Below are 72,089 nucleotides of genomic sequence, written 5' to 3' on the forward strand. Positions count from 1 at the left end.
ATAAAGTCAGACATTTCACTTAAGACAGCCGGTAAGCGTCTATGGGACTGCAGATACAGATGCACTAGGGACATTTCCTCAGTTGGAACAACTCTCCATGGTTCAAAGTATATTTTGAATTCGCCTAGAACAATCGAATATATATACAAACCCAACTGACAGCCCATCGAAATATATCGGTCACCCAGACAACAGATGTTCATTCCCAAGGTGGTGACATAGGAAGACCTAACCGGTGTATCTCCTGTACAGGCAGTTCACTCTGAATGGCCGGGCATTAATCATCGAAACGGTCCTGCTGCTGAGACATTTTCAAATGTTTACAAATTTACACCAAATATTTGTTCAAGGCAGCTACCTGTCCAGACATTGATTTACAAAACAAGAGAAAGGCACAAAGGTGACCTCATCACGGCTACACAGTATAGAATATGTTGAACACTCCCAAGTCGAGTATTTTTTCCCCGGACACTGAACTTAAGTGGTCAGTTCAAATGGTACTGTGTCTTTTGTCCCCGAAGAAGGCTGCTTTGGCCAATGATCCAAACTGGTTGTTCTTTGAAGCTGACATACTTCATTGGAAGGTGTTAAGTACCTAACAAGTGTTCTTGTCTCACGATGACGTGTTTTGTCTCGTAATCTGTGGCTGCTCTATCTGACCCGAAGTGAGAATATGAGCAATAATTCCAAACCAATCTTCTGGTGCTTCATTATGACTGGTCTCCTCGTTGAACACTCCCAAGTCGAGTAACCTTTTCCCGGGCACGTCGCTGATTGTCAGTGGTCAGTTCAAATGGTATTCACTGTTGTGTCTTTTGTCCCCGAAGAAGGCTGCTTTGGCCAATGATCCAAACTGGTTGTTCTTTGGAAACTGATAGATTACATTAGGTGTAAAGTACCTGACAAGCATTCTTGTCCCAAGATCACGTGTTTTTGTTGCACAATCCGTGGCTGCTCTATCTGTCCCTAAGTGGGAATATGAGCAATAATTCCAAACCAAATCTTCTCGTGTTTCAAGATGACTGGTCTGTTCGTCAGCGTTTGGACCGAAAACGTTTGCGAGAGCTGGCATAGCACCATCTGTCTCGTCAGCGGTGTCCTTTGATGTCATAACTGCAGCTGAAGAGCCCCAACATCTTCATCACTAATTTCCCAGTATCTATGGAGAGTTTCGTACGTCACGCTTGTTGTGTGGATGCGTCATGATCGCCCGCACCCTGATGTTCGATCTGTTAACAAAATACAAATATATATTATGCTACTATATATATACACTGCTATCAGTGATCATGGTAGAAAGACGGTTCATTTTGAAGAAGACATTTCAGTTTCATAGAGAATACTGATATCACAAGAGATGAAATATAGCACTGGGCAATATCAAACACCGCTTTGAAGATACGACATGAACAACACAAGTAACCTTCGTTTGCAAAACTTTCTGACGACTGACACAACTGCAACAGTGACAGCAACGACTAAAGCTGCTGTTGACATTACAACGTAAGATGTTCTTCCATCAGATTCATCTGAAGGAGAAACATGGACTGGCGTAGTCTCTGAAAATATAATCAATTATGTAGAATGCATCCATTATACTATACAAATATCCATAATTTTGTAAAAGATATGTTTTTGTTCATTTGGAATGGTATGGAATATGAAAGAAGCTGTCACGCCAGAAACAGATACAACTAAAAATAATGTACTCGTATATACTCTGACATTCTAGTGTTCAGAATGAAACTGAACTGAAGTACCTTTGGGTTTGTCTGCTGGCATTGTATTTCGTTGTAGCATGGAAGGATCACAGTTCTCCTTTATCATACAGTCGTGTGAGGAACAATTGTTTCCGCATCCATTTGCTACACTTGCCTGTGGTTTGGTTGCAGATGCCGTCGAGACACGACTCACAGGTATTGGTACAGAAACTTCCGTAGAACCCTTTGACAAATCTGTCCAGACAGGATCCATCCTGTGTGTGGCGTAATGCTATTCACACAGTTCTCGGGGCGCAGTAGACAATCTGTCCCGTATGTCCCCGTAATGCAGCCGTCAATACAAGCTCCTGTGTTGTCACAGTTTAGATTTCTACACAGAGATTTACACTTGGACGAACAACGCGATCTATACCAACCACGGACACATCCATGAACACAGTCCCTGTCAGCTGTTCACATTCAGGTTTGGAAGGGACTGTAGCAGACAAAGAACAATCACCAACGTTGGGCTTTGTGTCAGGCCGACAATGTAAGCTACACATGTGAACACACAAAGGACCATAAAATCCTGGTTTACTTCCAAGTGTACACTCATCATCTTCACATCCACCAGGACAGTTCACGCCACCATTCCCTCCTGGAGTTCTGGTTTTCACATCACAGGACTTGCATCTCCTGGAACAGATGCTACAGTGAGAACCGTAATATGAGTTATTACATCCAGCAATACACGAAGACCGAGATTACAGAATTCACCATCACAAGCACGTGGGCATTTTCATACGTGCCCCGGCATCAGACAAAGGTGTTTTGTAGTTTGAGCCATGAAAGCCCTGTTTGCAACCCTCCGCGCGCCTGTCCATTCCGCTTCCTGTCATTTCACAAACACTGTTTTGCATTGGCTACTGCATTTGGAACTGCATCTTAGATCATAATAGCCATCATGACACTTGGTCTGGCGGTATCCTGTCTCCCAGTCACATTCTGAACAGTGCTGATCCTCTTGACAATTCGCTGCTGGAAAACGCAAAGTGTGAACTGAAACTGGTTATCTGACATTCTTCAGATAAACGCAGAGATACATTAATCGTTATTACTGTGCTTTTTGAAGCGGCAAGAGCACACGCTTGATTTCTGAACATAATGAAACACTGAGAGGGAGTATATATTACATCAGGATTCAAAGAATACACCGAAGAACATATGATGGGGTCTAATATTGCAAATACGTTGCGTGTGGTTGTGAGAGTTTGAATGTGCGTGAGTGTCTGTGTGCATGCATGCGCGCGTCTGGCTGTACCAGCCAACAGAAACCATTGTAGTGCTAAAGTACTGAGACCCAAGGCATGAGATATTGAAAAAAACACTCAGACAAAACTTACTGATTTTTAATTCGATAAGTCCTGGTATCCTCAATGCTGAGCTCAGGGTAGGGTGACAACAGGTTCTATGTTTCAACATAGTATGACGTGGCAGGGGATTAGTACCAATGCTGTCTGGGCAGACACTTTATCCACCCCATCACTTCAATACTTTGGTAGTGGAGTACATTAATTACAAAAAAATTACTATGGTCTGAAATTACCTTCAATGTTAGAAATCACAACAGCAGTGGCAGTCAACAGCAACACAATCATTAGGCAGCTTGCATGAAATGGAAGAGTGATGACTATCATCAGTTAGAATGATATTAAATAAACTCAATATCTCAGACAGTACAGAGACATGATACAAAAAACGTCAAATGTCTGATCCTACTCGAAAGTATTGCTGGCATCATACCAGATAACATATGTATCTACCTTTACACTATCAGAAGGAAACTGACCACAACGTCTACATAATGGGCAAAAACGCTGTTCCTATCTAGGGAATCGAGCCGGGTCTTTGGGCAACGCTTTAACCACTAGACAACCCCATCGCCCCAATCTGAAAGCAATATAAAATATATATGAAATTTCACATTACGCATTAATAAAGCGTGTGTTCCTATACGGAAACACAAAATATAGTAATGAAACTGAGGTTAGCAAACGCTTACAAAATGCTTCCAAGACAGTGTGTCAATGAACGGACAAAATCGCTTATAGTGGGTAAGACAGAGACAGTTCGTCTCATTACATTAACTGCAATACACAAAAAAGATTTAAATCTCACGCTTTTTTTATCAACTGAAAACTACATACACAACAGAAAGGCGAATTTCAACATATACCCTTAAAAGCCCGACTAAGCTCCTTGTGAAGGTTGTGACTCTAACATCTTACCATGGCGGTAAAAATTGTACTGGGTAAGATTGTACCAATGGTGGGCTGTGCGCCAGTGGCGCAAAACCGTGTTACAGAGAGACTGCAATGCAAGATCACATCGCCCTTCCGACGAAAATGCATACGAAAATTGGACCATCCGTCAACGTGGACAAGCTTACACCAGTTCTTCAAGCGGACTAGATGGCAATTCAAAATGCAGTATTGATTTAATTTTACTGACATTCATTTTGTGGTTCTTTTGTTTCATCAGTCTCCGTGCCTTTTGTCGGGATAATATATCGGACTCAAAATAAAAAAGTCTGGAACAGATAAACAACTGATTATGAGTCATCTTTTCCCGCAACCATGGACTTATTGGTTTGGTAACGGTTTCATAATCTGCTTTTGTATTGGTAATACAATAGCTGACATTGATGTTAACTTTTCTTGCGTTAAGTATCCAAATTTCATGTGAAACTCACATTCAAGTGAACGGAACGGTCTATTTTCATCTCGGACGGTCAAATTTCAAAAGTAGCCTGTCGGGTGGTCTGGTAGATGTTTTTACCCCTAACAGTAAATATTTCATAATATCAGACAGGTTCTCTTGATGTCAGTTTGAGGTGTTTAAGGCATTGTGATAGTTATGTTAAACTATTTACGATTGGACAGTTCATTTTACAATAACCAATCACAAAACATGTACCTTCAGTTTACCTAAATTCGGTGCATTGCCTGTTAGTGCTATGTTGTTCATTGCGATGCTTGCAAACAGTAAAATATTCGGAAACCTGATTTTTGTTTTCATTGATGAAAACTGGACAGGCAATTTTGTATCCGGACTGGTAATTTTTTATACCAGTACGGCTGTCTGACTTGGAATTTTGGGAGTTTTAAACACTGTGTAAAGGGTGGGGTGCTAAAGGAAGTATTCCTGTAACCAATTTGACGGATGCGTCACGAAACTCTATGATAGTGACTTCGACAGAGATCAAACAGTCTTTCTATGTCTTTCTATGTCTTGAGACATTGTTTGACATGTAGTGAATCAGATTAAGGACTCCCTTCTAGCAACTTCCCTTACGACAAAGCTGTTACTTTGTGTAAGACATGAAAAGAGAGATGCCTATACAATATGTGTCCTAGCTAAAAGACAAATAATATCACAAGTTTGTAATGGTATTTTCTAGGGAGCTTTTTTCGCCCTAATTGATTGATGCAACGCTGGAACATTTGAGCAGATTTATTTGTATTACAGCAGAAGTTCAATAATAAGCTACGTTAATTAGTATACAAGAGAATACCTTTCACGTCGAACCTCATCTTCATTCTTCAGTAATACAATGTGCAATGTAAGCAAGTTTTTTAACAAATTACTCGGGTAAAACATAGGCCGTTTCATTTAAACCATCACATATCTGTCCCTCGGCAACACAAACATCACATCTTTCTTTTGACACTTTCCGACTATCTTAACGAGTTTACTCTTATTCGTTGAATCGGTATGAACGATGAGGGACCATTTTCAATATACATTGTCGGATTCCAGGCTTCACCTGGTTTACCACTGTGAAACTTCCAGTTAGCTGTGAGGTGTTGGTACCCTTCTTATTTCAGCAAGGAGATGTGGTCTCCTCCTCCTCCTCTTCCTCAACATCATCATCATCGTCATCATCATTTAATGTTTAACGTCAGCTTCAGGCTGTAGCTTAGGTCGCCGACGGGGTAGATGGGTGGAGAGTGAGTTACTTGCAAACTTAAAGACTTACGTTACCCACCGATCCGATATTTAATAGGTTCAGGTGATAATACCATTTCACAGTAGTAAACCCTTATCGCCAAACGCAGATCTTGATTTGTTATTCTGAGAAATATAACTAACCTCTGTTGAATGACTTACAGGCGAGATATGTGTACTTGACAGTCTGCAATGGGTCAGTTTAGTTTCATCCTACAATACGGAGGTGTAGGGGACGTCATCATGGTTCAGCCGGATGAGACACGTGCAGGTGTTTCTCATGGCCCCAAAGTTCAAATATAAAGTGAGTGAGTGAGTGAGTTGGGTTTTACGATTTCTTTAACAATATTCCAGCAATATCACGGCGAGGGACACCAGGAATGGGCTTCACACATTGTACCCTTGTGGGAATCGAACCCGGGCCTTCGTGTGACGACCGAACGCTTTAATCCCTGGACCACCCTCAAACATAAAGCTTTATGGGAAATGATTGTGCATATAAAAATCAGTTACATTTATGGCACAATGGACATTGAATCAACTGTTTGTTGCATTTACTCATTGGTTACAATGCAAATTAAATAGTGAGAACCAGACGCCATTCATTTCTGTCACAGAAAATGTTGGTGATAGCAACCATAGTTCAAGACTTGCACATGTCTTGTGTGTCCTAAATGTACAGAATTAATCAGGTGTGAAAATATTAAACTAATTTCTTTGTAAAGTTGTATGTGCACTCATAACAGCTCCACCATACTGAAATCTTGGAACACGAGAGTTTGGTACGGTTTCTTGTCAGTGTCACTCTACAGCCGTATAGGACACGACATGAACAGATGCATAGAATGCTAAATCTATACAGGGGTTGTTTCAGTTTGTTGTAACACCCTGGCGAATCACAGTTACCCAATCGTCCTAAATCTGTATAGAAACCAGTTCAAAACAGAGCACAAGACAAGAATGACCGTTCCCGAATATTTCAACACTGTGTCGTCATCAACATTGAAAGACTGCATGAAAGATATTGTCACAAACTTTTTGATCACCAAAGGACAGACTGGTCCGTAAACGATTAATAAATCATCATTACATTTCCTGTCGACAATATCAAGCAAGCAGGTTTCCTCGAGAGAGCAGTTTGTATTAGTCATGTCTGTCACGGAGGGGCGTGTGACTACATAATATGCACAGCGCAATGCAGTAGGCCCTACTACCAAGGGCAATATAAACTGACGAGCGAAACTGCATTGTGTTATAAGCTTTAGAATGTCAGACCACATCACTTAATGGAGAATGTCCACATCACACGATGACTGACTGGAATAATATATCTGAGTACAAAGTTCGCACTATGTCATGAATAGGGTCAAAATTCATAAACAAAGTTCAACATATTGATAAAACACACACGTCCCTGTCGTGACACTTACACTTGAACCCATTTCAGATGATTCAATGGAAATTAAATGCAAATACTATGAGAGATGAAACAGTTTTCTAGTTTCAGCTTTGCTAATTTATAATCAAATGTAAATCTATTCTGGAATGTCAAACCTGAGTATCTATTTCAGGAAAATGAAAATGAACCCGAAATGCTTTGTAACTGAATACATGTTATGGTTGGTTTGTTGTTTAACGCCGCACTCAGCAATATCCTAGCTATATGGCGGCGGTCTGTATATATTTGAGCCTGGACCCGACAATCCACTGATAAACAGCATGAGCATATATACAATTGGGATACGATGACATGTGTCAACCAAGTTCGCGAGTCTGACCATCCGATACCGTTAGTCGCCTCTTCCGACATGGGTTACTGAGGACCAATTCTAACCCGGACCTTCATACATTTTGTATTTGCTTAATAAAATCATGATCATTTGATATTTGAAAACTACTCCTTCAGTAGTAGTAAGTTTAATTTAGTAATCCGAAATTAGGAGTTATACGATTTATTTCTGGTGCGTTAAAAGTTGGAACCGGGTAGTATCTACCACGTGGCTCAGTGGATAACTGTCTGAACACTCACCGAGGGAGCCATGGCCATTTATTTCCAAATGGATTTCGATTGATCCCTACCAAACAGAATCTCTAGGAAGTCAGGTTTAGATGATAAATGACGGTTAATGTGCAGGGGTTGGCGATGAACTGACTATGGGGTTTGAAAGTAAAATAATGTCAGCACAGGTTAGGGGAGACTCATTTCCATTGCCTTAAATCATGGTGCAAGCAATTTCTACAATACTTGCAAATTATTAAAATACGGATATAACTGTAAATACAAAAATACTAATCTTGATAGGATGACACACACACGTCTTTTCACCCCAAGATGCCCAAAGTCCGAAATTAATGCTTTCTTCTGAGGGACACTGATAATCTATATATTAGATTTATGTTAAAGATATATATATTTACGAATGTTCATTTGTAGTATATATATATATTGTCGATTATACAATTGTGACTTTATACATTTGTATATATTTGTTTCAGTAACTCCATGTTCTCATAATACGTGCATATATTGTGTGGGAATGTCACTGGTAGGCAGAGTATACCGTACAGAGATATGGAGGGACACTGCTACACACCATTGAGCCAGATGCTTCTCACGCCCTCACAGTGTCAGGTATATCACCTTTAGTTCGGCGTGCACCTGCATGTGCGTTATAGATGAATACGATCCACGCACATGGCATATTTGAGTTCATACTATCACTGCCAATTCAATGGTGAAAAAACCCTCTTCATTGAAAGTTTCGAAAGGGAGAGAAGAAGTCAATTGAATTGTTACCAATAGTCAAAACAATTTCAAAGGGGAGAATGTATTACAGTTGAGCTAAATCTAGCCACAGACAAGGCAAACAGCTGCCATAATACCTTGACTGATGCCAGTTTTTTTCTCTGCAACAAATAAATTATCATTAAATTCATATCAGCGGTGTCGGAAATTGTGACCGCAATGAAGCATGTATGCAGGTAGCTGTTCGCAATAGTCATGCAGACCTTGTGTGACGCATAAACATTTTCCATGTATGCAGTTAAACTGAATCAACCATAAAAGGAAATGTACCTGTTCTCAACCGGCGACATGGACTGACAACTGCATATTGCACTCTGCCATTACATTGATTATGTACTGATCTCGCTGGTTTCAAATATGACTACAGTCAATGCAATCTACACACTATTCTACAAATAATGAATTGTAATAGACATTATGTCACTGTCATGAAAATATACTTGGCCCCAACGAACAGTAATTAATGAAAACTAGTTGAAGTTACTGTAGTTAACCGTTACTTGACATTTGATCCTGAAATAGAAGCCTAAATTTCAAAACAAATGTAAATGTACTTTTCAAATGTAGAAAGAATGTCCTTGATTCGTGGAAATGAAAATGAATTTACAATCACAATCTACGCAACAAATATGGATAGTTTAGTTCACACTGATAAATTTGAAAGATGTATAATGTTGCATGTCGTTCTAAAATTTAATGAAGAGAAAGCATAAGTTATTTTGGAATGAATGACATGGTCCGAAACAACACATAACCCATGGCTATTAAATTATAATGAAAATAATAATAACATGTCAAGGATCCTTAGTGACAGGGTAACCACACCTGACCCACACTTTAATAGAACGATTTTCTTTCGCATGCATTGTAATGGAGTCATAAAGTGAGTGAGTTTAGATTTACGCTGCTTTTAGCAATATTCCAGCAATATCACACCAGAAATGGGCTTCACACATTGTACCTATGTGGAGAATCAAACAGACAGTTCTACAGTCCATAGTAGTGTCACAGTTGAGTACAATCACCATTCAGGTACACAGACCAACATAATGTTCAACACGACATACATCGACATTACGTTGATTACAGTTCACCACAGTCTATAGTAGTGTCACAGTTAAGTACAATCACCACTGAGGGTACACAGACCAACATTATATTTCAATACGACATACATGGACATTACGTTGATTAAAGTTCTACAGTTCATAGTACTGTCACAGTTCAGCACAATCACCACTGAGGTACATTAGACCAACATTATGTTCAACACGACACACATGGACATTACGTTGATTACAGTTCTACAGTTCATAGTAGTGTCACAGTTCAAGTACAATCATCACTGAGATACACAGACCAACATTATGTTCAACACGACATACATGGACATCACGTTGATTACAGTTCTACAGTTCATAGTAGTGTCACAGTTGAGTACAATGATCACTGAGGTACACAGATCAACATTATGTTCAGCACGACATACATGGACATCATGACCCCCTGTGAAACAACGTCAATGTTTAAGTATCACGTGCACACACCGCACGTTGACAAATTCTTTCTCAAGCTAACACTTGGAAGTGTAAAGTGAAAAATCCTTTCAGATGTTGAACACTCACTTGCAAACAGATATAAATATCTCTGAAAATAGAAAACAGTTATCAATATTTCCGAAAGAGAAAGAGAAACATAAAATAATTAATGTTTTTCCTTCAGCTCGTCCAAAGACGTTTTTCATAGTCAGCTCAGTAGCCTGAATATATGCTACATTAAATAAGTTTAGTCCAGGACATTTGATGTACTCCCACCCACCCGTGTTACAAAACGACTATATTTTAGAGGTTAACAGCTGCAGAGTTTCTGTACACAGCAGATGTAATTCAGAAATCATCGCCTGTATTATTTCTACAACCGCAGTAATTGCTCTACAGTGTCACAGGGTCTTGAGAGCATTCGAGCATTTTCACTTACCAGAACACTCTTACAAGTGACGCAACATCCCTATTGTAAACTTCGACTTCTAGCAAGTTTCAAACATCATCCCAGATTACGAATAAAGAAGTCTGCAATATCTCCAACTGTGAGAATGTTCTGAAATTTATGAACGTACACTAATTCGTCGGCCTTTTACTCATCTATAGTGTCAAATATTTTACACACGGTATTGCTCTGCGGATTATGAACCCAAACCAGTGGCATAAGTCTCTAGGCAAAGTTCGCGATAAACATTTTACAAAAAACAAATGGTGTTACATGAACAAAGGGTGCCAAGACCAAAATTTAAACAATTTTAAATCAAATGTTGTGTAATTACATAAAATCTATGCACAGGGCTTGGCATGACCAGCCGATTGGTTGAACCGGGCCCATTCAACCACCCGTCTAGGTGAAGTAAGGGGCAAAGTGGTGTGTTGGGCAAAGGAACATTGTTCCTGGAACCAGTGCCCTCAACCACCAGACTCCCGTCCTCCATCGACACAGGGGGCGCAACCCACGGCAAACGGGTTGGTGGACCAAATATACCCCCCAGGTCCACAACGGGGGTTGAAGAGCGCTAAGCGTTACCAAGCAACCACCACGAGGAGGTGGTTCTCACGGAAGCCTGTAGTGGCAGAAGCATAGTATGCAAAATGACTCCATAATTTTGCCATAATTCCCAGCTAGGACGTCCTGCAAAATTGTCCGGAAGTGATTCATGCATGAGACTTGCTTATTTTGGATAACGGAGACGTAGAACAATGAAAACAGTATTGCGTTCACCCTGATGCTGAATACATCACAATACAGCCTTCACTCACTTTAGATTCAACATTCTCGTATCAAAATATCCATATCCCAATACACGTTCAAACTGGCGAACTGTCCATTTAAACTGAAGAACAAATGAATTAATACCTTTGCATTGATCGTAATATTTGTTTCAGTTTCAATTTTGTGTAGTTAATCATAAATTAGCGATATTATATTAAACTACGCAATTTAAAACAAAACAATTCAATAAAAATTCTAGAATTGAATTTGATTTAAAACTTAAAACAAATTTAAACCGTTGAAAAGTTCAACCTGAAAGTGTATATCTTCAACATCCAGTCCGAATAAATATATGCTGCATTGTATTCCAAACATGGTAAGGATCATATGATTGCAATTGATGTGAAAAATGTACCCAGCTAGTCCGTTACGGGAGATAGAGTCTGACCGAACTGAAATGTCATTTGAAGGACTTGTGTTTCTGTATGCTCGCGCTTACCAGGTGTTTCGATGTGCAAGGGTATATCAGTCAGGCTATCAGGTAAAATTTGCAACATATTTGTGGGGCTTTTCATGTAGGACGGGCCATTTTTCAATGCAATTTATAAGATATAATTGTCATATAGAAATCGTATTTCAACCCTTATCCACACTACCTTTACCGAGCTGAACTTTTCCCAGCTGATTGCCCCCAAACCATCATTATTTGTCTTGACAAAGGGAGAGCGCCATCACATTGTATGACTTTCCACTCTTTGAACAGTACAAATGTAGCATGGTTTCGACTTACGCCTGCTAATGCTATTCAATCTATTAATAATAGTGAATATTATTGATAGTGGATATTAATAATATGTTTTCAGAGATTTCATATGAACGTGGATAGGCGTTTGACGCTTCTATATATATGGGTGCATTTGCGCTCAGCTTATATCTTAGTGAGAATCGACCCAACATTAGCGCGTCAGGCATGACGATGGGCAAGCATGCAGATGGGTTTGAATTGTCTGGGCAGTTACACGGGTTTATGGACACGAACTCGACCTTTGAAATTTCGCTTTGGACACGAAGTCGACCTGCGGCTAACTTTGATGTCGAAGGTGTTGTTAGAGTCACGCTAATCCGCCAGTGGATGATGTTTTAAGATTGTCGATAATCCTAGGCGTGCAAAGGCATGAACATAGTTCGCCCACATAGTTCACACAAAATGTAATCAATGTCATAAATGTTATCATATGAGAGTGATTTTACAATGATGAACACATTTCATTCAATTTGGACATATATAAAGAAAGAACTTGAGGTAGTTTACATTCAGTTTCGAAAATGGCAAATGAACAGTTGAATCAGCGATTTCTTCCTACATCTAGTGTGGTGGCAGATGCCTGTGTGTTGGTGGCTTTATGTACCGTGTGAATAAAGGTTGAGGAGCTGTGGCTGGACACATTAGCAACCATGCCCGACGACCCACGATGCCGAGACATCAGTGACTACATCACCAGCTACTGGATCGAGGGTGACCTCCATAGACCACAGTGGAACCACCATGATCCTGATGACCCCGCACCAACAACCATTTAGAAGGGTGGCACTCGTCTCAAAGAGATTGGCGTGGAAGGCGCACGCCAATATCTTTGAAATGATCAAGTTTCTTGTAAAGGAGCAGACCTCACAGTGGGGAGTCCGGCTGTTGCAGTTCGGCGGTGGACAAAACGTCCCTTGAAGAAAAGAAGTACAGGGATTTAGAACGTCGCCTGACGTCCTAAAACATGATCTTAGAACGGGCCTCATCAACAAGCGCAGAGATTTTGCAGATGCTGCATCTCACCTGCTTCATGTGGGATGATTTCGAATCAGAAATAAAATGGACGAAAAATAATACTTTCTCCTGGTTGTCGGTGCTTTCAACCGCATTAATCCGGATTATCACCCTTTGTGTAAACACTGGATTATCTCTGTCTTTTAATCCCCTATTGATTTCGGTATAATGTCGAAATGGACAGGACGTCGACCTTATTTCTTACCTGAACCGTGACGGTTTCACCCAAGGGTCGACGTCCCAGTCAATAACACCGTTACACGCCACCTACACTGCGCGTTTACAAAAACGATTATGCAAATGATGCAGCCGTCACAGCCACAGGAGACTGAGCAGCGTGCCAATTACACGTCCGCGTTTAACACTCAAAGGCTAACCATCAAAGTGTTGTTTATATCTCTTTCTAATCAACAGCACATTCTCTAAATGTGTAGGTCTTACTCACACATGAAATTGTGGGCATGTAAAAACCGATCACATGCGAGGTTGCGTTTTCACGAAAAGAGCATTATAACTACCTTTACTAAATACCGATTTGAAAATGAATTCATTTCCAAGTGTGAAGTTTCTTCTTTGTAATGTGTCTTAGTTTCAGATCTATATATGTGACTCCACTGGTTATTATAATTTGAAATATGTAACCAACCTAATGTACACATTGAACATGGTCGTGCTGTGACCGATACACCCAGTAACTACACATTGTACATGGTCGTCCTGTCACCGATACACCTGTAGTAACTACATTGTACATGCTCGTACCTTGACCGATACACCCAGTAACTACATTATTGTACATGGTCGTGCTGTGACCGATACACCCAGTAACTACACATTGTACATGGTCGTTAATGTGACCGATACAACAGAGTAACTACATAGTTGTACATGGTCGTGCTGTGACCGATACACCCAGTAACCACATTGTACATGGTCGTGCTGTCACCGATACACCCGCAAGTAACTACACATTGTACATGGTCGTGCTGTCACCGATACACCGAGTTACTACATATTGTACATGGTCGCTGTCACCGATACACCCAGTTACTACACATTGTACATGGTCGCGCTTTCACCGATACACCCAGTTACTTACATATTGTACATGGTCGTGCTGTCACCGATACACCCAGTAACTACACATTGTACATGGCCGTGCTGTGACCGATACACCCAGTAACTACACATTGCACTTGGTCTTGCTGTGGTCCATAAACCCAGTAACCACATTGTACATGGTCGTGCTGTGACCGATGCACCCAGTAACTACACATTGTACATGGTCGTGCTGTGACGATACACCCTGTAACTACACATTGTACATATAGTCGTGCTGTCACCGATACATCCTGTCACTTCACATTGAACATGGTCGTGTTGTGACCGATACATCCAGTAACTACATACATTGTACATGGTCGTGCTGTGACGATACACCCAGTAACTACACATTGTACATGGTCGTGCTGTCACCGATACAACCAGTAACTACACATTGTACATGGTCGAGCTGTGACGGATACATCCAGTAACTACATATTGTACATGGTCGTGCTGTGACCGATACATCCTGTAACTACACATTGTACATGGTCGTGCTGTGACCGATACATCCAGTAACTACACATTGTACATGGTCGTACTGTCACCGATACACCCAGTAACTACACATTGTACATGGTCGTGCTTTCACCAATACATCTAGTAACTACATATTGTACATGGTCGTGCTGTCACCGATACATCCAGTAACTACACATTGTACATGGTCGTGCTGTCACCGATACACCCAGTAACTACACATTGTACATGGTCTTGCTGTAAAAGATACACCAAGTAACTACACATTGTACATGGTCGTGCTGTGACCGATACACCCAGTTACTACAATTAGTACATGGTCGGGCTGTGACCAATACACCCAGTAACTACACATTGTACATGGTCGTGCTTTGAACAATACATCCAGTAACTACACATTGTACATGGTCGTGCTGCCACCGATACACCCAGTAACTACACATTGTACATGGTCGTGCTGTCACCGATACACCCAGTAACTGCATATTGTACATGGTCGTGCTGTGACCGATACATCAAGTAACTACACATTGTACATGGTCGTGCTGTGACCGATACATCCAGTAACTACACATTGTACATGGTCGTGCTGTCACCGATACACCCAGTAACTACTACATTGTACATGGTCTTGCTGTAAAAGATACACCAAGTAACTACACATTGTACATGGTCGTGCTGTGACCGATACACCCAGTAACTACACAATTGTACATGGTCGTGCTGTCACCAATACACCCAGTAACTACACATTGTACATGGTCCTGCTGTGACCGATACACCCAGTTACTACACATTGTACATGGTCGTGCCATGCTCTGTCACCGATACACCCAGTAACTACACATTGTACATGGTCGTGTTGTGACCGATACACCCAGTAACTACATATTGTACATGGTCGTGCTGTGACCGATACACCCAGTAACTACACATTGTACATGGTCGTGCTGTGACCGATACATCCAGTAACTACACATTGTACATGGTCGTGCTGTCACCGATACACCCAGTAACTACATATTGTACATGGTCGTGCTGTGACCGATACATCAAGTAACTACACATTGTACATGGTCGTGCTGTCACCGATACACCCAGTAACTACATATTGTACATGGTCGTCCTGTGACCGATACACCCAGTAACTACACATTGTACATGGTCGTGCTGTGACCGATACACCCAGTAACTACAATATTGTACATGGTCGTGCTGTCACCGATACACCCAGTAACTACACACATTGTACATGGTCGTGCTTTGACCGATACATCCAGTAACTACACATTGTACATGGTCGTGCTGTCACCGATACACCCAGTAACTACACATTTGTACATGGTCGTGCTGTCACCGATACACCCAGTAACTACACATTGTACATGGTCGTCCTGTCACCGATACACCCAGTAACTACACATTGTACATGGTCGTGCTGTCACCGATACACCCAGTAACTACACATTGTACATGGTCGTGCTGTCACCGATACACCCAGTAACTACATATTGTACATGGTCGTGCTGTCACCGATGCATCCAGTAACTACACATTGTACATGGTCGTGTTGAGACCGATACACCAAGTAACTACACATTGTACATGGTCGTGCTGTGACCGATACACCCAGTAACTACACATTGTACATGGTCGTGCTGTGACCGATACACCCAGTAACTACACATTGTACATGGTCGTGCTGTCACCGATACACCCAGTAACTACATATTGTACATGGTCGTGCTGTGACCGATACACCCAGTAACTACAGATTGTACATGGTCGTGCTGTGACCGATACATCCAGTAACTACACATTGTACACGGTCGTGCTGTGACCGATACACCCAGTAACCACACATTGTACATGGTCGTGCTGTCACCGATACACCCAGTAACTACACATTGTACATGGTCGTGCTGTGACCGATACAACCAGTAACTACACATTGTACATGGTCGTGCTGTGACCGATACACCCAGTAACTACATATTGTACATGGTCGTGCTGTCACCGATACACCCAGTAACTACACATATTGTACATGGTCGTGCTGTGACCGATACATCCAGTAACTACACATTGTACATGGTCGTGCTGTGACCGATACACCTAGTAACTACATATTGTACATGGTCGTGCTGTCACCGATACACCCAGTAACTACACATAAGTACATGGTCGTGCTGTGACCGATACACCCAGAAACTACACATTGTACATGGTCTTAAGTGAGTGCGGAGAATACATTGGTCATCGCTTTGTTTGGTAATCCACCCACTGTCTTGGACAATGCATTACAGTCATGCAGGATCCAAACAGCAGGATCCAAAACAGCAGGATCCAAAACAGCAGGATCCAAGCAGCAGGATCCAAACAGCAGGATCCAAACAGCAGGGATCCACGCAGCAGGATCCAAACAACAGGATCCAAACAGAAAGGCCCTGAAACGTAATAGCCTAATCGGAGTTATGGTGACGTGGCTGTGACAGATGAAAAATGGCTTTTTCTTCCAGGGCTGCGAAACAACTCCCTCAATGACATCAGCAATCTGCGCCAGTGCATATGGTTGATAATTTTATCAAATGTCAATGTCAGTGTACTTCCCCATACCACTGTGATCTGAAACCGATATATGTTGATATAGGGTGTCGCTAAAGGTGACATTGGATGGCTTTTCACAACTTTAAATTCATATTTAACATCACGTCGGCAATGTCTCCGCCATATCGTGACGAAATCAATACATACAATAAAGATGAAGACATGTTGCAGAGTAAAACCTGTCAATGAAGGACAGATCAAAAACATCTAGGATATCCACAGATATAAAATTAAACCTAGTAGTTAAAATTATATCTGTGATATCCTAGTTGTTTTTTCTGTATGGACAAAACAATATTAAAAAAGGTTAAAGATTACCAAGAAGAACACATATTTTGCGATGAAAACGTGGTGAGATTAGATTTACTTCAAAATGTTTTGGACTCATGCATCCTGTCAGGAGAACAATGATGTTCACGGCGTGTTCGAGAGCTAGTAAATGATTCCTTGGTCGGGTATCGGTGGAGACATGACAGCGTTGCGTTACTGATGTCAAAACGAGGGATAGAATCGTGATACTGTTAACAATTTAGATGGACTTCAGCAAGCATCAGTCCTACCCGTAGCTGTGATCATGTGATTATCAGCGGTGTCACAAGCAATCTCCCACAGCAAGATTTGAGTCATGAAATGAGTCAGACTTACACATAATGTTAACACGAGAAGACTCCATTTTGCTGTCATCCCGTCTACCGTTATGTAGCACGTGCTGATCCTCCTACCTACCCTTCATCCCTAACTCCACCCCACACAAGCACCACCCTACCCCACCCCACCCCCCAGTCCACTAAGGACATCAAACAAAATGTTAGTTCCCTTTGAAGTACGTTTTTTTCCTTGATGAGTATACAAATAACAAGTAGGAGATATTGTTGGGACAATGCATTTCTTTAATTGGAACGTACGACCATCTTGAAAATCTTATCTGAACCAATAAATGTGTCTTTTCAAACATGGTAAGGGTCATATGACTGCAACTTCATCCATTCTTCCCAGAAAAAGATTGTCGAAGGAATAGTTTATGAACAATTAGATGTAAAATATTTTAACAACATGTTAACATTTAACAGGTTGGTATAATTTCAGTAGCCTCTCCTTTAAAGATGTATTCAGCTAGTCCTTCATGGGAAAAAACACTGTCTGTCTGAACTCTTTTGCATTGCTCCAGGTGTTTCATTGTGCTGGTTATGTCAGTCAGGCATTAATGTTATGGGACGAACCATTTCAGGCTTTCATACCTCACCTAATCTAGCAGAGCGCGGTGATATAAATGATCATGAATAAGTTTTCAAAACAGCATTAAATCCAAAGCCATCATGAATAAGTTTTCAAAACAGCATTAAATGTCAAAGCCAGCGTGTCATGACGACTGCTCAAAAGAAGCACCAGACTTGACATAATATCCAACTGCATTTCATTGTGATACGGCTGACCTACCTCGCCTGTCTTAAACAATTGTAACCTGAAAGTCTTGTCGGGCTGCACGTAGACGCCTCGATTTCCCAGAAATGGGGTGTTACGTTAAGTAATCACGTGACGTGTACTTTGGCGCTTTCTTTGTACTGTGAGTTCTAGTTGCCTCTTTCTATAGCATAGCACAGTTCTGGTTTGATACAGGGGACCAGAGGGGCTGATCGACAAACACTGTCTGTCATTATTCTGGCTGGACACAGAGCACCAGAGGGGCTGATTGACAAACACCGTCTGTCATTATTCTGGCTGGGCACAGAGGGACCAGAGGGCTGATAGACAAACACCGTCTGTCACTATTCTGGAGAAAGCAGTCTACCCGAGGACGACTTTAACTGAGAGGACCTACAAGCTCACGACAGACATAGATCAGTGGGTAGGACACAGTTGAGTTATTCTTTTTATTTATTTTCGTAACTGGTGAAGCTACAGTCCTTGTGAACAGTGAGGTCAGATCGTCATATGGTTTGGGCAATTCCCTCTGTATATGGATCCGGTATGAACTATATGTTGTAAAAAGAGGGTAATTGTACGGAATCACTCACAGGCTGTACACATCCTCTTACCCCGGTTCCCTAAATAAAAACCATGTAAACAAGCTCGTGTGTTGATACAGCGCTTAAACTGGGTTTACTGTTAAGCGACACTACCTTACATATGCCCACACAGCTTACATGTTGAGGTTCACTACGTACCAACGATGAGCGCACAAGAAGGCTGACGCATTGAGTGATATGTCCCCTGAACACTCGCTATGGTTGCTACATGGGTCTTCTGCCATTATTTATTATTATTATTATTATTATAGGATATTTATATATAGCGCGCAATTTATCCAGGGTACGAGTGCATGCTGGAAAGGCGCTGGTCTTTTTCTCGCGAGTCTTGTATCTATCTGCGGATCAGGTGTTTGATTCATTGTTCAACATGGCAGTGGACATATAGCGTTGTGTGGTGTTTTTTCTTTGTGTCATATCAAGGTTATTCCCAGTGTAGGGATTTATGTGGAAGCATATGTGGTCTAGTTCACAGAAACCTTAAACAATTGCGCAGAAAACAATATATTGCGTTCTGAGGGAAACTGCCAGATACCTGGGTAATGTCGTTATTACATCGTAATATACAGTACAATACATTAAATCATTAAATCTGTCCGCACGCATGCCCGCACCACGCATGCGCGCAATCACACGCACACACTAGCCTGCATGGTCATCTGCAAGTTACCACCTGAGCATCTTTGGGATCATTTGGATTCAAAATGCCGTGCAAGACCTGAGATGCCCAGAAACAGACAGCAGCTTTTCCTGGCTCTTCACGCTGTAACGAAGAATATCTCTGCTCGTTATCAAGAGTTTGACATTCCCAGCACGATGTAGACCTGGGCCCTGTGTTGATGCCTGTGGTGGACATTCGAGATACTGATCATTATATATTCTCATGATTGTCATATTCATGGTGGTGTAACCTCATACTGGGCATGTATCCCCACTTGTGCGGTGAACGCCATGTGACATTTATATTGACAACACATCTGTTTCGCTTTTTATAAATGACATTGTGTGGTTCCTCAAAGTTACAGTTAAAGCTCCTTGGTATCGTTTCTTTTGCCCTTTAGTTTACATTGGAACTACATATGCACACAAATATCGGTGAAAAACAAAGTATTTAGATAACCAAATTAAAGAGATATATAAGTGCTTCGTTTCTAGATGTCAGTGGTTTCGGCATGGACACATGCACCACGGCGCCAAAACATGACAGATCGATATGGGTGATTCTCACATCCCGGAATGCAGTGTTCACCACTGTTACTACTGCTCAGACCATTTTTGGACTCCTCGACAACGTCAGGGAAAGTTTCAACGTCATTATGGGATGCAACCACGTCGTCCCGCCATACGACATATCCTGATGCGACGACATCGAGAAAACAGCCAAAGGCTTGTCAAAATCATCTCCGTGTACCTTATTTGTGATGGAGGACTTTTGGTTTTACAGACAAGTCCACATTAACTGTTCCCGTAGTGACTGACGTCAACGTGTCTACCGGCGTCGTGGGGAGTATTTGCAAAAGATAATGTCGTTTGTGAGGAATCGCTATTAGTGGTGGTTCTGTAACTTTTGGATGAGATAAAATGCACGTCAGAGAATACGTTTATTCGTTAGGACAATTTGACTGATGTTGGCTACAGACATCAGATTCTCGAACCAGTGGCAATTTAGTGGCTAATCCAGGATTGACATCCCAAACATGACAATGCCTGTCCTCACACGGATAGGGTTGTTGTGGCTTTTTCTTCAACGGCACAATGTTCAAGTACTGCCCTTGGCCCGCACATTCACTGGATCTCTCTCCCTATAAAGAATGTTGGCAATGAGAATGAAGTGGCATCTGTGGCGTACCAATTCCATATCCCCAGAAAACTTTAAACATGCTGTTCTGCATTCCCTTTTTATGATCTCTATATCCACATTACAGTTTACGTGAAAACCGTTGTTATGTTTTCAAATTAAAGAGATACTTTAACAATGTACAGTTTCTTTTTGTGGCTGATATGTTTGCATTATACCACCACGAAACTCATTATAAATCCCTATATTTCATAAATACTAAATATAGAAGACAATAAACATACCTCTTATTGATAACGTGTGATTTTGCTGTTTAGATATTTATACCATATGACATAACAGAATGGACCTTTCCCACGTTGCTGTCCTTCAGAAGACACACACATTTCTGAAGGAGAACCTTCAGGTCGACCCTGTGTTGGATGCCTTGTATGAGAAATGTATCTTCACACAGACAGACTATCATAGGTGTAGACAAACTAAGGGACAGAGAAATGTGAGCTGGTGTTGGAGACGCTTAAAAAAGAAGGGAGAGAAGGTTACAAGACGCTCTGTGCTGTCCTCGACACTACACAGCCTTTCATCAAGGAAAGACTTGATAAAATCTCAGCAGAAGCAGGTAAAGCAAACCTTCCAAGGGTTTCTAGAAGTGCGTACAAATATTGCTAATAATCTAGGCATCAAAGACATGGATTTGCCAAGTGAAGACCTAGTAAAGTAAGAATGTTAAAACTGTATATATACATAAAATATATAACATAAATATATAAATACTGGCAGTAGCTGGTTATTATAGCGACGCTTCACTTTATGTACCCAAGAGATTACAAATGTCACAGGCCTTCTGTCAAGGAGCGACAGCAGTCAACTCTAACAGAATGACAGTTTCATGCCAGTCTGTTTTCCCTGCCCTGGGCCACATTTGTACCCGCCCATCATCCTCAATGGCTGAATCAAGCAGTATTCAAAAGTCGCTGGCTGAAGCTACCAAAAGAGGCGATAATGTCAGTATGATGTGAAGCCACTACTCACTGGGATGACTGATTGAAATGTCTTCTCACAGACAGAATCAGACACGGTCTGTTTTCCACTTTGTCGAGCGCTTGTTCCTGATCAGCAAGATTCTGTACAGTGCAGCTCTCTCTGAAGTACACAGCGTCCTGAAATGATTCAGGTCTTGACTTTGTGTTGGCCATGGAGGAGTTGTTATTGTCTCCAGAAGTAGGAAATCCATCACTGCACTTCTCTGGGGCCATGTGTTCTCGTGTAAAACCGGCCTTGTGAGCGCATGATGGTTGTCAAATTGTGGCACTACAATCTTCTCCAAGATGTCCCTTAGATATTAGTGGCAATTAAGAATGCCTTTCACTATAATATATTTAACTTAATCGAATGAAAACTGCCCCAGAATATTCCCTGTGCGCTTCATATGATAAATCTTGTGACACCATTTTCTTAAAAAAGGAAACTGTTATATTTTTAGGTAACACAGATCTCGTCTATGTTAACAAGGACAAACTGGAAGCTCAGTACAAAAAGGAACTTGCTAAAAAAGATGGAGAGATAGCTGACTTGAAATCTGTAAGTTGTGATTATGCATTGCAATCTTGTATTCTTATCTTGTTTAATGACGTTTCTCTTGTGAATAGTTTGATCAGATGATTACTGCACTCGCGTTTAGTGTTTCCCAACGGTACTAATCTTAAAACGTAATCTTTCAGCTACTTTGAAACTTATATAAGACGTGTTAATGTGATAAAATGTCAGGTCGTTTGTTTACAAGATGTCGTTATATACTTGTTTACTGGGCGTTCACGTTTGTTTTCAGGCAAAAGAAGGACTTGAGCAACAAATTGAACAAAACAACATTGACCATGCTGAACTGGAGGAAAGAATGAAGAAAGAAAGTGATGAACACATGTCAGAGATAGAAGGGAAGAACGTACAAATTGAAGCTCGTAAGCTGATACTTATTTTTTATAACATATATTACCAACAAACTAATGGGAGAACTAATGACCTGGATGTACATATATTTGAGATATATATTTACCTTTATCAATTATTGCATCTGAACGCAGCAACAGAAGAATGTGCACACAGAAGCCAAAATGTGTGCGCCCATGGAGTAACTCACAATCGCAAAATGCAGGCAGGCACCTCAGAGACATGACCAGACAAAATCACGAATTGTGGGAATGATGGAGGTGCAGAGTGTAGATCGACGGGGCCAGGCAACACCAGGGACGGCCTGTGCGTGAATTACGTGAAATGTTTACCGACAAATTACGATTTTGTCTTGGTTTTTACCGCTGGCAGTAAAACGTTAGCGATGTAGCGAGAATGTCACCACATCAACTATTCTTGACCATGATCTTTTTGGGATCGTTAGAGTCATGGAGTGGGATGATAACCCACATGACAGTCAAACTGACTTTGCTTTTGTGAATAGAAATTTTCTGTCCATGAATATGCTGACAGAAAAATACATCGATGATGATGTCAAACCTAATCGTTCTTATGTCGATACCGATTATCTGTGATGAAATTGGATGTCACCTTTACTGTGATGTCATAATTTACCTTATTTCGTGAATATAATACAGTAAATAATGTTTAACATAATTTGTATTCGCCATTTCGAAAACATAGTTTAGTTTGTCAGCGTCGATGGTGATGCCTGTAATATTGCTGTTTGTCATATTTGGGGAAAGATATGATGACTACATTTACAATAAAACATGACAATCAATATCTGGAATGTAACAAACCGATATCTGGTTCAATCTTCGCCTTTTTGTCGTTTCAGTGAAGACAGCGTTGTCAAAGTCAAATGATGAGTTGTAGCAGTCTCAAGCAAAATGTGAGAACGTGGAGAAGGTGGGTAGATGTAATGCTATGTGCTGTAAGTCTTAATCTGGACATCGTCTGAAACAACGAGGAACAATTACATGCACAGCATAATAATAAAGCTACAAATGAGATGCAGCGATATCTGTCGTTTCAGACACTGCGGGAAGAACAGGAGGCATACGATGCTCTAGTGGGTGTTCCAAGGTCACAGTCTCCAGACAGGGTGGACAATACAGAGCAAATCCAACGTGCAGGTACATTAAGACCAAGAATCCGTCATGTATATTTATAGTCTAGCAGAAAACTTTCCAGGACGGTGTTTGGTCACTTTTCTAAAAAAACTACAACTACAATCGTTTTCCAATTTGGCACATTTGCATGGCTAGGTGCCTGTTCCAATTAGTCGCCTTACACCCTTGACAGTTAAGATGTAATTGTGTCTTGACACAGTGATAGCTTATATTGACAACTTTTTTTTAATCATTAACTCATAATTCAAAATTCACTATGGTAGGCCAATAATCCATCATTCAATCAATGTACTTGTAGTTTTTGAGTAAGGTGAGTAAACACCTTCACGAAAAGTTAGCCAAACCATAACATTAATTAAAACAAATTTGTGAATGTCTAACTACATTTTGTGTTATTTTTATGCTGTTAGGTTCCACTGAGACAGCGTGCCAGTTTTCGACTGAGTCCTGTTGTGATGAGAGTCAGCTTCGTCTTCTTCCATGCCTTCATTCTGCCTGCAAGCCATGCCTTGATCACCGAGCTGCACAGACAGGAATGGAAGAGGAATGCATCCACTGTCCTTCCTGTGGCCGCGAGGTCACCATGGAACAGACATCAGTAGACCATGTTAGACGAAATGAAGCTGCCTATTCTGAAAATGTTGACAAAAGGAAGAAATGCAACTACACCGAAGAAGATCATGCTACGCCGGCTGTGATGTTCTGTCACGAATGTAATGTACGCCTCTGTTCCGACTGTCATAACATGCATGACAAACTGAAACCGAATCGAACTCATAGGGCGAGTGACATCAACCAGACAGAGAATATCTCCATGAAGCTGTGGCTGAGGGAACGTAATTGCAGTGACCACCCTGACAACAAACTGCAGCTGTATGACCACACGTGTAAGAAAGCTGTCTGTCTTATATGTGTGCATGGGGCCCACAAGGATCACCAGAATGAAGACTTGAATCAGGCCTATGACGTAGCAAAGGGTCAGCTGGAGGAGCAAGTACAGAAGCAGCAGCATAAACTGAAAGATGTCACTGACAGGATGGGAAGTGTCACCAGTCACCAAAATGAACTGGCAGAGACGCAGAGAAAGCTGAAAGAGGACATCACGGCAGTTTGCAAAGTGTTGCTGCAAAGTTCCTTCATCGACAGAAACAACTCATGGAAGAACTTCAGATGAGTCTCCAAGCCCCAAACGAAATGGTTGAAGAGAAACTTGACACTTTGCATGACGTCCATACTTCAATAGTATCCGCGATAGACTACACCCAGAGAACACTTGAATCTACAAGACGAGAGGAGCTCATTACTCTCACAGATGTACTGCAGACGAAATGTGATGAAAATATGAAGAGGAGCTTTCAGAAGATGACACACAAGACACAAGAATCCTTCTTACCTTTCAAGGCCAGAGAGCCCTGGAGGAACTTATCGACACATTTGGTGGTCTCGCCTCCAGTCTCAACATGGATCATATTCCAGATTATCAGCCTACTTCACAAGGTGAATATAAATCAAGACAGTTTACGTTTAGATAATACTAACGGATATGGACCCTTGTCTCGTTTGACTAATTGAACTGGACCTTTGCGTTTATGATTCAGTCAATTTGAATAGTTTTACAAAAAACAGAATACTTGTTACTCAACTATATTTACGTATGCAAAGAAATATAATACTTTCAACTGATTTAATTGTGAATATAAGCTGTAAAGAGACAATTAACCATCAACATCATTTTAAATTGGTCTGGTCTGTATTCTATTTCAGATCTGCTGACGACGATAAGGAGAGAACGAGAAACCATCATGGTATAATGTCACGTTACAGTAAATATAGCCTCCAATAATCCGCACATGTATCCATGTTTGTATATATGTGTGCGCGCATGCCTGCGCGCGTTTGTGTTTATGTATGTAAGTGCATGAGTGTGTGTGTGTGCTTGCGTGCGTCCAACTGTGTGTGTGCGTGAGTGTGTGTATGTGTTTGTGGTTGATGGATAGACAGATGCATATATGTACACACACATATTGTGCTGATGCTGTTTAATGCAAGTGTTGTTGTTGTTTTCAGATGCATGAAGGGCGGTGGCAACAACTCCGACAGATGATACATCGCATCCCAGGTACATTACACCACCATGGTGGAGGACTACACAGCAAATAACACAAGCAACTTTCAAATATTACAGTATATAATAACCAAGTGCTTAAATCATCATTAACTGAAAATGTAAATGTGTTTTCTACCGACCTAATGTTACGTTTTATTGAGGTAATCTTCTATAAACACCAACAATCACATCCTTGTATCAAATACAATACAAACATATTTTTTTCTTCTGTGAACAGAACTCAAAAGGATCAGACAGCAGAATGGCGAGATCACAGGAACCTGAACAGCTAACATCACAAGAAGTGCATGGCATTGTCACAAATGTACGTCCAATATTCCTATGAGGATTCTGGGTTTCATCAGTACTCACTTCTTGTCGCAAGGGACGTCACGGTGGATTTAGAGGTCATTCCATCATTTCAAATGAGTGCATGTCATCGTAACATGTAGGTAGTTAGGTCATAACTCCTAATCTCAGTCACAAGTATATTTGGCATGAACCTGGATAAACTCACAAACACCTTCAATAATGTATGAATATGCATTCTCTGAATTTATTGTACATGATATGGATGAAAGTCAACCGAATAAGGTTATACACACACAGTTTTCTGTTTTAATGCATGAATAGTGTACACCTTTACTTTCAGCTCATAACCGGAGCATTCATCCCCGGCGCGACAATTCCACGTGGTATTACGTTGCAAGGTATGTACACTGTGGTTTATTTTCGTTCTACCAGTAGGACATAACGCGCTGTCTCTGTTCGCGAAGAGGTACCCTCATTGGTCTTCATCAAACCGTTCATAACATTTTGCCTTGAGGACCCAATGAAATCTCTTTCAGCAGAGACGATCGCGTTTTACATTTCAATTGAGTTCCCATAACAGAACTAGTTATTCGATAAATATTCATACCTACAAAACCACAAATTCATGATGCAGTTTAGTAACTGCTGTTTAATTTAGACTTGGATAACATGGAATTTCACATTTTGTCACAAAATCAAGAAAACAGGCATTCTTGATGTTCCAAAACCTAATTACACAGGGCTGTGAAACGTGTAGCAGCTTAAAACGAAAATAGCGTTTTCAACAACTGCATGCTTGAAGTGTTTAGTTCATTTAAGTTGACGATTCCAGCCTGTGCATCACACTGTTGTTGATGTTACAACAATTATCTGTGATGACTTCCATCAACTTGTGCCATAACCACATCACCTCGACGCTCCATGGTATGACTTAAAATATGTAAAGGCGGTTGAACCACAACCCACTGACGAAATATCATGTAACAATTATTTCATATCTTATCTATGTTCAGAAACAAATGTGCCATTGTGATGTTTTAACCTCTTCTTTAACAGGCTATGCCACATCGCACGTCATAAGACAGGACCGCAGTGTTAATTTCATCATCTGTAAGTAAATTTCAATCATCATGAGTATACCATCAAATACAGACCTCTGATGGAGAGTGTAGCTCGAAACCCAACTTCATTAATGACGCATCATGTAGTTTCGTGCATTTCACTCAATCCAATATCAGACATAATTTTCTTTGGGGTTTTCATGATGATAGATAACTCACTCGAAAAAGGTCCTGATATATCCGATATCATAATTATCACTTATATATTTTGGGGCATCCCTGACTGGTTACTCGCCAAATGAAGGCCAATAACGGGTTGGATCTCACAAAATCCGATGAAGCCAGGAGAAATGATGACCTTTTAACATTGTAATAATAATATAATTATAGTTATCGTCCGCTTCTATGACGTTCATATCCAGGCACATTAATACTGTCCCTTTGTCTGTTATAATTATCGTGTAGAACAATGTAACGTTTTTTGTGATGGGATTATACTCACTCTTTCTCAAACATTTTGAATGAAATATATTTAGATTCTGCCCCCAGATAGATTTCTTGTGGATGTGCCCTTTTCACTCACTGTTGGATGCGACCGCCTCCGTGGTGTAGTAGTGGTTAGAGCGTCCGCCCGGAGAGCGGAAGGTCGCGGTTCGATCCCCGACCGCGTCATACCAAAGACGTTAAAATATGGTACGTATTGGTCCCTGCCTGCGCTCGGCATTAATGGGTACATCAAGGACTGGTCGGCTCGAGTCAGTATAATGTGTCTGAGTGGGGTATTCATGCTTCACTGCGGCATGGTATCTCAGTGGGCTAGCACTATAAAACCAGCTTCCGTCTGGGCTTAGTACAAAGAAGCCGCATGCACACATAATACACGCATGCACGTCGTCATATGAGCGAAATATTCTCCAAGCACGACGTTAAACCCAATTTCACCTCAACTCACCTCACTGTTGGATGCAAGAGTTACATGACTGACCCTTTAACACTCCTTGCAAAGCATCCGCGAGCCTTTCCTACCCTAGCTGGTGAAGAGATCCAGATTTCAGCAGTTTGAATCTGGTGGTCCGGCCACCGCCTTGGCGAGGGAACCCTTCACGCATTTACTCGTTCGCACCACCACCGCCCAATACCCGTGAAGATCCGGCTTTGAATTGGTCTTCGGTAATCTATGCTTGTCGTAAGGGGCGGCTGACGGAATGGGGTGGTCAGGCTCGCTGACGTCGTTGACACATGTCGTCGTATCCCAGTTATTGTAGATCGATGCTCATGCTGTTCATCACTAGAGTGTCTAGTCCAGACTCGAATATTTAAAGACCGCCATAGAGGCTGGAATATTGCCGTGTGCGGCGTTAAGCAACAAACCAACCAGCCACCACCCAACAGATGTGAATGTGCATCATTTATAAGACCTCGTTTTAACCATTTCCTTATTTTCAAAATCAGTAGTTTCAGTGGTCCAAAGAAGGATAAATTGTGCCAAAACATGCTGCTTTAGTATATGATGTTATAAGAGAACTGCAGAACCAGTAAATAGATTGGAAATGGTTATATACTGACCTTGTCTAAAATTGTTTCAATTCAACTCTTACGGACAAACGGCCCCAAAATAGATCAATTTTGAATCTGCAGTTTTCTTCAGTCTGCAGGAGTTAAATATGTATATGTGTGTTTAACTTAAAATGTATTGATTATTGCTATGTTGCAGTATTTATATATATTTAACTAAATCGTTTATTATCCATACCATTCACAAATACGTATCTTAATCAACACACGACCGGACAATTACCTCCCCCACACAGCGAGTGTCGTGAAACTGTGTTCAGTGATTGAAGCGGACGTAGAAGTTACCAGTTCACGTTCTGTCTGTTGAACACTTAAATGTAAAAATATCGGCAAACAGCACTTTTATCTGTCTCATTCTTTACTATTTTTTGTGTGATATGAGTTTAGAATACCTATGGTTGTAGATTTTATAGTGAAATGATGTTGAAATATGCCCATATGAATTAAGCAGCAGTAGTGTCTATTTCTGACCGCCGTCACAACAAACTAGGTCAAACTCAGCTGGAGTGAAAAAATATTTAAACCAGTGTTTATTTGTTTACCAATGCATGTAGAAATGTATGACAAACAATTTAAATACCCATCTGGATAGTATCATGTCGTTATTATTACTATCTAGGGCACGAAAAGTATCGTTGTATTTACAGACGGACGCAAAATGGCAGCCGAACATGTAGTGCGCTGTTTTGGAATCACCGACACGGAACAAACAATACAAGGATATATTGTAGGAAATACAGTTGCTAAACTCAGTAAAATAACAATTGTATATTTCCAGGTCCTAAACTCCAACTGGACGCTGGTCGAGTCAACACACGCTGCTGCCATGTTACTACAGACAGGGGGAGCTGGCCAACTCGCCGCCCGCCACACAACACAGGGGCCAGTGGCAGACTACAGAGATTGTTCGCCACACAACACACGGACAGTGGCAGACTACAGGAATTGTACGGCACGTGTAGCTCCACCCCCATCCCCCTTCCTCCATCCCCCTCTAGTGTCACCCTTGTCCCCCACACAACACGATACTGGGAGACTCACACCAGGGTGGGTGTGGTGGGTAGAGTGTGGGGGTGTCCTGTCCTGGAGGTAGGTGTGGGGGAGGAGAGCCAGGTGGACAGTGGGGTGTATGTTTGTTACCAGCGCCGCTCCTGGTGTGTCCGTGTAGGGGGCTGTGACACACACCGGCGGAGTATCTGTACCAGGGTGTATCTGGCGGGGGAGCGGGGGAAGTGTTACAGAAACACAATGTCTAACACACCCGGCACACACGCCACCCTCCACTATGGCGTTGTGTTGGATGTCGGGAGGGGTAGAATAGGATTTATTGACGTAGACAGGTCGGCTGTTTTAGGGAAAGTTGATGTGGAGTTCAAGGAGAATCTTCTCCCTGTGTTTGCTGTCTGTCCGTTCAGTCGCTACACAAGTAAACATGAAGGTGGTCAGTGGGGAGGAGATCCTCATGTCTGACATCAAGAAATCACTCATTAATGAAGTCCTGGCCTAAGAAATAAACTCCACATGACCCAGTGTAAACTTGTAAATATCACACATCAACTTTATCAGACAAATTCAATACAACAGAACTGAAAGAAGCGGACATAGAAGTTACCTGTTCATGTGTTGTATGTTGTGTACAACAATGTGACAAGGTTAGCTAAATATGTCGGTTTTCTACATGACAGTTTTTCATTTGTGTACTAGCAGCATTTTACATCCACACAAGAGTATTGTTATGATTATTATTACGTAATAACTGATTAGTTTATGAAACATTTCATACATTTCTGGGACATGTCACAACTAACAACTGAGTTGATGGTTGAGTAAAAAGTTGTTTCAAATCATGAATATCTGGACATATTTTGTTTCTCTTCTGTGAAATAAATAATTTAAATACCCATATGTGGAGGCTAGGAGATTGAAATATAATATTTGTAGCTGTGAGATAGACATGTTGATGTCAGTTCAGTTAGACAATGAAAGTGATTGAAGCGGACATATAATGTCCCAGTTTAAATGCGCCATGGTACTTGTGTCGGGAGGAAATGTAGTTACAGAAACTGTCTGTGTCTTTATTCTAATCAGTCCTGTTGTGTTTGTAAATAATTTAAATTCCCCACAGAGGGTTTACTTTGTGGTATTTCTTAGTCCATGTATCTACACAAATAATGTCTAATGTACAATCCTTCCATGTCACAGAGCTCATTACAACATGGCCCCGATGTACATTTACATGTGTGTATAAAATTGAAAATTGAAAGTTGTGTGTGAGTTACTGTCGTGAAACACTGGGTCTACCTCTGACAATGGGGTGTGTAGAGATGGATGTGCCACTCTTAGAGTTCCACGCTAATTTTAATACCAGGCTTTATTTTTTGGTCAATATGACCTGAGTTGATATACAATACCTAAAGTCCAACCCCGTTGTGTGTCACAGATCTGTCCACTCCTCCAGTAAATTACAAGGCTTAACCAGGGGATAAATTATCACCAGAATCCCGCTTTAGAGAACTGTTTGTATTCAACTACTTTGCGGTGCCATGTGGACTGGTTGACTTATCTGATAAATGCATGCATTGACTTTCTATATTTCTATATTGTATGTATATGATAACATGTCTGATGTTCATTGTGTAAGATATGCTAGGTATTAGCTGATGTTATTTAATATGCATTGGAATAACATTGGTATCAATCCTGACAGGTTTTGCTGTTTACCGTGCACAGGGAAATGGTCCACCTGGACAATTCTGTTGTAAATTTGCTTTATCGATTAGGTTTTGGTGTTGCCTGAATTATGGGAACTAGGTGATTCAAATATATTCTATCTAAGTCCGCCGAGAAGCTAGAAAATACTGTTCTTTCTAGGAGAGTAGTGATCTCTAGATTCTTTTGAGTTTATAAATATCACAACATCTAGGCGGACCTGTGACAAATATGTTCTACTTTTGCTTTATCGATTTAGTTTTTGGTGTTGCTGCCTTTAGTTTTATGTCAGCTGTAGCTGACCCGGAAGTAAAACAGTTGAGAGGTTCAGTAACAGTTTTTCTGGGACTACATAGGATCTATATATGTAACTTGATTGTCACTTATATATCTAAACAAAATCTAAATTTACCTGTGGAAAAATATGTTCTATTTAACATAGATTTTCAATATAGAGGCCTGTTAACAACGTTTAGGGGTGGCAGTAATAATCGAGGTATATAGTTAGTTCCAAGCAGTTTTACCACTTACACTCATGAAGTTATTCTATGCAATCACAATGATGCTCTTGAAGATGAAGTGCATGTCGTGTATCATGAAATGAGGATGAATTATTAATGACACTTTAAACATGGTCATTAATGTTCACTTAAGACGTTTCCGCATATCTCCAGATGTTCATGTAGTAATTGTAAACTGTTCTGTAACGGGTATTTTCCTACTGTATGTTACTGTAACTGCCACTTCCATTCCCTACGCAAGCTGCAAACAAACAGACTTTGTACCATGGGTCTTGAGACCTTTATACAAAATAAAACACCGCCTGTCTGTCTGTGTCTCTGTCCGTCATTATTATATCATGTCAAAATATCCCAGTCAGAATATAATTATGCTGTTCGATGCATAATTATACGTATGACAAACTCATAATAACTGGTTTTTTCCTCCGCAACGCGTTTTGCGAGGGTTTAAAATGGACCCCGTCCGTCCGTCCGCCCGTCCGTCCGTCCGTCCGTGCACATTTGTCTTTCCCAGAGTAGAACTTTACAACTGTTCAATGTTGCTTCATTACAATTGCTACATAGTTTGGTCTGATGGTGAACTGGTGCCTGTTGGCAGTTTTGGATTTCACAATAAAATATATTTTGCGTTTCCATGGCAACAAGTTTGACTTCGACTGAATTACTGGTAGTGCTATTTTCTGATGCGGAACTTTAAAACCTTTCAGTATTCTCTTTACAATTTGTAATATAGTCACTGACTTGGTCGACACTTCTCATTGTATCCCAGTTGCGTAGATCGATGCTGATGCTGTTGATCACTGGATTGTCCAGATTCGATTATTTACAGACCGTCGCCATGTACCTGGAACATCACTCACTCACTCACCTACTGATGTACGCACCAAAACATCTAACCTAGTCATAACCAACTGATATATTCATGAAGAGTATTTTGCAATTGCGGGGGTTATTGATGACTTTGACTCCTGGTTATACCTTATACTATGTCCTAATATATTATATTCCTGTATTTTCGGTTTTAGTTTCACTCCATTCAATAATTTATTTTCACAGAGGACACATGCATGGTACAGTGGGTTAATCTACAGTACATACTCGCGTACATGACGTAGTAGGTCAGTCTACAGTACACACTTACATACATGACGCAGTAGGTCAGTCTACAGTACACACTTACATACATGACGTAGTAGATCAGTCTACAGTACACACTTACATATATGACGTAGTTGGTCAGTCTTCAGTTCACACTTACATACAAGACGTAGTGGGTCAGTCTACAGTTCACACTTACATACATGACGTAGTGGGTCAGTCTACAGTACATACTTACATACATGACGTAGTGAGTCAGTCTGCATAACATATTAACATACATGACATAGGGGGTCAGTCTACAGTACACACTTACATACATGACGTAGTGAGTCAGTCTACAGTACACACTTACATACATGACGCAGTGGGTCAGTCTACAGTACATACTAACAGACATGACGTAGTGGGTCAGTCTACAGTACACACTAACATACATGACGTAGTGGGTCAGTATACAGTACACACTTACATACATAACGTAGTGGGTCAGTCTACAGTACACACTAACATACATGACGTAGTGGGTCAGTCTACAGTACACACTTACATACATGACGTAGTGGGTCAGTCTACAGTACACACTTACATACATGACGCAGTGGGTCAGTCTACAGTACACACTAACATACATGACGTAGTGGGTCAGTCTACAGTACACACTTACATACATGACGTAGTGGGTCAGTCTACAGTACACACTTACATACATAACGTAGTGGGTCAGTCTACAGGACACACCGACATACATGACGTAGTGGGTCAGTCTACAGTACATACGTACAAACATGACGTAGTGGGTCAGTCTACAGTACATACTTACATACATGACGCAGTGAGTCAGTCTACAGTACACACTTCCATACATGACGTAGTTGGTCAGTCTACACAACACACTTACATACATGACGTAGTAGGTCAGTCTACAGTAAAAACTTACATACATGACGTAGTGAGTCAGTCTACAGTACACAGTTACATACATGACGTAGTGGGTCAGTCTACAGTAAAAACTTACATACATGGCGTAGTGAGTCAGTCTACAGTACACACTTACATACATGGCGTAGTGAGTCAGTCTACAGTACACACTTCCATACATGACGTAGTGGGTCAGTCTGCAGTACAAACTTACATACATGGCGTAGTGAGTCAGTCTACAGTACACACTTACATACATGACGTAGTGAGTCAGTCTACAGTACATACTAACGGACATGGCGTAGCGAGTCTCGTCTGTCAAAGCTGCGATGACAGCCGGACAAAGGCAGCCATCCAGCCACACGTAAACAAAGGCTTGCCTCGCTCGTACGGCAGTGTCAGTGGTACAAGTAAATGTCCGAAGTTTTGCTGAAGTATTTTGCGATTAAAAACGTTAAATACAAGACATGAGTGTGACTTACCTGCCCTGGCGAGCTTGGCAAACACACGGGAGGTGTTTCAAAACAAGACATGCCCACGTGACCCGGAAACCGCCCGCTACTGCTCCCTACCGATCAGGTTGGTGAAAGAAATGAGGGTGGCGTGAGGAAATAATGTATAAAAACCAGCTCGGTGTATAGTGGCTGTTTTTTGACGTAGTGGGTCCGTCTACAGTACATACTAACAGACATGACGTAGTGGGTCCGTCTACAGTACATACTTACATACATGACGTAGTGGGTCCGTCTACAGTACATACTAACAGACATGACGTAGTGGGTCCGTCTACAGTACACACTTACATACATGACGTAGTGGGTCCGTCTACAGTACATACTAACAGACATGACGTAGTGGGTCCGTCTACAGTACATACTAACAGACATGACGTAGTGGGTCCGTCTACAGTACACACTTACATACATGACGTAGTGGGTCCGTCTACAGTACATACTAACAGACATGACGTAGTGGGTCCGTCTACAGTACATACTAACAGACATGACGTAGTGGGTCCGTCTACAGTACATACTAACAGACATGACGTAGTGGGTCAGTCTACAGTACACACTTACATACATGACGTAGTGGGTCCGTCTACAGTACATACTAACAGACATGACGTAGTGGGTCCGTCTACAGTACATACTAACAGACATGACGTAGTGGGTCCGTCTACAGTATACACTTACATACATGACGTAGTGGGTCAGTCTACAGTACATACTAACAGACATGACGTAGTGGGTCCGTCTACAGTACACACTTCCATACATGACGTAGTGGGTCAGTCTACAGTACACTTACATACATGACGTAGTGGGTCAGTCTACAGTACACACTTACATACATGACGTAGTGGGTCAGTCTACAGTACACACTTACATACATGACGTAGTAGATCAGTCTACAGTACATACTTACATACATGACGTAGTGGGTCAGTCTACAGTACACACTTACATACATGACGTAGTAGGTCAGTCTACAGTACACACTTCCATACATGACGTAGTGGGTCAGTCTACAGTACACACTTACATACATGACGTAGTGGGTCAGTCTACAGTACACACTTACATACATGACGTAGTAGGTCAGTCTACAGTACATACTTCCATACATAACGTAGTGGGTCAGCCTACAGTACACACTTACATACATAACGTAGTGGGTCCGTCTACAGTACACACTTACATACGCTGACGTAGTGGGTCCGTCTACAGTACACTTACATACATGACGTAGTGGGTCAGTCTACAGTACACACTTCCATACATGACGTAGTGGGTCAGTCTACAGTACACACTTCCATACATGACGTAGTGGGTCAGTCTACAGTACACACTTCCATACATGACGTAGTGAGTCAGTCTACAGTACACACTTACATACATGACGTAGTGGGTCAGTCTACAGTACATACTAACAGACATGACGTAGTGGGTCAGTCTACAGTACACACTTACATACATGACGTAGTGAGTCAGTCTACAGTACACACCTTACATACATGACGCAGTGGGTCAGTCTACAGTACATACTAACAGACATGACGTAGTGGGTCAGTCTACAGTACACTAACATACATGACGTAGTGGGTCAGTATACAGTACACTTACATACATACATAACGTAGTGGGTCAGTCTACAGTATTAACACTAACATACATGACGTAGTGGGTCAGTCTACAGTACACACTTACATACATGACGTAGTGGGTCAGTCTACAGTATACACTTACATACATGACGCAGTGGGTCAGTCTACAGTACACACTAACATACATGACGTAGTGGGTCAGTCTACAGTACACACTTACATACATGACGTAGTGGGTCAGTCTACAGTACACACTTACATACATAACGTAGTGGGTCAGTCTACAGGACACACCGACATACATGACGTAGTGGGTCAGTCTACAGTACATACGTGCAAAACATGACGTAGTGGGTCAGTCTACAGTACATACTTACATACATGACGCAGTGAGTCAGTCTACAGTACACACTTCCATACATGACGTAGTTGGTCAGTCTACACAACACACTTACATACATGACGTAGTAGGTCAGTCTACAGTAAAAACTTACATACATGACGTAGTGAGTCAGTCTACAGTACACAGTTACATACATGACGTAGTGGGTCAGTCTACAGTAAAAACTTACATACATGGCGTAGTGAGTCAGTCTACAGTACACACTTACATACATGGCGTAGTGAGTCAGTCTACAGTACACACTTCCATACATGACGTAGTGGGTCAGTCTGCAGTACAAACTTACATACATGGCGTAGTGAGTCAGTCTACAGTACACACTTACATACATGACGTAGTGAGTCAGTCTACAGTACATACTAACGGACATGGCGTAGCGAGTCTCGTCTGTCAAAGCTGCGATGACAGCCGGACAAAGGCAGCCATCCAGCCACACGTAAACAAAGGCTTGCCTCGCTCGTACGGCAGTGTCAGTGGTACAAGTAAATGTCCGAAGTTTTGCTGAAGTATTTTGCGATTAAAAACGTTAAATACAAGACATGAGTGTGACTTACCTGCCCTGGCGAGCTTGGCAAACACACGGGAGGTGTTTCAAAACAAGACATGCCCACGTGACCCGGAAACCGCCCGCTACTGCTCCCTACCGATCAGGTTGGTGAAAGAAATGAGGGTGGCGTGAGGAAATAATGTATAAAAACCAGCTCGGTGTATAGTGGCTGTTTTTTGACGTAGTGGGTCCGTCTACAGTACATACTAACAGACATGACGTAGTGGGTCCGTCTACAGTACATACTTACATACATGACGTAGTGGGTCCGTCTACAGTACACACTTACATACATGACGTAGTGGGTCCGTCTACAGTACACACTTACATACATGACGTAGTGGGTCCGTCTACAGTACACACTTACATACATGACGTAGTGAGTCAGTCTACAGTACACACATACATACATGACGTAGTGGATCAGTCTACAGTACACACTTACATACATGACGTAGTGGGTCAGTCTACAGTACACACTTACATACATGACGTAGTAGGTCAGTCTACAGTACACACTTCCATACATGACGTAGTGGGTCAGTCTACAGTACACTTCCATACATGACGTAGTGGGTCAGTCTACAGTACACACTTACATACATGACGTAGTGGGTCAGTCTACAGTACACACTTACATACATGACGTAGTGGGTCAGTCTACAGTACACACTTACATACATAACGTAGTGGGTCAGTCTACAGTACACACTTCCATACATGACGTAGTGGGTCAGTCTACAGTACACACTTCCATACATGACGTAGTGGGTCAGTCTACAGTACACACTTACATACATGACGTAATGGGTCAGTCTACAGTACACACTTCCATACATGACGTAGTGGGTCAGTCTACAGTACACCTTACATACGCTGACGTAGTGAGTCAGTCTACAGTACATACTAACGGACATGGCGTAGCGAGTCTCGTCTGTCAAAGCTGCGATGACAGCCGGACAAAGGCAGCCATCCAGCCACACGTAAACAAAGGCTTGCCTCGCTCGTACGGCAGTGTCAGTGGTACAAGTAAATTGTCGAAGTTTTGCTGAAGTATTTTGCGATTAAAAACGTTAAATACAAGACATGAGTGTGACTTACCTGCCCTGGCGAGGCTTGGCAAACACACGGGAGGTGTTTCAAAACAAGACATGCCCACGTGACCGGAAACCGCCCGCTACTGCTCCCTACCGATCAGGTTGGTGAAAGAAAGAAATGAGGGTGGCGTGAGGGAAATAATGTATAAAACCAGCTCGGTGTATAGTGGCTGTTTTTGACGTAGTGGGTCCGTCTACAGTACATACTAACAGACATGACGTAGTGGGTCCGTCTACAGTACACTTACATACATGACGTACGTAGTGGGTCCGTCTACGAGTTACACTTACATACATGACGTAGTGGGTCCGTCTCTACAGTACACACTTACATACATGACGCAGTGGGTCCGTCTACAGTACACACTTACATACATGACGTAGTGGGTCCGTCTACACAAGTACATACTAACAGACATGACGTAGTGGGTCCGTCTACAGTACACACTTACATACATGACGTAGTGGGTCCGTCTACAGTACATACTAACAGACATGACGTAGTGGGTCCGTCTACAGTACATACTAACAGACATGACGTAGTGGGTCAGTCTACAGTACACACTTACATACATGACGTAGTGGGTCCGTCTACAGTACATACTAACAGACATGACGTAGTGGGTCCGTCTACAGTACATACTAACAGACATGACGTAGTGGGTCCGTCTACAGTACACACTTACATACATGACGTAGTGGGTAAGTCTACAGTACATACTAACAGACATGACGTAGTGGGTCCGTCTACAGTACACACTTACATACATGACGTAGTGGGTCAGTCTACAGTACACACTTACATACATGACGTAGTGGGTCAGTCTACAGTACACACTTCCATACATGACGTAGTGGGTCCGTCTACAGTACACACTTACATACATGACGTAGTAGATCAGTCTACAGTACACACTTCCATACATGACGTAGTGGGTCAGTCTACAGTACACACTTACATACATGACGTAGTAGGTCAGTCTACAGTACACACTTACATACATGACGTAGTGGGTCAGTCTACAGTACACACTTACATACATGACGTAGTGGGTCAGTCTACAGTACACACTTCCATACATAACGTAGTGGGTCAGTCTACAGTACACACTTCCATACATGACGTAGTGGGTCAGTCTACAGTACACACTTCCATACATGACGTAGTGAGTCAGTCTACAGTACACTTACATACATGACGTAGTAGATCAGTCTACAGTACACACTTACATTACATGACGTAGTGGGTCAGTCTACAGTACAGACTTACATACATGACGTAGTGGGTCAGTCTACAGTACACACTTCCATACATGACGTAGTGGGTCAGTCTACAGTACACACTTCCATACATGACGTAGTGGGTCAGTCTACAGTATACACTTACATACATGACGTAGTGGGTCAGTCTACAGTACACACTTACATACATGACGTAGTGGGTCAGTCTACAGTACACACTTACATACATAACGTAGTGGGTCAGTCTACAGTACACACTTCCATACATGACGTAGTGGGTCAGTCTACAGTACACACTTACATACATGACGTAGTGGGTCCGTCTACAGTACACACTTACATACATGACGTAGTGGGTCAGTCTACAGTACACTTCCATACATGACGTAATTGGGTCAGTCTACAGTACACACTTACATACATGACGTAGTGGGTCAGTCTACAGTACACACTTACATACATGACGTAGTGGGTCAGTCTACAGTACACACTTACATACATGACGTAGTGGGTCAGTCTACAGTACACGATTACATACATGACGTAGTGGGTCAGTCTACAGTACACACTTACATACATGACGTAGTGGGTCAGTCTACAGTACACACTTCCATACATGACGTAGTGGGTCAGTCTACAGTACACACTTACATACATGACGTAGTGGGTCAGTCTACAGTAAACGATTACATACATGACGTAGTGGGTCAGTCTACAGTACACACTTACATACATGACGTACTTGGGTCAGTCTACAGTACACACTTACATACATGACGTAGTGGGTCAGTCTACAGTACACGATTACATACATGACGTAAGTGGGTCAGTCTACAGTACACACTTACATACATGACGTAGTGGGTCAGTCTACAGTACACACTTCCATACATGACGTAGTGGGTCAGTCTACAGTACACTTACATACATGACGTAGTAGGTCAGTCTACAGTACACTTACATACATGACGTAGTGGGTCAGTCTACAGTACAAACTTCCATACATGACGTAGTGGGTCAGTCTACAGTACACACTTACATACATGACGTAGTGAGGTCAGTCTACAGTACATACTAACGGACATGGCGTAGCGAGTCTCGTCTGTCAAAGCTGCGATGACAGCCGGACAAAGGCAAGCCATCCAGCCACACGTAAACAAAGGCTTGCCTCGCTCGTACGGCAGTGTCAGTGGTACAAAGTAAATTGTCCGAAGTTTTGCTGAAGTATTTTGCGATTAAAAACGTTAAATACAAGACATGAGTGTGACTTACCTGCCCTGGCGAGCTTGGCAAACACACGGGAGGTGTTTCAAAACAAGACATGCCCACGTGACCCGGAAACCGCCCGCTACTGCTCCCTACCGATCAGGTTGGTGAAAGAAATGAGGGTGGCGTGAGGAAATAATGTATAAAAACCAGCTCGGTGTATAGTGGCTGTTTTTTGACGTAGTGGGTCCGTCTACAGTACATACTAACAGACATGACGTAGTGGGTCCGTCTACAGTACACACTTACATACATGACGTAGTGGGTCCGTCTACAGTACACACTTACATACATGACGTAGTGGGTCCGTCTACAGTACACACTTACATACATGACGCAGTGGGTCCGTCTACAGTGCGCACTTACATACTTGCGCATGACGTAGTGGGTCCGTCTACGGTACATACTAACAGACATGACGTAGTGGGTCCGTCTACAGTACACACTTACATACATGACGTAGTGGGTCCGTCTACAGTACATACTAACAGACATGACGTAGTGGGTCCGTCTACAGTACATACTAACAGACATGACGTAGTGGGTCAGTCTACAGTACACACTTTACATACATGACGTAGTGGGTCCGTCTACAGTACATACTAACAGACATGACGTAGTGGGTCCGTCTACAGTACATACTAACAGACATGACGTAGTGGGTCCGTCTACAGTACACACTTACATACATGACGTAGTGGGTAAGTCTACAGTACATACTAACAGACATGACGTAGTGGGTCCGTCTACAGTACACACTTACATACATGACGTAGTGGGTCAGTCTACAGTACACACTTACATACATGACGTAGTGGGTCAGTCTACAGTACACACTTCCATACATGACGTAGTGGGTCCGTCTACATTACACTTACATACATGACGTAGTAGATCAGTCTACAGTACACTTCCATACATGACGTAGTGGGTCAGTCTACAGTACACACTTACATACATGACGTAGTTGGTCAGTCTACAGTACACACTTACATACATGACGTAGTGGGTCAGTCTACAGTACACACTTACATACATGACGTAGTGGGTCAGTCTACAGTACACACTTCCATACATAACGTAGTGGGTCAGTCTACAGTACACTTCCATACATGACGTAGTGGGTCAGTCTACAGTACACACTTCCATACATGACGTAGTGGGTCAGTCTACAGTACACACTTACATATACATGACGTAGTAAGATCAGTCTACAGTACACTTACATACATGACGTAGTGGGTCAGTCTACAGTACAGACTTACATACATGACGTAGTGGGTCAGTCTACAGTACACACACTTCCATACATAACGTAGTGGGTCAGTCTACAGTACACACTTCCATACATGACGTAAGTGGGTCAGTCTACAGTATACACTTACATACATGACGTAGTGAGGTCAGTCTACAGTACACACTTACATACATGACGTAGTGGGTCAGTCTACAGTACACACTTACATACATGACGTAGTGGGTCAGTCTACAGTACAGACTTACATACATGACGTAGTGGGTCAGTCTACAGTACACACTTACATACATGACGTAGTGGGTCAGTCTACAGTACACACTTACATACATGACGTAGTGGGTCAGTCTACGGTATACACTTACATACATGACGTAGTGGGTCAGTCTACAGTACACACTTACATACGCTGACGTAGTGGGTCAGTCTACAGTACACTTACATACATAACGTAGTGGGTCAGTCTACAGTACACACTTCCATACATGACGTAGTGGGTCAGTCTACAGTACACTTACATACGCTGACGTAGTGGGTCCAGTCTACAGTACACACTTACATACATGACGTAGTGGGTCAGTCTACAGTACACACTTACATACATGACGTAAGTGGGTCAGTCTACAGTACACACTTACATACGCTGACGTAGTGGGTCAGTCTACAGTACGCACTTACATACATGACGTAGTGGGTCAGTCTACAGGTACTTACATACATGACGTAGTGGGTCAGTCTACAGTACACGATTACATACATGACGTAGTGGGTCAGTCTTCAGTACACACTTACATACATGACGTGGTGGGTCAGTCTACAGTAAAAACTTACATACAAGACGTAGTGGGTCAGTCTACAGTACACACTACATACATGACTTAGTGGGTCAGTCTACAGTACACACTTACATACATGACGTAGTGGGTCAGTCTACAGTATATACTTACATACATGACGTAGTGGGTCAGTCTACAGTACACTTACATACATGACGTAGTTAGTGGGTCAGTCTACGGTACACACTTACATACATGACGTAGTGGGTCAGTCTACAGTACACGCACTTACATACATGACGTAGTGGGTCAGTCTACAGTACACACTTACATACATGACGTAGTGGGTCAGTCTACAGTACACACTTACATACATGACGTAGTGGGTCAGTCTACAGTACACACTTACATACATGACGTAGTGGGTCAGTCTACAGTACACACTTACATACATGACGTAGTGGGTCAGTCTACAGTACACACTTACATACATGACGTAGTGGGTCAGTCTACAGTACACACTTACATACATGACGTAGTGGGTCAGTCTACAGTACACACTTACATACATGACGTAGTGGGTCAGTCTACAGTACACACTTACATACATGACGTAGTGGGTCAGTCTACAGTACACACTTCCATACATGATGTAGTGGGTCATCTACAGTACATCACTTACATACACTGACATACATGACGTAGTGAGTCAGTCTACAGTACACACTTACATACATGACGTAGTGGGTCAGTCTACAGTACACACTTCCATACATGATGTAGTGGGTCATCTACAGTAAATACTTACATACATGATGTAGTGGGTCAGTCTACAGTAAATACTTACAAACATGCCGCAGTAGGTCAGTCTACAGTACATACTTCCATACATGATGTAGTGGGTCAGTCTACAGTACACACTTCCATACATGATATAGTGGGTCAGTCTACAGTACACACTTCCATACATGATGTAGTGAGTCAGTCTACAGTACACACTTCCATACATGATGTAGTGGGTCATCTACAGTAAATACTTACATACATGCCGCAGTAGGTCAGTCTACAGTACATACTTCCATACATGATGTAGTGAGTCAGTCTACAGTACACACTTCCATACATGATGTAGTGGGTCATCTACAGTAAATACTTACAAACATGCCGCAGTAGGTCAGTCTACAGTACATACTAACAGACATGACGTAGTGGGTCAGTCTACAGTACATACTTACATACATGACGTAGTGGGTCAGTCTACAGTACACACTTACATACATGACGTAGCGGGTCAGTCTACATTACATACTACGCCTCCATATTTCAGATACAACTTTGTGTCAGGTGGTGTTTCAATATAATGACAGGAAGCGACGGCAACGCTCCCATTCTACAACGATGACTTTAAACGGCGCACTCAGCACTATTCCAGCTATAAGGGGGCGGACTGTAAAATAATGGAGTCTTGGACAGACAGACAATACAGTAATAAACAACATGCGCATCGATCTACGCTGTTTGGAATACGATGACATGTGAAGACCAGACCAGCGATACTGTCGGTCCCCTATTACGACATGCATGGGTTGCTGAAAACTATGTGATATGTACGCTGTGTAACGCGCTACCAGAGCCGTGCGAAAGCAAGACACGATTGAGTGGAATTGTCGTAGCTTGAACGGTGTGCACATTGTTTTGTGAAAACATATCACATGTCAAAGAATACAGCCACTTCATGCTTTGGTGATTACCCTAAGGTCGACGGGAAACACGTCTGCGTCGATTTCGCCATTTCGTATTGCCTGTTCTCCTGTGTGTACGCATGACCGACAAGAAGACATGGATTATATAGTATTTCCCTAGGACCGACAAATAGAGTGTAAGAAATGAAAATACTGGAAAGGGAAAGAACAGTTCCTGATTTATAAATTATAATACAAGGAACCCCAAAACTCTCTTCACTGAACTAAAACTGTGCTCAGGGCCGGATGCAGCTTTTTTGAGAAAATGGGGTGGGGGTGGGGAGAGGGATTTTCATCCGTTTCCACAACCCCCTCCCTCTAGATTCATCTGGTGCTAATATGGACTTGTGAGGACTTTCATGGCTGCATTTGTTTCAGGGTCGATATGACATACTAACTGTATATCTAGCCGGTGAAGCTTGTGTGACCCAACTCGAGCATCTTTGCTTGCTTTCAGCCCAAAGTCTAACTGCCCTACCTCCCTCCCCTCCCCTACCCCATCTACCCCCACCACACGCACGCACGAACGAACGAAGGAACGAACGAGACCAACATTTGTTCTAATTACAGCATTACTGAAAAGGGTGACCAAAGGTATGTAGTGTGAACCAAAATATATATAAATATTATTGTATATGTTACTACAGCAACGTAACGTAAATACAATAAATACAGGCAAAGCTTTGGCCGGCATTCCGACCTACCACCATGAGTGACAGGGCATGGCTGTAGCTAAGGGTGCATTTTGAAATGTGAATAAACACTTCCGTTCAGTAAGTTCAGTCTGCCGACAAAGCGCCCGTTCTCTAACATCTAACCTCCGTCAGCCAGCACCACACCACAGCAGCTGTTCTCCTATAGCTCCGTCACTTGTAATGTGTCTCACAGTGACTGGACTTTATTAGTTTGCCTTCGGGCCGGCACTGCCTGTAATGTAACCATTACAAGGACTGTTTCTTTTGACTGACCTGGTACAGGGTGTGCTATACTTGCAACTACAGATGCTACTGAGCTGTGTGGGACGTACTGATTATGGTGGGATTAACACGTTTTGGATTTGGAGACAAATGCAGATTTACTAGAAGATGTATTGGTATTACAGAAACGTTATGCTATTTGACTACTATAACTACTATGAGCTATCTATCAATGACGTTGTGGAAATTAAGTTTTAATATATGTGGGCAGTGAGGCTGGACCATGTTTCACGAGGTGAGGACAGCGGCAGAACTCTGGTCAGACACCCTGGAAGAGAGGGACATGATGTTCTGAGTTAGGCAGGGGCCAGTGTGCTTCTATATGCCTGGTATTTTCCACTTGTAAGGTTGTAGGAAATTTTACTGATAATGTCAACAACACTTACAGCAGATGTTATTAGCGTTTGAATCTCCACATGTCCTATTTGCTTCAGTGAGAATTAAATGAATTTAAAAGATTAATATGCCAAGTGCGGCGACCATTCTCTGTATACTTCACTCCTAAATGTGTTAATAACTAATTAGTGATTTGAGCGGAGTAGATTGGTGTACCCAGGAGTGATTGGTTATGATTGCACCAAAAGGAAGCGTGGAAGCCAGATGGACAAGAGAGGAGATGAAATATACTTGATTTTATGGTTTCAAGAAGTTTCCCTAATATTGCAGTCTACTCAGTTGATTTGACTCATGTTAGCGGCCGGCCGGTAGATGTTTAAATGCCGCGTAAGCCCATTACAGCCCAAAACTCCTAACCCTAACCCTAACCCTAAGCCTGGCACCGAATCACAAACCTAAACTTAATTCTAACCCTAACGTCATCTCTAACCCTAACCATAACCATGACCCCAGAAATTCCAACCCTAATCCTCAGCCTCAACATAACCCCTAACCTCAATGTCAACCTCACCCATAACCTAAACTCAAACCTCAACCTAATACTAGCTCAAACCTCAACCTAAAACCCAACCCCTAAACTCAAACCTCAGCCTAACCCTAACTGAGACTTGAACCTGAACCTATCCCATAACACTCACTCACCCCTAGCCTCACCCTCAACCTCACCCTCACCCTCACCCCTCACCCTCAGCCTCAGCCTCAACCTCAACCTCAACAAGGGGTAAAGCGACCAAACATAAGTTAGTTCTGGACACCCGCTTGCGCGTCCCCATGGATACAACTATATTCCTAACAAGTGTTTTACCAGGGCCACAGTGATAGTATGAGATGCCTTTGTTATGTGGTGGGATTCGACGGGGTATTTGTGTGGTACTTAGGACAGTCTAAGTAGTGGTGCCATCATTCCCATGTATGCTGGCATCTACATGTAAGTAGTTCAGTAACACGGACATTGTAACCCTGTGCAATGTGATGACAAGCCAAGTCATTGTGCACCAACACCTAGCTTCTCTATGCCACACTTCTAGGAATGCACCAGGTTTGTGACGACGAATAATAAACTTCACCTCGGAAGCATGCCCGTATGAAGCCATGCTTACTTTTAGCCTAAATCTCCTTTGAGGTATGAACCAAGACTCGGTCTGGTTGGACCAGGCCATATCAACACTCTCAACTCTCTTAAGCTTTTATGACATTCAAATTTGAGCCGTCTGCCAGAGCTATCATTTCAGGCCTGTGTTTGTGGAACCAGCTGTGCACATTTGTTGTTATTTATTTCAGTTATGCTGTTCCATGGCCACTTGTGCTTCATCGTGTCCGGTCCAGAGACCCTGTACAACCCCAATATGTAAAATCAACACCATATGTAAAAACTAACGCAATATGTAAAAACTTAACGCAAAACGTAAAATATAACGCTATATGTAAAATATTAACGCAATATGTAAAAGATGTCTTTAACGCAAAAAGTAAAACACCTAACGCAAAATGTAAAAATAATTTTTAACTTAATATGTAAAAAATTAACGCAATATGTAAAATCCAGTTTTAGGTTTGAATATTAGGGGTAGCACCCGAAATCCATTTTAGTTACAAATTTTACAAAAACTAAGATATCGCAATGTTTCTTACAAAATAAACTTCATATTACATTTTTATGCAAAATTTTACCTCGTTCAGTATACATGTAAGCAGAGTCGATAAACATATAATTTCCTTGTATATAGAGATAGTTTAATCGATCTTATAGTCTATTTTCGAAAGTTTTAAAGGGATAACTATATTCTTCAACTTGTTTTCATAAAATTTATTTTTGATTATATTCATTATGTCTTATTCCAGAAGGATGGACCTTTCCTTGAAACTGTCCATTCCGTTGTTGATAATGTGTGAATACCGAATTTGGGTTTTAGAGAAAACCACTTATTGATCCTTCTTAATTTGGTTTGAAATAACATGCCTGTTGTAGTGATGTTTCCAATTTTAATTCATTGTGCTTTATCGTGTCCGGTCCAGAGACCCCTGCCGTATACACACGCAATCGACCAAGTCCATCCAATACTTGATCCTGATCCAGCTGCGGAGCCTCCCCTCTGTCTGTCTGTCTGTCTGTCTGTCCGAACGAAGCTGACTACATCCATTATGACTGCTGTTGGTATTTACGCGTTCCTCGCTTCAAGCTATCGTGGGTTAACATGCTGGAAGACTAAGGCACTAAATGCGATGAAGATCCACGTGTACAATCTCTTTTGCAAAGTTTGGCCTTTAACATTTGCTTTAAATACACATTACTGGGATCACGGATCTTCACGGATCGGGTATTCATGCTTCACTGCAACATGGTATCTCAGTGGGCTAGCACTATAAAACCAGCTTCAGTCTGGGCTAGTACAAGCAGCCGCACATACACATACACACGCATGTACGTCGTCATATGAGCGAAATATTCTCAAGTACGACGTTAAACCCAATTTCACCTCACCTCACAGGGAGGCCCTTATTGTGCTTGTTAATGGCCATGTCAGTTTTCCTCAACACCAGTTTAAAGTACGGAGCAAAGGTGTTCACGTGCACAATGCATTTTCATGTTACACATGTTATGTATAGGATTACACGTTTTCCGTAAAGGTCAGATTCTAGTACTTTTGACCAACTTTCTAAATGGCAATGGCTATTCATAGTTTTCGGCCGCAGTAGCCATGCCAATTTACACTTGTCAGAGGGTTACACAAAGTCCGTGGTTTAGACTACCAGTTGTCAGACTTTGTGTGAGCGGGTTAGATGGCTGCCTTTGTGTGTTGGTCATTAGGTACCTCACTACCCAATCCCGGGCGAATTTGGATGTTAAGGACTTTCTTTAGTAAAGCTAATGCCGGGCATCTAAGCGAGTGATTATTGAGTGAGTGAGATTTTAGCAACTTTTCAGCAATATCACGCGGGGGACACTAGGAAAGGGCTTCACACATTGTACCTATATGAGGAATCATCCCCGGGTCTTCAGAGTAAGGACCGAACGCTTTAACCCCTAGGTTACCCCACCGCCCCCTTGTGTGGGAAGAAGATGGTTGGGGAAATGGTCATATTGAGTACCTTTTATACCTGTTTGTTTGCACATAACGATGAACGATACACACACATTAGACACGCTGTGTTTCATTCACCAGATATACGCCCCAATACCCCACATGTTGTCACGTGTCTCTACACATGAACAGCGCGGATGTGTAGTCAGGCAGTTACACTCTAAACATGCACCGGATAGATTACACTTCAAGTATGTTAGTCACGTGTCATCTGCCGGAAGTGACCTTTGTACCACAGGAGAAGGAAATTATTGTCCAGGTAGGTGTGTTGTAACTGTCTCTCATCTCGCAAGCCAGTACACGGTTATCTGTCTGGTCAAACATTTGCTAGTATATGTCACGATGCCACGTTGTTATTGCTTGTGGTACAAATACAATATTTGTACAGTTTACATCCTGGTTATTTGTGATACGTAACAACATGATATTTCTACTTTCGTTTTACAATAGTTGCGGACTCACGCCATGACACAGTGTTTTGTGTTTTGCTCTGTAAAGATGTCTAAAGCACGGAAAAGATCGATTATTGTAGAATAGTTATTGTGGTCGCGGTGAAAATGCTGCCCTGCAATGGTATATTCTGCAGTTAAAAGAATATGTGTGGATCTGTTTATTAACCACCTCGACCATGTGTGCCCGGGCGATAACGTTGATATGCCTCGCGGCGCCCAGTATTTCGGGGACATAGAGGTCGGCTTGTAAAATGATACTCAGGGTGAGATTTCTGTTTTAAATTTCTGCCTGGCCTCTCACTGAACAACACAAATGAACTGGCGTAAGTTCGGTCATAATAGCCACACGTGCATGCGCGTGCGTGTTGCAATGTATTACTTTTGTTGTTGTTCATTGGGGGCGGGGTGTCTCTGTGTGTGTGTGTGGTTTCGTTTTGTTTTTGTGTTTTTGTTGTTTTTTTCGGTAAGGGATGGGGAGTTGTTTGTTTGAATGGGCTTTGTTGTTTTAGGATTATGTTTATTTGGTTGGTTGGTTGTTATTGTTGTTGTTTTGGCTGGGGTTGTTGCTTAACGTTGCCCTCAGTGATATTCCAGCTTTATGGCGCGGGTCTGTCAATAAACTGAGTCTGGACCAGACAATCCAGTGTACAACATCATGACTGTCTATTTGGATCGGATGATATGTGTCAGAGAGCCTGACCAGCCGATCCCGTTAGTCGCCTCGTGCAGCAAACGTGGGTTGCTGAAAATCAATTCTAACCCGAATCTTTATGAGTTGTTGCTATCTATAAGTGCAATGCGTCTCTAGACATTTTTATTATATTTTATGAACATAAATATAAAACCATTTTCATGCAAAATCTGTTAATGCCAGAGACTAGATGTTAGTCTAATCAGAGTCTAACTCAACAACACATTGTGGTGAGGACACGGTGACATATCTTATTTAAAATAGTTGGACAAACGTACAATGCAATGTTGGGACAGATAAAATGGTTAAACTGTCTGGCAAAACATCAGGTATAAGCTTTTACAAAATGTAAGGTAGGAGTTAAGGTACTCCTTAAATTTGTCGATCAGGCCTTGCATGTCACCATAACCTCCTTTGATAAAACTGATATTTTACGGCTGCGTCTCCGCGAAATCTATCTGTAGACGAGTACGTGAAATAATGATTGGTGTAACTACAGATTACAAACCAGTGTTTAGGATTGTGTGAAACAAAAGAAATTGTGCAAATGAACACGACAGATATTGGCAGGGTCCGAAAATTTCTAGTTTCTGACAGAAAGGAGGATTTTAAAAGCTTTCTACTGTGGACAAAAATGTCTTGGGTCCCAATAAGCGATTTGACGTTCGGTGTAAATTAAACATTGAGATGCTTGTTAACTATTCTTTGGGTGACAACTTTATGTTGGTTTGCAAACTACCCATGTCACCATAAAGGGAAATAGGTACACCTACAGAATATCGGATACCTACCAGCCATACTGTTTAGTGTCACGTCACCCTAACGCTAAACATTACCCTAAACCTTACCCTCACCCTAACCAAAAGTAAACTCGCGTGCTTTCAAAGTTGGCGGAAGGTATCCGGTATTCTGTAATCTTACTGTCTTTCAGAATGGACATCTTCCCAAAGTGCTCTGTCTGTCATCAGCAGTTTGTCCTCAAAGGCCCCGCCCCCTACCTACTGCCCTGTCTACACGCTGTGTGTGAGACGTGTGTGACATCTGCAGCTGCTGGTGTGATATCATGCTCTACTTGTCAGACGGAGGTCAACCTCACAGACACAAGCCTCCAGAAGGATGCAGTGAGACAGAAGGAAATATTCCATCTGACAGCCAAACATCGCCCCACAGAGCTTCTCTGTACACATGAAGATGACGGCAACCAGGCTGTGTGTTGGTGTCGGGAGTGTGAAGAGCACCTCTGTGAATACTGCCAGAATATGCACAGCAGCTTGAAACTTACCAGAAAACATGTACTTCAAAACCTCAGCGACTTTAAACCAGCTGTCTCAAACATTCCAACCCCTTGCAGTATCCACAGCCCTGACTCTCTTTATCTTTTTTGATCGGAGATGCAGCATTTTGATTTGTGGAAGATGCAGATTTGAAGATCACGCAGATCATGAAGTTGAGAAGTTAGATGTGGTAGCTAAAAGTATCCTCAAACAGCTGGACCAACGCAAAACTGAGCTGGCAACCTTACAAGCTCGCCAACAATCCCACATTCAGAATATCAGACGAGGGACCGAAATCAGAGATGCAACGCACAACACGTTGAAAGAAAATATTGGCCATACTTTTAGAACTCTGCGATCACAACTTGACCAACGAGAGAAGGAACTTCTGACTGATCTTGAAGGTCAGACGAAGGCGACCAAGACAAGTCTCCGTACTCAGCTAAACACATGTGAAGAAGCTTCGAAGAAATGCTCTGAGGTTTTAGACTACGTCACTAAAGGTTCTCTCACGTATGCCTCACAATCAGACCTCCTTGAGTTGGAGAGTTCTGTAAGGGAGGCAACTCGGGCTTTCCTTGACACTGTTGAGACTCAAACACAGGACATACCCGCAGCTGTCTTTAACACCAACGGCTTGTCAAAGCTGAAATCAAACATATCACGATTTGGGGCTGTCGTGACCAAGGACATGGAAAAAGAATATGCAAGAGGAATTTATATGAGATATGATTTCACGTTCTTTTTTATTGCGTGTAGAAATGGAACAGCGTTCTACAGTGTTATGTTGTGTTTGGGACTACACGTTCTCAGTAAATTACAGATTCTATGACTGTTTTGGGTCTAGAATCCGTAATTTACTAAGAAGCGTCCTTCAAACTGACATTGTCTATTTATAGCTGTCGGCTATGTGGGCGGTGTCAATTCACATTTGTCAGAGGGATACACAAAGTACATGATGTAGTCTACCAGTTGTCAGACTTCCATTTCTATGGAAACTGCGTTGGCTGAGTAGGTTAGATCGCTGTCTTTATGTGATCAAGTGCCTGACTCTGAGAGTGTGGGTTCAAATCACGGCTGGACTCAACCTAACAAAAAGTACTAGAATTTGTACTTTACGGAGAAAGTGTAATCCCAAATATAACATGTGACACATCATTCTCAGCAACTCGAGTTTTTTGCTCGAAAGACAACTAATATTATACTTAAAGCACCGGTAGTTATTGACACAATGCCATTGTCTAGTCAGCCGAGTTGTATTAGATACTTAAAAAACACGCACTTTATAAACAGTAACTCTTGCTCATAATATGTTGGAATTTTACAGTCGAGATTTCATATGGATGTCCCATTATCGCTGATCGGACGTAAAGCACCAATTATTCATTCATTCTTAAGGGTGTATTTACATCATGGTGTTGTTTCAGACAAGGAAACTCAAACTGAACATGACTTCATAGCTGAGATGGAAATCAAATATAAGAACGTGAGTTTGGTAATTAAAATAATATAATGCACCAAAACCGCTAAAGAAGAGCGTATGGGATAGTATGTATAACTACAAAGTATTAAATGTACGAGAACCAATTAAAATGTAAGACAACAATCTAAAACATTTTGAATCCGTTTTCAGAAGTATATGTCCATAATTACCTATCTAATGTCCACAGCACATCGCTCGCCGCGTATAGCTGTAATATTGCTGATGCGGGGTTAAGGAATAATTATTCATTCATTCATTCAGCACATCGGAAAACAGAAGAGGATCATTGACTGAAACAAAAGCCAAATCGAAATACACGCAAGCTATATAAGAATTAACAATCTGAGACTGATATGCTTTTAAACATTCACTTTATTAGAAAGAGGTACAAGGTAACTTCAGTTATTTTGGGTCACGCTGGAGACCCGGGTTCGATTCCCCACATGGGAACAATGTGTGAAGCCCATTTCTGGTGTCCCCGTCGTGATATTGCTGGAATATTGATAAAAATGTGTAAAGATAAACTCACTGACATACTCATTCAGTTATTTTGGAGGTATTCGTTGACAACGAAGAGGGCACAATTTATTGATAACACTTTTATAGTGACTACACATCGTAGGCCGTTATAAGGTTGTCAGACCATTGTAAAGCAATTCAGAAACATCCCTGTGCCAGTAGATAAAATATACGCCATATTCGGTACATTGTATGTTCTTTTCGAGTTAAGTTTAAAATATTTAGATATTTGTACATACCTATCGCCTACCTCCCCATATGTCCCGACATACATACTAACAGACAATTAAGTCTGATTATGGGTTATCTTTTCAGAGCATCGATGACAACGAGAACATCGAGAAGAGAGCCTCAGAAACCACACATTCCCTGCTTGGTAAACTCCAGTCACCTTTGTTCCTTTACTTTCTTCGTTCAGATAACTGAGTCCAGGTTTTAACACTAAAATGTTGGCGTGTGTTGGGTTATTATTGACATTCACTACAAGATATGAAAATGTTGTTTTATCAAAGTGATGGCAATGTTGATGTTGCAGGGCTGCTCAATGAATGCGATATTCACCGGCTGAAACCAGACGCCTTGGACAAGTCGATGGTGCTGAAGTGTACGTTCATAATCTACCCATTTACCATCTATGCTTACGCTACAGCCTCCGAACCTATTGTCACATCATGGAGGTGATTTGGGGGACTTGGCTACATTAGCCACCCAGTGTATTCTGTAGTAGAATGTTTTGGAACAACTGTTTGGCTAATGATCGACGTACAAAGTGTTTGTTTGTTTGTTGGTTAACGGCGCAATCGGCAATATTCCAGCTCTATGGCGGCGGTCTGCAAATACTCGAGTCTGTACCAGACAATCCAGAGATGGACAGCATGATCATCCATCTACGCAATTGTGATACGATGATATGTGGCAACCAAGCGAGCCTGACCACCCGATTCCGTTAGTTTTCTCTTACGACAAGCATAGTTTGCTGAACACAAATTCTGATCCCGAAGTCAATGCTGACAATATTTGGGATACAGCAACATCATCCTAGAGAGAATTTGTCTTCTGAATCGGTGACACCTGATTAGTGTTTGCTGGACTGGTCACTTATTGTACCTTCTGTCAGAATGTTACACTCAGTAGATACGATCTTTATGTGACAGGGCGTGAAATGATATACATATGACATTTTCGCTTTGTCTGCTTCCTGTGGCCATGTGGACGAGCCATCCGACTTCCAATCAAAGGTCCATGGTTTGAATCCCATCACGGGATACGGTAGTTTTATGGCCTGTACATAACAATCAGTGATCAAAACTGACCTTCACGTTGTTGTGTATTTTATAATTTTGTTCTTAAGATTATCTTTTTTTCTCGTTTGTATGTTGTTTAACGTTGCATTCAGCAATATTCCAGATATGTGACGGCGGTTTGAAATTATTCAGACAACCCAGTGATTGACAACATGAGCATCTAATCCACGGTTATGTGTTGTAGGTATACATCTGAAGTATGACACAGATAAAATTAACCTTGACCTCACTCCACATCAACACAGCAGGAGACTTGATCAACAGCGAGTCTTACACCAGGTCTGCAGGGGAAGGGAGACGGACGATCTACAGGGGCACATGCAGCACTATCCCTCCCCTTGATTGATTGTCCCCAGTACTGGGAGACGGAGACCAGGGTCAGACTGTACCAAACACTCACACGGGGCAATCTCATGCTGGAGGTTGGTGTCTGTGCTGAGGGAGAGATGGACATGACGTCCTGTGTAGCCGGTCGTCCCCATGCCTACAGTTTGACCGTCGTCCACTGTACTACTACTCACGAAGGGATATGTAGGAAAATCAGGAAGGAGGATAAGGTTGTGTTACATCTACCTGACACCATTCCCAACGCAGCAAGGGCATTACACACACTACACTACGGTGTTGTCTATGATGATGCCAGGAAGAAGATTGTCTTCATTGATGTTAAGGAAAACAAGGTGATGTCAACGTTAGACAATGTAGACCCAATCAGCCACTGTGGCCGGTATTCGGGGTGTATAACCCATCTGTCCTCACTGTCAGGATGAGACTTGTGGTGGGAAGAGACATCAACATGACAGAGGAGAAGAAAGCCATGATTGTCAAGGCGCTGTCGTGATGTGGCATACTAAAGGCGGGCATGGTGGTGAGTATGATCACACCCAGATACGTATGTATCAACATGACGGAGCAAAAGAAAGCTCCAGTTATAAGACACTGTCATGATGCCATGTTATGACACCCGGCGGCCATGACGTGAGTAGGAACACACGGAGATATGTACAAAGCGATATCAACATGACTGAGGAGAAGAAAGCTCTAGTTATATGACACTGTCATGATGCCATGTTATGACACCGGCGGCCATGGTGGTGAGTAGGAACACACGGAGATATGTACCAACGATATCAACATGACGGGGAGAAGAAAGCTCTAGTTATAAGACACTGTCATGGGGCCATGTTATGACACCGGCGGCCACTGTCGTAGGAGTAGGAACACACGGAGATATGTACCAACGATATCAACATGACGGGGAGAAGAAAGCTCTAGTTATAAGACACTGTCATGATGCCATGTTATGACACCGGCGGCCATGGTGGTGAGTAGGAACACACGGAGATGTGTACAAACGATATCAACATGGACGGGGAGAAGAAAGCTCTCGTTATAAGACACTGTCATGATGCCATGTTATGACACCGGGCAAAGCGATATCAACATGGTGGTGAGTAGGAACACACAGAGATATGTACCAAGCGATATCAACATGGCGGGGAGAAGAAAGCTCTAGTTATAAGACACTGTCATGATGCCATGTTATGACACGGGCGGAGCGGCCGCGATATCAACATGGCGGGCGAGTAGGAACACACGGAGATATGTACAAACGATATCAACATGACGGGGAGAGAGAAAGCTCTAGTTATAAGACATGGTCATGATGCCATGTTATGACACCGTCATGATGCCGTTATGGTGGTGAGTAGGAATACAGGGAGATATGTACCAACGATATCAACATGACGGGGAGAAGAAGGTTCTAGTTATAAGACTCTGTCATGATGCCATGTTATGACACGGGCGTGACTATGGTGGTGAGTAGGAACACACAGAGATATGTACCAACGATATCAACATGACGGAGGAGAAGAAAGCTCTAGTTATAAGACACTGTCATGATGCCATGTTATGACACGGCGGCCATGGTGGTGAGTAGGAACACTGCGGAGATATGTACAAAGCGATATCAACATGGCGGGGAGAAAAGAAAGCTCTAGTTATAAGACACTGTCATGATGCCTCTAGTTATAAGACACTGTTATGACACCGTTATTATGACCACTGGTCGTGAGTAGGAACACACGGAGATGTGTACAAACGATATCAACATGACGGGGAGAAGAAAGCTCTAGTTATAAGACACTGTCATGATGCCATGTTATGACACCGGGCGTACCATGGTGGTGAGTAGGAACACACGGAGATATGTACAAACGATATCAACATGACATGGCGGGGAGAAGAAAGCTCTAGTTATAAGACACTGTCATGATGCCATGTTATGACACCGGCCGCCATGGTGGTGAAGATCAACACAAAGCGTTGTTGACGACAGCGTCATAAACATGGCAGAGAAGAATGTTGTGGTTATTTTATGATGATGGTACTTCAGACAGACAGAGAGACACTAGTCTATATCCTATCTAAGCAAGATGCTCCTCCTGATTACTACTAATCTCCTCATGTGTTGCTGTCAGAACTTGAAATGTTTGCATTATAATAGCTTTCTACAAATTGTTAGCGTAGAGGACACTGAGTCCAGCCATACTGTACACATTGTTAGCGTTAAGAGGGACACTGAGTCCAGCCATACTGTACACATTGTTAGCGTAGGGGACACTGAGTCCAGCCACACTGAACACACTGTTAACTTAGAGGACACAGGGATGTCCAGCCATACTGTACACATTGTTAACATAGAGGACACTGAGTCCAGCCATACTGTACACATTGTTAGCGTAGAGGACACAGGGATGTCTAGCCATACTGTTCACATTGTTAACGTAAAAGGACACTGAGTCCAGCCATACTGTACACATTGTTAACGTGGGGACACTGAGTCCAGCCACACTGGGGACACTGAGTCTAGCCATACTGTACACATTGTTAGCGAGGACACTGAGTCCAGCCATACTGTACACATTGTTAGCGTAGAGGACACAGGGATGTTTAGCCATACTGTACACATTGTTAGCGTAAAGGACACTGAGTCCAGCCATACTGTACACATTGTTAGCGTAGAGGACCGCGAGTCCAGCCACACTGTACACATTGTTACCGTAGAGGGACACTGAGTCTAGCCATACTGTACACATTGTTAGCGAGGGGACACTGAGTCCAGCCATACTGTACACATTGTTAAGCGTAGAGGACCACGGAGTCCAGCCATACTGTACACATTGTTAGCGTAGGGGACACTGAGTCCAGCCACACTGTACACATTGTTACCGTGGGGACACTGAGTCTAGCCATACTGTACACATTGTTAACGTAGAGGGACACTGAGTCCAGCCACACTGTACACATTGTTAGCGTAGAGGGACACTGAGTCCAGCCATACTGTACACATTGTTAGCGTAGAGGACACTGAGTCCAGCCATACTGTACACATTGTTAGCGTGGGGACACTGGAGTCCAGCCATACTGTACACATTGTTAGCGTAAGAGGACACGGAGTCCAGCCATACTGTACACATTGTTAACATAGAGGACACTGAGTCCAGCCATACTGTACACATTGTTAACGTAGAGGACACGGAGTCCAGCCATACTGTACACATTGTTAACGTAGAGGACACCGAGTCCAGCCATACTGTACACATTGTTAGCGTAGAGGACACAGGGATGTCTAGCCATACTGTACACATTGTTAGCGTAAAGGACACTGAGTCCAGCCATACTGTACACATTGTTAGCGTGAGGACACTGAGTCCAGCCACACTGTACACATTGTTACCGTGAGGACACTGAGACTAGCCATACTGTACACATTGTTAATGTAGAGGACACTGAGTCCAACCATACTGTACACATTGTTAGCGTAAGAGGACACTGAGTCCAGCCATACTGTACACATTGTTAGCGTAGAGGACACTGGAGTCCAGCCATACTGTACACATTGTTAGCGTAGAGGGACACTGGAGTCCAGCCACACTGTACACATTGTTAGCGTGAGGACACTGAGTCCAGCCATACTGTACACATTGTTAGCGTAGAGGGACGGAGTCCAGCCATACTGTACACATTGTTAGCGTGAGGACACGAGGTCCAGCCATACTGTACACATTGTTAGCGTAGAGGGACACTGAGTCCAGCCACACCGTACTCATTGTTAGCATTAGGGGACACTGAGTCCAGCCATACTGTACACATTGTTAGCGTAGGGGACGCGAGTCCAGCCATACTGTACACATTGTTAGCGTAGGCGACACTAGAGTCCAGCCATACTGTACACATTGTTAGCGTAGAGGACACGAGTCCAGCCATACTGTACACATTGTTAGCGTAGAGGACACTGAGTCCAGCCATACTGTACACATTATGTATATCTTGATGTAGGTGGGTATAAACGGCTTTTAAAACAACAAGTTATGAGCGTGAAATTTGTTAGTGACACAGTCAGTCCAGCCATACTGTACACATTATGTGGTAGCCTGATGTCGTGGGCATAAACACGGCTTTACAACATCAAATTATGAATATGAAATTTGTTAGTGACATTGATTATATCAGAGCGTTTATGATTTGAAGAAATGTACAATGTAAGACCAAGACTTGTAAAATAAACTAGTGCACTATTAAGCTTCTATTATGCTTGTACACATATATAGCGTCTCTGTATTTTGTAGGGAAATGAAAATAACATGAGAAGAGCAAAAGAAATTATACTCATGGAAACTAATAAGGGAACACATGAAAGTATAAGTGTTCCTTTATTTACTTCCAGAATTTCACCCACAGTGCAATACATACCTTGTGAAGGAACCTGGAAAGAATAAAGGAACATTTGAACTTTCAGGTGTTCCCTTATTTGTTTCCATGAGTATATATACAATTAGTTAATAACAGTGGCTTGCATATGAAGTGTCGATGTAAAGTTGGCTTTGGGTATAATCTAACACAGCAGGGCGTCTTAGTGTGTATTTATTACTTATCCACATCTACTTTTCAGCAGCAATCTCACACTACCAGCTCGTCTTGATTGTAGGGAATGTATTGAAGAGGGCAGCATGTACTGATGGGCTAACATGTATTGAGGCGCCAACATGTTTTTAGAGGCTAACAACATATATCAACATGTTTTTAGAGGCTAACATATATTGTGGCTGCAACATGTGTTTTGAGGGACCAACGTGTATTGAGTTTCCAACATGTTTTGAGAGGCTAACATATATTGTGGAGGCACCAACATGTGTTGATGCACCAACATGTATTGAGTCTCAATATGTGTTGAGGCTAACATATATTGAGGCTCCAACATGTATTGAGGCTCCGACATGTGTTTTGAGGGGCTAACGTGTATTGAGGCTCCAACCCACATGTGTTTGAGTCTCCAATATGTATTGAGGAGGCCAATTGAGGTGTATTGAGTCTCCCACATGTGTTGAGGGGCCAAGGTGTATTGAGGCTCCAACATGTGTTGAGGAGCCAACGTGTTTTGAGGCTCCAACATGTATTGAAAAGCCAGCGTGTATTGAGGCTCCAACATGTGTTGAGGGACCAGCGTGTATTGAGGCTCCAACATGTATTGAGGGGCCAAGCGTGTATTGAGGGGCCAAGGTGTATTGAGAGGCCAAGGTGTATTGACTCTCCAACATCTGTTGAGGAGCCAGCGTGTGTTGAGTCTCCAACATGTATTGAGGGGCCAGCGTGTATTGAGTCTCTCAACATGTGTTGAGGATAGCAGCGTGTTTTGAGGCTCCAACATGTATTGAGAAGCCAACATGTATTGAGGCTCCAACATGTATTGAAAAGCCAAGCGTGTATTGAGGCTCCAACATGTGTTGAGGGACCAACGTGTATTGAGGCTCCAACATGTATTGAGGGGCCAGCGTGTATTGAAGCGCCAACATGTGTTGAGGGGCCAAGGTGTATTGAGTCTCCAACATGTGTTGAGGGGCCAAAGGTGTATTGAGTCTCCAAGCGTGTATTGAGGCTCCAACATGTGTTGAGGGGCCAACGTGTGTTTAGGGGCCAACATGTCTTGAGGAGGCCGTGTATTGAGACTCCAACATGTTTTGAAAGGCCAGCGTGTATTGAGGCTCCGACATGTGTTGAGGGGCTAGCGTGTATTGAGGCTCCAACATGTATTGAGGCTCCCACATGTGTGATTTGAAAGGCCAACGTGTATTGAGGAGGCCAAAGGTGTATTGAGACTCCAACATGTGTTGAGGGGCCAACATGTATTGAGGGACCAACATGTGTTGAGGGGCCAACATGTATTGAGGGAAGAGGGGATATGTATCGAGGCTCCAGCATGTTTTGGAGTCAATATGTATGGAGGCTCCAGGGACGATGGAGAAAAGTACTGTACATATACCCATGATCAATCAGTTTTTTTCTCATCAATGAATCATTCATAAAAGCGGTGTGTAATTTCATACTTTACAGAAAAATGGTGGTTTAAGTATTTGGATATCGACTTTCTAACCAGAGTGTTCTGTCATCTCTGGTATATGTACTGTGGTGGTCATGGGGCGGATCGAATTTTGAAAGGAGGGGGATCAGGGGTCCATAAAAACATCTTCAATGTGATCTTCAGTAATTTTAAAAGGGGGTGGGGGTTTAGGCTCCCCCACCCCTCTGGATCGCCGATGGTGATAGTATATAATACCATACTATCAGATTTGCCCTGTAAGATTTACAATATTGTTATTCTGAGTAAACGTTTCAAAAGTTCAAATATTTATTTTCTCAAAGACAGAAATATATTAAACTTGATCACAAATGATTTATTTCAGTATATATATTTTAAACATCAAATGTACAATATATATGAGTCTTTCACTCATCCTAGTTGAACTGCAAAAATAATACTTTTATGCATTCACAGGATCAAATTACACATATAGCTCAATGATGACCAAGGCAAGTTCCTGAAAGCGGCGGGTGGTGGGGAAGCCTAGAGGTTAAATTGTTTTCTCTTCACACCAAAGTGAGTGAGTGAGTCTAGTTTTACGCCGCTTTTAGCAATATTCCAGCTATATCATGGCGGGGGACACCAGAAATGGGCTTTACATATTGTACCCATGTGGGGATTGAACCGGGGTCTTCGTGCGAGACGAACGCTTTAACCACTATGCTACCCCACCGTCCCTCACACCAAAGAACCAAGTTCCATTTCCTACATGCATACAATGGACGAAGCCTATTTCTGGTGTCCTACATGCCCGGGATATTGCTGGAATATTACGATTATTGCAACAGTTGGGAATTCACTTGGCCTGAAACAGTGTGTTGTGGTGGCCTTGTAGATATTACCTGGGTGACATGCTGTCATGTCATGAGTGAGGATGTGGAGTGTGTGTGTTTCAGTAAGCTGTACAGTGTGGTCTCTCCCCAGTGCCATCATCATGTCCACCACACGAGGCCCTTCCTGAAACAAACAACCACAAATATCATCTCTGTTTCAGAGTCATTTGATATTTAACACCACAGTGGCATTGTTTCAGCATACATGCATTACATCACGTACATTAAAGTACAAATTACAAGCGCTGCATGCGCATGCAGCCCCCACACACATAAAATTGGTCTTCAGCAACCCATGCTTGTCTTAAGAGGCGACTAGCGGGATCTGCGTGGTCAGGGAATCTGGTGGTCAGGGGATCTGGTGGTCAGGCTTCGCTGACTTGGTTCACATGTCATCATATCCCAAATGAGCACATCAATGCTAATGCTGTTGATCACTGGATTGTCTGGTCCAGACTCGATTATTTACAGACCGCCGCCTTATAGGTGACATACATATAAATACATATACATACGTACATTCGTAAATACATACATAGGTACCAATATGCGTACATATTTACGCCCACCCACCCACGCACGCACATTCATACCTATGCTCCTTCATACATGTATACACACACACACACACACACACACACTTACATACATGCACATGCACACATTCATACCTATGTTTGTATGTACATGTATATGTGCATACATATAAATTACTGTACTTTACTTTTCTGTACTTTACAAAGATTGTGCAATCCGTAAATATAACACATGTTACATTTGACCACTTTCTAAATGGCATTGTGTATTTCATAGCTTTTCGATTAAGTGGCAGTCGTGCCAATCAACACTTATCAGAGGGGTACACAAAGGCCATGAGTCTAGACTACCAGTTGTCCGACTTCCATTTTTGTGTAAGTCTAGGCGTCTGACTTTGTGTGCTGGCGATTAAGTGCCTGACTCTGAGGGTACTAGAATCTGTACTTTACAAAGAAAGCGTAATCCCAAATATAACATATGTTACATACATATAATTGTATACACACCCATAACCACTCCAACTCCCACTCAATCTATCGGGGAACCAAAGCTAGGTTGGCGATCATTGTAACTTTCGCCACCTTGTCTTGAATCGAACCAGGGTCTTCAGGTGACGAGTAGGCGCTTTACCCATTAGGCCACCCACGCCTCATATCAAAGTAAAACAACTAATGATTGTGATAAAAAAAACAGACATTCATCCAATCTCTTCTCAAATGTAATTACCTTCAAACCACTGAGTGCCTGCCTCAGACTATGCATGACGGGTTTAGCAGAATGACCTTCACCTTGCGCCAGCTCCTGCAGCTCCTTCTGGAGCTGATCAGCATCAAAGCCATGAATCACAGACAGCCTGCGACAGCAACTCTCCAACAAGTGTGCAACATCGATGGACGCACTCTTCAAATCCTGAACAGTCTCCCTCTGTGGAGCACTCCAAAGAAATCTCCAGTCTGATTTCAGAAGATCCTTCGGTTTGATAATCCTGCCCTGAAACACGTATCAGGGAACTCAACCATATACCAGATTATTACTCTTTCAAAGTACAGTCAAACACCGCTATATCAAAGTTGACGGAACCAAATAAATACTTCGTGTTGTCCACAGTATTATGCAGTACTGGGGGTTCAGTTTTGCACTGGCATGTGGACAAGATGGCCACCTCTACATCAAATCTATGTACAGTACAACCAGAAATTATTGAGAATTATTAAAATCTAAATATTTTAGATATTTAAATACTTACCTTACCTCATGGTAATTTGCATATTACCTTTGCTCATCCGATACAAAGATTGGAAACGTTATCGATAAGTATCCTTGTTGAATGATATCATGAAACTGGTGACGTGTCGATCTCGTCCGGCAAGTGGAAGCACGCCCCCAATCCTGTCATGTGACAACGAGAACATGTCACTTTATCCGAATCCTGGAGTCCAGAGGGGGGAGGAGATGATCCATCGTAGGGAGGGCGTAAGATGCCATGAGGTAAGGTAACTATTTAAATATCTAAAATATTTAGATTTTAATAAATTTTTAACTTACCTTACCTCATGGTAATGTGCATGTTGATCCGACAGAAAGGCAGGAGGGTCGGACACCGGCGAGGACCAGCCAAAACTATCAGACCAAAACAGCACAACCGGGGACGTGGAAACTGTCTTGTTGTTGAACTGGAATCGTTGAAACAAGAACAGTAAACCACCGGTAGAACCCCTGATAAGGAAAACACAACACGAGAGAACGTGGGTTAACCTTAAAACTATCACTTAGATGATTAAACAAAAGAATAAGCACCTAGTGAGAAGAGGGCCGCGTCAGTTGCTGAGGACTGAAGCCCCTGCCAAAGGATTATGAAGCCCCTGTACATCCTGGACTGCCCGATCCCAGAGATAATGGCTGGCGAAGACTGTGTTAGACCTCCAAAAGCAACCTTCCATAATAGTGGGGACCGAGCAGTTTCTGTGCAGAGACATGGTAGACGCTAAGGCCCGGATCTCGTGGGCGGGTTGTTGGCGATTGGGTGAGGCAAACCAGCGGAGTCGTAAGCTGCGAGGATAGTCGAGCAAAGTCACAAAGCGATGGTATTTCTGCTGACCTCACCCTTGGACGCAGAAGAAAACGGAATAAAAAGGCGTTTCCTGGTACGTCTCCTGACTGCTGACTGCTTGATGTACTCTTTAAGAGCCCTGACGGGATTCAACGCAACTTCATCGGACTCGTCACTGCCCACTATAGAAGACAAAGAAGGGATGACAAACATACGATTGTTGAGCAGGCAACTGGTTCTTGGCAATGAAGTCCCAGAGAAGACCCAAATGGACGGAACCGTGACGAGTCTGTTCAAACCTAATCCTGGTGACATCTGTGGCGTGAAGCTCACTAACTCTGGCTGCAGTAGCAAGGGCCCAAAGAAAAGCTGTTTTCCTTGACAAGTCCTCGAAGGAGGCCACAGAGAAAGGCTCATAAGGACGTCCACGAAGGTGTTGTAAAACCACATTAAGATCCCAAGCTGGAGGGCGGAACTTCGACTTGTGATCCTCTAACTTAAATGCTTTCAGCATGGCCAGTAATTCTGGGATCTTGGAGACCTTCCTATCAGACTTGATGGCCAGCACTGAATTAAGGGCTGCCAAATAAGTAGAAATCGTACCACCCTTCAGATGACGAGTGTTGCGTAGGTAGAGGAGGAATTCCCGCAATAAATTGAGGAGACGCTTTAACCGGATTCTTAGAGCGATCAGCGCAAAACTTCTCAAATGCAGACCATTTGCCATCATACAAGCTGCGGGTGGACACTATGAGTACAGGGGATGATTGTAGCCACACCAGCTGAATAACCCTTGGATTTCAGAGCTTTCTGAAGATGACCCAAGCGCATAGATGAAATCTGTCCGGATCTGGGTGCAACAGGCGGCTGTGAGGATGCCGTAGAAGGTGCAGCCACTGTGGTAGCGGTTGAGGATCTCTTTCGGCGAGTCGACGTAGTTCGGGGAACCAGGTTCTCGCCGGCTACCAAGGCGCGACCAAAAGCAGAGTCATCTGCTTGATACTCCTTGAGCTTTGCTACGACCTTGGGAAGAAGAACTGGAGGAGGAAACGCGTAGGCATCTAGACCCTCCCATGAGAGGGACAGGGCGTCCACTGCCCAAGCGACAAGATCCAGAAGAGGAGACACGTAGACCGGAAGTTGATGGTTGTGCTTCGCTGCAAAGAGGTCCACTAACGGTCTGTGATGGAGGTGACAAACCAGATCGAATGCTTCCGGATGAAGCATCCACTCTGTTGGGGATGGCTTGTCTGGTCGGGACAGAGTGTCTGCCAAGACGTTCGTGCAATCTGGAATGTGACGAGCTCTGATATGGATGTTGTTGTCATCCAGAGGGCTATACAAACGAAACGTCTGATTCAAGAGAAGACCCAAGCTGGTTGTTCCCTGGTTGCGGATCAACCAGACCACTGTCGAGTTGTCCGATGCCACCAAGAGCTTGGAACCCCGTAGCGAATGAATCCAGTGCTGAATGGTTAAGATGACAGCCTGAATCTCTAGGTTGTTGCTGTGCCAACCTGCCTGTGCGGTTGACCACAGCCCTGCCGCTGTCTGAGAGTCCAGGGGAGCGCCCCAACCCTGCAGAGAGGCGTCCACAAACAGTTCCCGGTCGTGTGTGAATTCGGTCAAAGAGACACCGCCGCAGACGTTCGACTCGATTGTCCACCACTGAAGAAAGGGATGAAGATGAAGGGGCAGTGGAAACCGCAACCTGAGGTCGTTAAGAGGATGAAAGGCGAGAGGAACCATTGAAGCGGTTTGAGCATTAATCTCCCTCTTGTGGTAAGATCCTGAGCTGACGTCAGACCTAGTAGGGACTGCCATTCCCTGAGTGTAAGCGGGTGTGACAAACCCCGCCGAGCAAGACTGAGGATTCTTTGCCATCTGTCCGGTGGAACACGCAGAAGGTCTTGATCTGTGAGGAACAAACCCCCTATGAAAATCAACTGTTGGAACGGCTCTAGGTGGGACTTCTCGAGGCTGACAATCCGACTGAGTTGGTGGAAAAGCTTGAGTGTAAAGTCCCTCTGTCTGCGTAGTAGCCAGCACTCCTGTAGTAGCCAGAACTCTATCCCCCTAAGATGAAGATACCGGGAAATTGGTGCTGTAATTCGAGTGAAAAGCCACGGGGCCATAGAGATGCCAAACGGCAGGACCTTCCACTGGTTATGGTGACCGTCGAAAATGGACCTCAGGAACTTCCGGTGAGGTTCGGAAATAGGAACATGTAGGTAGGCGTTTTGAAGATCGAGACTGACCAACCAATCCTTGGGGACAGTTTGGTTCATAGCTGGATCATAGATACGATCCGAAAATGTGGCGGCTTCGGAAGGTAAAGTTTGTTGAACACCGCCTCATTGTGTATCATCCTCATCTTCTGAGAATTCTTTTTGGGTACTAAGAAGATGGGAGAGTAAAACCCTGGGGAGTTGCTGGGCTCTAGTACTTGTTCTATGGCTTTCTTGTCATACAACGCCTGAATGTTGGTCAACAGGTGCTGGACGATGGAATATTCGTGAGACCGGGGGCGAGGTGGTCAAAGGCTGCGACATGGCTATTGGCAACTTGTAGCCTGTCTTGAGAAGATTGGTGACAAAGGGGTCTCCTAGGATTGTTGGGCCAGAAGACCCCGAGTCTCCTGCATACAGGTATATCGCGGATATGGACGGCTGGGGGCGGGAGGTCCCAACGTGACCGCCCAAAACATCAGCGGTGCTTGTACTTGGGTTTGCCGGTCTTGTTGGTTACCGGCGGGACGACGTTGGAAGTTGTTGGGACGGTACCTGCCACGCCCTCTAAAGGCTCCATGAACCGACGTCCTCCTGGATTGGTAAAGGTTGGTGGTCCTGGTAGTTGGCGCTGACAATGTGGCGAAGTGACGAAACATCGGAGCACAATCTCAGTTTGGGTCAAGGAAAAGACATCCGGGATCTTATCCGCAAATAAGGTGGGAGCCGCAAACAGGGCACGCATCAGTCTTTTCTTGAATTCCTCCTGCCAGGTACAGGGAGCGAGTAACCCAGTCCTCCTAGTCACAGTAGTGGTAGCTAAGGCCGAATGAAGGTGATCCACCACATCAGACAGAACTCTAGCCTGCCATCTAAACATAGTGGTAAGATGATCTAAGCGGGAAGGGTTATCCTCAGAGAGATCTTGAGACATGGCCTCCATGGCCGAAGCAAGCACAGAGAGGGGCTTCAAGGTTTGACAGAGTTCCGTATCAATCACTTGGCATCTGGGACCTTGTATTGAGCTTGACAAGCATCCGACAATCGATGGCCGCTTCATCTTGTGTAGCGCAAAAATCCAGAAAGTCAAAAGAATGCACCTTGTAATCGTGACAGCGATGTTTAGCAGGCTTGATGGAAGGATTGAGAGAGGAGAACGCCGAGGCGAGGAGCGCCAAACGTCCCGTACAGGAGAGCGCCTGGGAGAACGGGAGAGCCGAGGGGAACACCGAGGCGAACGTCTAGGTGAAGAACGTCGAGAGTCTCACTCCATTGTGCGCTTGGGAGAACGCCGAGCATCTCGTTCCAGTAAACCAACCAAGTGCTCCGTAAGCCGGGAAACTTGAAGAATAGACAGAGTGCCTGGATTCACAGCATTGTCGATCTGGGCCTGTGTGAGGAGGCTCGCTTTAGAGCGTTCCGGAAATGAGGACTGGCGGGGAATCCGCTGAAGGCGTAGAGACGTTCCCAAGCTGAGCCGTAGGCGTTGAAGGAACCTGAGCAGTCTCAGAGGCGTCGTTAGAAGACATAAGTAAAACGTTTGCATTGAGTAAAACGCTTGCGTTGAGTAAAACGCCTGCGTTGAGTAAAACATTTGTTCCCGAGCAGCTAAGAACGCTTTAAAGTCGGTGGAAGGTATGTGCCTGCAAAATGAGCACCGAGAGGTCCAAGTACACGCTGAGTCGACCAGACAATCTGGGCAAGCAGGATGGTGGTCTTTAGCCGACTTCTGAGACTTGCACTGACTGCAGTAAACCCGTGGCATGAACTAACCACAGCAAATTGCAACAACAGTAAAACAATTACTGTTGAACACATGTTAAGTAAACATTAACATTATAACAAAGAAAATATAGCATAACAAACAGTTATGATAAAGCAAATATAAGCCTACATGGGAAGGGAAAGCCCACGTGCAAAACCACATAACTTTGGTATACACACGCTTACCCAAATAAGAAAGAAACGCCGACAACTTAATGCGACAGTGAAGCGAAAAACGGCGGGAAAAGCAGAATACGAAACTAAACGACAGAGAGCACACACAGGTAGCTCTGCATGTATGTACCACACCTAGCGACAGCCGCCATTACTGGCAAGCATGTGAAAAACCTCTACGAAGAAAAACACACAAAGAAAGAGAACAAGATACATACAATGGTCAAGCAAGGACAAAAACCAAAGAGGTACCGAAGCAAAGCTGGATAAACAACGTGAGGCAAAACAAAGCAAAACAACACACCGCGAAGACTGTACAGTGAGAAAAAAAACAGCCAACGGTGAGTAGCTTTTCGTTATATCATGGTAGAAGGATACAATACGAAAACCTTATTGTAGCAAACACAAAGAAACAGTAAGAAAAGAAATATCATATACACGTCCAACTCGCTGTGCGATAAAGGATAAAGTGACGTGTTCTTGTTGTCACATGACGGGATTGAGGGGCGTGCTTCCGCTCGCCGGACGAGATCGACACGTCACCAGTTTCATGATAGCATTCAACAAGGATACTTATCGATCACGTTTCCAATCTTTGTATCGGATGAGCAAAGGTAATATGCACATTACCATGATGTAAGGTAAGTTAAAAAATTTAAAGATTGTAACTCCAGATTCAAAGACAGGTGAACAGTTAGTATTTTGTTAAGTCACCATGGGCAGCAATGCAGGCTTCAATGCGGCGGGGCATACTGATCAAAGAAGTTAGAAAGTCGTGGTCCATGCTGTCCCAATATCGACCACCTCTTCTTTCATTTCAGCAATATTTGTTAGATGTTTCTTATTGACACTTTCCTTCACATGTCCCTCAATATTTTCTATTAGATTTAGGTCAGGGCTATAGCTTGGCCAATCTAATAATGTCATATTTTGGGTCCGAAACCAGGCCTGTGAATGCTTTGAACGATGTTTTGGGTTGTTGTCCTGCTGGAAAATCCAACAATTTCCATAGAACACGTGAGCAGATGGAAGTAAATGTCCCTCGAGAATATCTGTGTACCGCTCACTGTTCATATTCCCTTCAAATACACAGAGGGGCATTGCCCCTAACACAGATATGCCACCCCACACGTTAAATTTCGGACTGTACTTTGGGCGCTGATACAAAGGTTTTTCAGTTTGTTTGGTCCAGAATATCAGTGTATTAGGAAACAGCCACACAGAACTTTGATCTGAGAAAATCACATTGTCCCAGTTAAAATTTCTATGCTGTAAGCACCAGTTCAACCTTTGCTCCTTTTGTTCAGGTTTCATGATCAATGATGGAATTCCTCTCCTTTTCTGCCAACCCACTGCATGCAGCTCAGTTCTAATTGTCTCCTTACAGACAGCCACAGTTCCTCTATCAATCATATCCAGCCTTAAGTTTTCTAAACTCCTTCGTTTGTTTTTAGAAACAAGAATAACAAGCCTCCTCCTGTCACCGACAGTCATTTTTCTGTGCCTACCTGCGCCTCCCTGGTGCTCAATGCCATATCCATTTGCAATATTTTTCAAAACATGATAAACAGTGGACAAAGGGATGCCTGTTCTACTTGAAATCACTTTAGCTGATCTGATGTCCTTGTTATTATACTCTAAAATCAACTTCCTCTTCTCTAAATCATCCATACTGAGGATCACTGAAAATGTCGTCTGCTAGCAAATAAAACAAAGGCGGATAACTCTTCACAAACTAATGGAAAAGGATTAACAGAGTTGTCTCTTGAATGAAACCAAGCACTTGATAGCTGGTCAAGGTTGTTTATACTAGAAATCCAATTAAACATATTCCTAAAATTCTCAATAATTTCTGGTCATACTAAAGAAATGATTGCTGTACTTATAATTCTGAAGTCCTAATTTGATATGATAAAATCTAAATCTTTAAATTCAAGGTCAGATCTGGGTTAGAATTGGTCTTCAGTAACCCATACTTGTCAAAAGAGGTGACTGACGGGGTCAGTCTCGCTGACTTGATGTTAAACAACAAAGAAACCAGATCCTTGTACGAAGATGATTTGTCAAACAGGTGTATTGAAGGAAAATTTGACTATCGAATCCTTTTGGATGGCTAATATAGCTGAACACCTCCAACAATTGGTTGACACGCTGACACGTCATCTTAGCCCAATTGCATAGATGGATGCCCATGCAGTTGATCACTGGATTGTCTGGTCCAGACTTGATTATTTACAGACCCCCATCATACAGCTGGAATATTGGCTGAATGTGACGTTAAGCAAGAAACCAACCAACCAAAATTGAACAAAGCTGCACACACTTCTATATTAGTGTCCCTCTCTTTCAATATCTCAATTGTCATTAACTCTTCCAAATATATAAACATATGATAATCTGCAGAGACAGAACTGGAACTCTACCGACCTCCTCAAAAGCACAGTCCAGGATGTTTCCAATGTACTCCGAACTGAGGATCTGATCTCTTAACACCCCTTCGCCCAAGCTGAAAAATTCAAACATTTTAATACTTTACAATGACAACAAACTGGAAATTGTCAATTTTTGACCAACATATTCATAGCTGTTTTGGTTTAAATCTACGGCCTTAATATACATGGGTCTGTCTCCCCACCTTTGACTATATCCGGCCTTGACAAGTGTCCGGACATCTTCTATAACCTGCCGTCTGCTACTGCTGCTGAGCTTGGCGCCAAGATGAACACGGTTCGCTTCATCCAGGAATTCCGGATCCAGTCTCCCAGAGTTACGACGTAGTTTCTCTAAAGAGAACTGAAACACATTTATTGTGCAAGAAATTAAATTCAGATATGAAATTACTTCATCATCTACATTGATCAGACATTGTTTGGAGGGGAAGTCTGTTACGTTTGCCAGATGAACTTTTATACATACAGCACCAGGAACTCATCAACCACCCCCAACTTCTTGTA

At 42.6% G+C, this 72,089-nt stretch overlaps 3 protein-coding genes and 2 long non-coding RNA genes across 6 annotated transcripts in view; 4 read left to right on the plus strand and 1 right to left on the minus strand.

The window, feature by feature from the left end:
- Positions 1–22,256: 22,256 nt before the first annotated feature.
- Positions 22,257–24,827, plus strand: LOC124258121. Its single transcript, XR_006893502.1, has 5 exons — positions 22,257–22,687; positions 22,935–23,064; positions 23,916–23,986; positions 24,114–24,213; positions 24,621–24,827. It is a non-coding gene; the product is annotated as an uncharacterized LOC124258121 (long non-coding RNA).
- A 2-nt stretch (positions 24,828–24,829) lies between these two features.
- Positions 24,830–32,806, plus strand: LOC124258120. Of its 2 annotated transcripts, XM_046692190.1 has the most exons (7): positions 24,830–25,707; positions 25,975–26,015; positions 26,278–26,329; positions 26,556–26,642; positions 26,970–27,027; positions 27,686–27,739; positions 30,044–32,806. In XM_046692190.1, exons 4-7 carry the CDS (start codon positions 26,580–26,582, stop codon positions 30,733–30,735), a joined length of 867 nt encoding a protein of 288 aa, XP_046548146.1. In that variant the 5' UTR covers positions 24,830–25,707; positions 25,975–26,015; positions 26,278–26,329; positions 26,556–26,579; the 3' UTR covers positions 30,736–32,806. The 2 variants fall into 2 exon arrangements, with proteins under 2 accessions (XP_046548146.1, XP_046548147.1); XM_046692191.1 differs by lacking the exon at positions 27,686–27,739.
- Positions 32,807–49,537: 16,731 nt separating this feature from the next.
- LOC124258125 lies at positions 49,538–51,654 on the plus strand. The gene is made up of 2 exons (XR_006893503.1): positions 49,538–49,661; positions 51,477–51,654. It is a non-coding gene; the product is annotated as an uncharacterized LOC124258125 (long non-coding RNA).
- Positions 51,655–51,835: 181 nt separating this feature from the next.
- LOC124258116 lies at positions 51,836–56,291 on the plus strand. The gene is made up of 5 exons (XM_046692186.1): positions 51,836–52,532; positions 53,247–53,305; positions 54,137–54,197; positions 54,357–54,425; positions 55,310–56,291. Exons 1-5 carry the CDS (start codon positions 51,836–51,838, stop codon positions 55,465–55,467), a joined length of 1,044 nt encoding a protein of 347 aa, XP_046548142.1. The 3' UTR covers positions 55,468–56,291.
- A 5,927-nt stretch (positions 56,292–62,218) lies between these two features.
- The window catches only part of LOC124258123 (probable glutamate--tRNA ligase, mitochondrial), a 30,217-nt gene continuing 20,346 nt past the window's right edge, over positions 62,219–72,089 (minus strand). The window contains 5 exon segments of the mRNA XM_046692192.1: positions 62,219–62,506; positions 63,646–63,909; positions 64,470–64,592; positions 71,563–71,641; positions 71,771–71,928. Of these exon segments, the coding sequence (XP_046548148.1) occupies positions 62,279–62,506; positions 63,646–63,909; positions 64,470–64,592; positions 71,563–71,641; positions 71,771–71,928 (852 nt within the window). The 3' untranslated portion in view covers positions 62,219–62,278.

Source organism: Haliotis rubra, unplaced genomic scaffold, assembly GCF_003918875.1.
Source record: "Haliotis rubra isolate DU_JTF1 unplaced genomic scaffold, ASM391887v1 Scf683, whole genome shotgun sequence".
In the NCBI taxonomy this organism is placed as follows: Eukaryota; Metazoa; Mollusca; class Gastropoda; order Lepetellida; family Haliotidae; genus Haliotis; species Haliotis rubra.

What these genes read in the sequence shown, in the direction of transcription:
- LOC124258120 (XM_046692190.1), top strand. Translation starts at nt 26,580, where the DNA reads ATGGCGAGATCACAGGAACCTGAACAGCTAACATCACAAGAAGTGCAT. An exon ending in ACGTGGTATTACGTTGCAAG is followed by an intron (nt 27,028 to 27,685) that starts GTATGTACACTG and finishes CTTCTTTAACAG; the next exon opens with GCTATGCCACATCGCACGTC. An exon ending in CAGTGTTAATTTCATCATCT is followed by an intron (nt 27,740 to 30,043) that starts GTAAGTAAATTT and finishes GTATATTTCCAG; the next exon opens with GTCCTAAACTCCAACTGGAC.
- LOC124258116 (XM_046692186.1), top strand. Translation starts at nt 51,836, where the DNA reads ATGTACTTCAAAACCTCAGCGACTTTAAACCAGCTGTCTCAAACATTC. An exon ending in GGAAAAAGAATATGCAAGAG is followed by an intron (nt 52,533 to 53,246) that starts GAATTTATATGA and finishes GTGTTGTTTCAG; the next exon opens with ACAAGGAAACTCAAACTGAA. An exon ending in CAAGTCGATGGTGCTGAAGT is followed by an intron (nt 54,426 to 55,309) that starts GTACGTTCATAA and finishes TATGTGTTGTAG; the next exon opens with GTATACATCTGAAGTATGAC.